Source organism: Zingiber officinale, chromosome 8A (genome assembly GCF_018446385.1).
Source record: "Zingiber officinale cultivar Zhangliang chromosome 8A, Zo_v1.1, whole genome shotgun sequence".
NCBI classification, from domain to species: Eukaryota; Viridiplantae; Streptophyta; class Magnoliopsida; order Zingiberales; family Zingiberaceae; genus Zingiber; species Zingiber officinale.
In genome coordinates this window covers 124,205,050-124,277,138 of record NC_056000.1, presented here as the reverse complement: position 1 = coordinate 124,277,138, position 72,089 = coordinate 124,205,050, and the positions used below count along the sequence as shown (strand labels likewise).

Here is a 72,089-nt window from a genome sequence, read left to right as displayed (position 1 = left end):
GGTGATGTTTGATTAGTTTTATTATGACAGTTTGCTTGGTACAGATTTATAGACTATGAATTTGCTACTTATTTTCTTATGCTTTGCATGTTTTGATGTACATCAAAGGGGAGGATAACAGGTTAAGATAAATCAAGAAAAATCATACTAATGTTGTTGATTTCTTTGCACTATTATACTTCTGCATTTTTTTTTTTTAATTTTAATCCTAGTTGTTACTATATCAAAAAGGAAAAAATTGTTAGTGCAATTATCATTAATAATCAATCTTAAGTTTTGATGTATGACAAAATGTTAAAGTTAGATTATGTGTGATCTAATATATTTACCAAGTGTGCATACTGCAAGACTTGATAAGTCTAAAGGATCAAAATACCAGGCTAAAGTCCAGTTAGATCAGGAGAACTTGATAACTGGCAGAAAGCCCAGATAGGTTAAGAGAAGACTTGTTATGTGGTAGGAAGTCCAGTTGGGTTTGCAGGACCTGACAACTGGTTGAAGTCTAGATGAAGCATCTGGCAGAAAGACCTGATGGGTTAGACGACAACTCAAGTGATTATGCAAATGTAACTAAGGTAAGTCATTGGAGGAGAAAGATCCAGTGAGGATGAGTCCCAGTGGGACTGTAGATGTTAGTTCAACTTAGATTCATTTTAAAAATCTAAGTTAAAACCAAAACTAGATCTAGCACATTTTTACAGGCACTAAATGTAAAAAAAAAAAATTAACTTCAGATGAACAGTATTTGAGGCACCTCAAGTGATGGAGGGAAGTCCGAGTGAAGGCTTGGAGGTGCCTCGAGTGAGTGGAGGCCCCACAAGCAGATAAGTGTCAAAGATAAAATTTTAGCACTAGACACACCTCTGATTGATAGAGCACCTTAGGTTGGAGCATTGGAGAGGCCCTCAGCCGAATGGAGGCACCCCCAAGTGGATAGAGGCAAAAGTTCATGGAGAGGATCAATTCGAGTGAAGATGCTTTGGGTCATTGGAGGCGCCTTCAATGCAGTATAAAAGAATTCCACGGTCAGCTCTTTTAGTACAACTTCTAACAAGCTTTCTCGATCATTCTGCTACATGCTCCTCCTTCTCCCGTTGTACTACGACACTACTATGCCACGTTGCAGAAGAACGACTCCGACATCAAGCTTCAAATCTTCAGCTACAATTATTGTCAATAAATTTATTTTTGTTAATTCAATTAATTGTACTTGCATATGAAAGTGTAGCCTATTACACTCTCTTATTTGAAACCAATGGTAGCAAAAAAGGTGGAATCCGTCATCCCAGTGGCCCCACTCTCTTATTTGTAACCAAGTTTCGAGTTTTAGTGGATTTCCCAATTGATACGGTTCAAGGGATCATAGGCCTTGGAGTAGGGGTCATAAAAGGCTCTGAACCAAGTAAAATCAACTTGCGTACTCTTGTTGGTTTTCTTGTAATCCTATTTCATTATTTCCGTTGTGTACTCATGTTTTATAAAAGGTTTTAAAAATCGAAAAAGGAAAAGTTTTCAAAACAAGATTCACCCCGCTATCTCGTTCTTTTTGATCCTTTAATTCACTCCTCCCTTCTAGCGATCCAAACTGCTTCTGCTAAACCATTAATTGATATCAAAGTCAAACCACTCAGAAGGATTAACTGTCGACTAAGTAACTAGATCGGGAGGAATGGTCGGATCAAGCATCCATCCACCAAAGTTTGAGACGGAATCCATTGTATGGAAAAGAAAAATGGAGATATTTTTAAAAACGGATTTTGATATTATGTTATGTATAAAGCATGGTTTTGAAGTGCCCGGGAATGAGGATGGAGTAGAAATTGATGAGCGATGATGAACAAAAAATAACGAGACGAGTTCATGGCTAATAGTAAGGCAAAGTTTCATCTTCTTAATGTGTTACCCATACAGGAGATAAACTAGATCAACCTCTATAACTCAGCCAAAGACCTCTAGGACAAGTTTCTAGAACATCATGAGGAGACCTCAGAAATAAAGCTAATCAATAGGGATTTGATGAAGAATCTGTTAGGACCTTCAGACGCGGCTAGAGAGAGGGGGGTGTGAATATCCGACCCCACATTCACGTTTCTTCCTACAATTTGAGTTAGCGCAGCGGAAATAAAAGATAGAAACGAAAATGGAGAAGATCAAACCTCAAACGCGACGATATAACGAGGTTCGGAGATGATACTCCTACTCCTCGGCGTGTCCATAAGGTGGACGAATCCTATCAATCCGTCGGTGGATGAGACCCCGGAGAACCGGCTAATAAAAACTCCTTCTGGGTGGAGAAACCTCGCCACAATCTCTCTTGCAACAGCAAGATCAGAGTACAAGAAATACAGCAAGAAGTCAAGAACAATATGAATGTAGAACACTAGTTTGCTTGCCTTCTCGTCGACCGTTGATGAAGCAGCAACTTCACGCCAACAACAGCAGCAACTGATCAGTTGGAGTCCAGCCGAGGGAAGCTCACACGAAGCTTCAGTAATGGAGAGCTTAGCAAAGCTCTGATCGCAAGGAACAAGAAGGAGCAAGAGCAAGAAAAAAACAACAACCTACTGTAGAGGCCCCTTGATTTATATGAACCTACGAAGAAGAAGAAAGAAGAAATCTAGCCGTTGTGTCTCAACGGCTAGACCTGGACCGATCAGGCTCCACCCTGATCGGTCCAGGATGGATCTGATCGGTCAGGGGACCGATCAGGCCCTACGCTGATCGGTCCCCTACGCTGATCGGTCCCCAGACCGATCCCAACTCTCACAGAGAGTTGGTTGCGATCCCTGATCGGTCTGTGGACCGATCAGGCCCTAGGCTGATCGGTCCCCAGACCGATCCCAACTCTCACAGAGAGTTGGTTGCCAGAGCCCTGATCGGTCTGTGGACCGATCAGGCCATTCCTTCTCCCAATCTGTTTGGTTACTGATCAGTCACCAGATCGATCAGATGACCCAGTGTATCACTGGATCGGTCAGCAGACCGATCCAATTTCCTAGCCTTAAACCTAAAGCCTTCCTGATCTAGAGAACGAGCTACTGACCGATCCAATTTCCTAGCCTTAAACCTAAAGCCTTCCTGATCTAGAGAACGAGCTACCGAGCCCTCTCTGACCTAGTCCGGAGAACGAGCTACCGAGCCCTCTCCGACTTCCATGTCCGGTCCAAAGAACGAGCTACCGAGCCCTCTCTGACCTAGTCCGGAGAACAAGCTACCGAGCCCTCTCCGACTTCCACGTCCGGTCCAGAGAACGAGCTACCGAGCCCTCTCTGACCTAGTCCGGAGAACGAGCTACCGAGCCCTCTCTGACCTAGTCCGGAGAACGAGCTACCGAGCCCTCTCCGACTCCATCCAGTCCAGAGAACGAGCTACCGAGCCCTCTCTGACCTAATCCGGAGAACGAGCTACCGAGCCCTCTCCGACTCCATCCAGTCCAGAGAACGAGCTACCGAGCCCTCTCTGACCTCCCATGCCAAGCTTCCATACTTGGACTTTTCCCCGTGCCAAGCTCCCTGCTTGGTCTTTTCCCGTGCTAAGCTCCCTGCTTGGACTTTTCCCGTGCCAAGCTCCCTGCTTGGACTTTTCCGTGCCAAGTCTCCATACTTGGACTTTTCCCGTGCCAAGCTCCCTGCTTGGACTTTTCCGTGCCAAGCTCCCTGCTTGGACCTTTCCGTGCCAAGTCTCCATACTTGAACTTTTCCCGAATCAGGTCAACTCAAGTCGGGTCAACCAAGTCAACCTCGACCAAAAGTTGCACCCACAATCCCCCGAGTTCCTATTCTTGTCAAACATCAAAATACAACTTCTCTATTCTTGTCAAACATCAAAATATACCTCGAGTCAGGTCAACTCGAGTCGGGTCACCCATGTCAACCTTGACCTAAGGTTGCACCAACAATCTCCCCCTTTTTGATGTTTGACAAAAACCATAATCAAGTTAGGTTAACCCGATAACCTAACTTAGGTTTTCCAATAGTTCTCCAATGTTCTTCCTTGAACATTCTCTGAGCATTCTCCCCAAACTCCAATGTTCTTCCTTGAACATTCTCTAGACATTCTCCCCCTTTTTGACACACATCAAAAAGAGTGAATCAAGGTCAAGAGTTTCTTCCTAATGAAAGTCCCATACCTTTCATTGAAACCCTTAATTTCTCCCTTGATACTAAAGTCAACAATCAACTTAGTGATAATCCCATATCACTCATCCTCAGAAATCTTGACGAGTAAAAACTCCCCCTAAAAGTCAAGTCCCCCTTGACCAATAGGTAAAACTCCCCCTAAAGGTCAACTCCTCCTTGACCATTGCACCAACAATGTCTTGGAGAGTTTCAACCCTTTAGAAATCTAAAACACCAACTTTCACAACTGAAATTTCAGACAACAGTCGAAAATCAGCATTTTGGCCTGACCGATCGGCCTGGATCGATTCCCAGATCGATCCACCGATCACACTGGATCGGTCCAGTGACCGATCCAGACTTCCCTGGACCGATCAGGATCTCCTCTGATCGGTCCACGGCTCTCTGATAAGATTTCTATTTTTTTTTCTCCCGAAATTCAGAAATCCCTAAAAAATTACAGAAAATTTCAAAAATTGTAAAATTTTGAGGATACATTCCTCATAACATATATTATCATGGAAAAATAGTTTTCTATTAAAATAACTCCCATTTTTTAATCTTGATACAAAGTTCGAAAGACTTTGAAATAGCTCAAGGTTAATCCATCTTTGTATCAACTTGCTCAATGATGAATGCTATCACTAGAAAAGCTTCATCAAGGTTTTTCAAATCAATTTTGAAATGATCTTAAACCATTCAATTTAGGACCACAATCTTAGGGCTAAATGTACATGACTTGTACACAAGTTTTCCCTATGATCCTCAAATTCGAATTAGGCTCATCTAGGTACAAGAACTATGCACCTTGATCCTAACTCATAATCCTAATATCTCACACACATCTAAGGTGTATCAAACACATCCAAGTCACTTTTAATGTGAGATATGGGTTTAGGTCATCTTAAGCTAAGTTCTCATGCATTTTCTAAACAACAATTTGATCTCCATATCAAATTGTGTTTCTATCCTTAAATCAAATTAATTGATCATAAATGCAAGAGATGATGACATGACATAAAGTAATATCATAAGTGGAAATATGTGCCAATGTCATGATGTCATGGCATAAAGTATGAAACTTAAATAAAGCATGACATATAACTAACCTAAGCATTATCATGACATTTCAAATGATAATAAATTAAATATGATGTCATGACATGGCATATGACAAACAATATATGGCAAATAACATATAAAGGTATAGAAAATACCTAATTCTAGCCTTAGTTTCCATTTTTGATAATTTTGATCATTTTATCATAAATTCTATATTCTTAAGTGTAATAGACCTAAAATCATATACTAAAGATTTTTAGATCACTATGTGCCAATTAGATTGACCCTAGAAAACTCCTCAAATGTGGTTGGCACATCCTAATCACCTTAGGAATAATTTTTAATTTCATTTTCAAGGCTTGATTACACCTTGAAACTTCCTAAAATGCCACCTTTTGTCATGAGTAGGTTAACTACCTATCCAATTAAGGTTGGCACACCCTAAACCATCTAGCATGAAGGAATCACGCTCCTAGGAACCCAATATCTATTTGAGCTCATTGGGTTCACTAAATATTCACTAGGGATGACTTCCCTAGCAACCCTCCTAATGACCCTCCTAGGCTTTAAAGCCTTGGTCATTTGGGACTCATCAAGATCAACTCTAGGGGTGACTCCCCTTGTGACCTTGGTGATGGTCTTCTTAGCCCTAGGTCTTGTTCCATAATCGAATGGAACATTATGATAAGCGGGCTTGACCACTTGAGACTTAGGTTTGTGACCCAAACGTCTCATGTCCTTGGGCTTTGATTTTTGACCCTTAGACCCTAGAGTTGACTTCTCCAAATTCTTAAGAGCCTTTTCTAAAGTGTCAAGTCTTGACCTCAAGACTTGATTTTCCTTCTTTAATACCTCAAGCTTTAATTTTCCATTTTTCTTTGAGGTATTCCTAGGCATATGTCTAGTTGTTTTGGGATTCCTATCTAGGTTTTCCTTAACCTTAGATGAGTTAACTCTAGGGTTGGCATTTCTAGCATTGTCCTTATCTAGGCTAACATGTTTGGCACTTAAGCACATGTATCGGTTTCTACGGTTATCATGCTTATCATTATTGACAATTGCAATAAAACTACTAGCATGTGTCTTATTAGAATTGCAAGAATGTGCCTTAAAAGATACCTTAGGGTTTGCCTTAGCTCCCCCCATAGATGTGCTTGGTCTCTTGTCCTTGTGAGGTTGCCTCCCCCTTGGACATTGACTCCTATAATATCCCCTTTGCTTGCATTGGAAGCACACCACGTGCTCCTTGCTCTTGTGTATTGGGACTCCGGCTTCCTTGACTTTTGGTGCCGGTGGAGTCTTCCTAATCCTCTTTGGACATTTACTTTTGTAATGCCCATATTCCCTACACTCAAAGCACATTATATGTAATTTACTTAAGATTAAGTTGCTTGAGTTACCTAGGGTTAAGGATGGATATAAGCTCTCTCCTTCATCCCTTCCGGAGGTAGAGGCTTCTTCTTCTTGCTCCAATCTTGAAGAAGAACTCTCTTCCTCTTCTTCCTTAGATGTTGAGTAGCCCTCAACTTCTAATTCCATATCTCCATGATGTGAGCAACTTGGCTCACTTGACTCCTCTTCATGACTTGAATTGGAGCTCTCCTCATGGAACTTGGCCAAGTTGTTCCACAACTCCTTGGCATTGTTGTATCTACTTATCTTACACAAGATATCATTAGGTAATGAAAATTCAAAGATTTTCGTTACCTCGTCGTTGATTATGGATTGGTGGATTTGTTCCTTCGTCCACTTCTTCTTCTCGAGAGGTTCTCCTTCTTTATCCACCGGAGGAATAAAACCTACTTGTACACAATTCCAATTTACTAGGTTAGTCATAAGAAAATACTTCATTCTTACCTTCCAATACGCGAAGTCATCGCGATCGTAGAAGGGTGGAATCATGACGTCTTCTCCAAGTTGATCCATTCTCTAGCTCGTGCTCTCCCGGGTGTTAATCCGACGAAGAGCGACCTTGCTCTGATACCACTTGTTAGGACCTTCGGATGCGGCTAGAGAGGGGGGGTGTGAATAGCCGACCCCACATTCACGTTTCTTCCTACAATTTGAGTTAGCGCAGCGGAAATAAAAGATAGAAACAAAAATGGAGAAGATAAAACCTCAAACGCGACGATATAACGAGGTTCGGAGATGATACTCCTACTCCTCGGCGTGTCCGTAAGGTGGACGATTCCTATCAATCCGTCGGTGGATGAGACCCCGGAGAACTGGCTAATAAAAACTCCTTCTGGGTGGAGAAACCTCGCCACAATCTCTCTTGCAACAGCAAGATCAGAGTACAAGAAATACAGCAAGAAGTCAAGAACAATATGAATGTAGAACACTAGTTTGCTTGCCTTCTCGTCGACTGTTGATGAAGCAGCAACTTCACGCCAACAACAGCAGCAACTGATCAGTTGGAGTCCAGCCGAGGGAAGCTCACACGAAGCTTCAGTAATGGAGAGCTCAGCAAAGCTCTGATCGCAAGGAACAAGAAGGAGCAAGAGCAAGAAAAAAACAACAACCTACTGTAGAGGCCCCTTGATTTATATGAACCTGCGAAGAAGAAGAAAGAAGAAATCTAGCCGTTGTGTCTCAATGGCTAGACCTGGACCGATCAGGCTCCACCCTGATCGGTCCAGGATGGATCTGATCGGTCAGGGGACCGATCAGGCCCTACGCTGATCGGTCCCCAGACCGATCCCAACTCTCACAGAGAGTTGGTTGCGATCCCTGATCGGTCTGTGGACCGATCAGGCCCTAGGCTGATCAGTCCCCAGACCGATCCCAACTCTCACAGAGAGTTGGTTGCCAGAGCCCTGATCGGTCTGTGGACCGATCAGGCCATTCCTTCTCCCAATCTGTTTGGTTACTAATCGGTCACCAGATCGATCAGATGACCCAGTGTATCACTGGATCGGTCAGCATACCGATCCAATTTCCCAGCCTTAAACCTAAAGCCTTCCTGATCTAGAGAACGAGCTACCGAGCCCTCTCTGACTTCCACGTCCGGTCCAGAGAACGAGCTACCGAGCCCTCTCTGACCTAGTTCGGAGAACGAGCTATCGAGCCCTCTCCGACTTCCACGTCCGGTCCAGAGAACGAGCTACCGAGCCCTCTCTGACCTAGTCCGGAGAACGAGCTACCGAGCCCTCTCCAACTTCGTCCGGTCCAGAGAACGAGCTACCGAGCCCTCTCTGACCTAGTCCGGAGAACGAGCTACCGAGCCCTCTTCGACTCCATCCAGTCCAGAGAACGAGCTACCGAGCCCTCTCCGACTCTATCCAGTCCAGAGAACGAGCTACCGAGCCCTCTCTGACCTTCCATGCCAAGCTTCCATACTTGGACTTTTCCCCGTGCCAAGCTCCCTGCTTGGACTTTTCCCGTGCCAAGCTCCCTGCTTGGACTTTTCCCGAGCCAAGCTCCCTGCTTGGACTTTTCCGTGCCAAGTCTCCATACTTGGACTTTTCCCGTGCCAAGCTCCCTGCTTGGACTTTTCCGTGCCAAGCTCCCTGCTTGGACCTTTCCGTGCCAAGTCTCCATACTTGGACTTTTCCCGAATCAGGTCAACTCAAGTCGGGTCAACCAGGTCAACCTTGACCAAAAGTTGCACCCACAATCCCCCGAGTTCCTATTCTTGTCAAACATCAAAATACAACTTCTCTATTCTTGTCAAACATCAAAATATACCTCGAGTCAGGTCAACTCGAGTCGGGTCACCCAGGTCAACCTTGACCTAAGGTTGCACCAACAGAATCAACTGACTTATCTCTGACTAGAGAAGGGAGAGACAATAGGCCCAACCTCAGGCCAAGTTTGAACCGGACCCGGTCTAGACCTAGAACTAGTTCAATGGGTTGGGTACCCATTGACTCAGTTCTAGTTCAAAAACCGAAACTAGCCTAGTAGGGTGCCACACCTGTTCCAGTTCAGCTCCTCTAAAAATCACCCATCAATAGTTAACCACTGGTTTAAACCAGTGGTTCATTTTTTTTTTTAGTTTTGGACCTTTAGAACTACGGATTAATCGGTGGTTCACGATCGTCGATTCTAGCCGCTGGGATGAAAAAATATTATTTTTTGTATTTTTTTCAACGGTTGAGATATTTGACTATTTTTTATCAATGACTACAATTTAGTATATGTTACTCTCTAAACTCTATAAATAGAGAGTTCATTTCATTATTTTTACACACATCTTCTCTACTCTCATTCTTAATTCTGCAATCTCTACACACTTTTGACTTCAATTCTTCACACTTTCAACTTCCTCTTCCAAGTTCTGACTATAATGGAAGGAGGCCAAGGGCAATAAGGAGACCGAGGGCTAGGAGGTCTATCCTCTCGATCTCGGAAGGGCAAAGAAATAGTAAATCTGAACATTCAATTCATGAATGATCATGAGACCAGCAACTTCTGATTTGACTTTGACACTTGAAACCTAAAGAAGTACCGATGCAATTATTTCTAAGGTTCGGGAAGTTTCTCCTTTAAAATCTTTTATTTTTACTAAATATTTTGATAAAGTCACTCTTCCATCGAGAGAATTACGTGCAAAATATAAGTACTGCAATGTACGTGAGGGCTATGTGTCATTGAAACGACACGTAGAAGTGAAGCACCCGACAAAATTTGGAATTGACCATACTCAAGCATAATTATCTAGATTTTCTATGAGTGGAAGTAGTGATTCTAGTTTAGTTTTATATTTTGATAATAAATTAAGAAAATCATTAGCTAGATTTATTTTCTAAGAATATCTTTCATTTAGTTTTTGATCTAAATACACTTTTGAAGATTTTTGTAAACAATCTCTTAAACCATTTGCTAAATATGTTCTTAGAACTACACTTACAAAAACAATTAAAAGATTAGTAAAACAAGGAGAAAATTAATTGAAGAATTTAGTAAATTAAATAATAAAATTTATTTATATTATGATATTTGGAGTGATCATTCGCAAACACATTTATATATGGGTGTGACTTACCATTGGATCGATAACTCTTGGAATATCCAAAAACAATTGTTAGCTTATAGAATTTTTGATGAATCACATAATGCTCACAACATCGTACAATTATTATATTTAATTTTAGAAGAATAGGAATTAACTCATAAAATATCTTTAATATCATTTGATAATGCTAGTTTTAATACTGTTAGTATTGAAGAACTTAAATTTATATGTCAACCTATTATTGATAGTTTTTTTTATATTCGTTACATTTGTTATATTTTAAATTTATGTATTCAAGATGGATTAAGAATTTTAGAAAATCATATTGAACCAATTAGAAATGTTATTTCCTATTTATGATCGCGTTTATTTATAATGAAATAATTGAGAACATTTTGTAAAATTAATGGAATGAGACCTAAAAATTTCCATGTGATGTACCAACATGTTGGAATTCAACATATCAATTGTTACAAGATTCATTTCAATATAGAAAATTATTATGTTCATTTTTTACACAAAATATTAATAATGCTAATATATATTTATTTTCACAACAATGAAATATTTGTAATAGTATTTTAAAATTTTAAAAGTATTTAATAATGTAATCAAATAACTTAAATAACTTTCTAGTTTTTATTATCCTACTTCTCATTTAGTTTTAGGAATTTTTTAATATAATATTAGTTTTAAATGAAAATAGTACTAATGAATTTTTTATCTTCTTTATATTAGCAATGAATATAAAATGGGAAAAATATTTTTTTTTCATATTCTTGAAATTTATTTGGTTGCATTTGCTTTAGAACCTAGATATAAATTAGAAATTGTTGGATCGAGACCGCTTTAGAGGGGGAGTGAATAGCGCTCGTGGCTAATTCGTTTACGATTTAAAACTTTATCAAAGAAACGTAACGGAATAAAATAAAAGGCAAACACAGAAAGACACAGGCTATTACTTGGTTCGGAGCCTGTGGCGACTCCTACTCCAAGGCCCACGCTCGTTGAGCATTTACGTTAGACAACAACTATAATTTCATTAAAGTGTTTACAAAATGAGGTACAATAATCAAAATAACAACTAAATATACCAACAATAATAGAAAATTAAAGATTCTGAGCTTCAGGTCATCGGCGTCAAGTTGTGGCTTCGTCGGAACGTCTCGTTAGCAGCTCGTTGCACAAGGATTGCTTAGAAGGTTGTGCCCCTAGCTTCTGGTTGAAGTCCTCTTTAATAGCTTGTTGAGGGCGCCTCCAATGCCCCATGGAGGCGCCTTAAACCCAAACTTTTATCCTTACTTCGTCGTTGTTGATAAGCATCTGCTGCTGCACATTATCCGCCGGAGGGCACCTCGAATGCCCCATGGAGGCGCCTCCAAGAAGCAGTCCAAGGCGCCTCCAATGCCTATGGAGGCGCCTCTAGCTTCTCTTCGCAGCCAACTTCTGCCTTGTACTCGAGGCGCCTCCAAGCTCCATAGAGGGTGCCTCGAGTACTGTTCATCCGAGGAAAGCTTTGTGTTTTAGTCCCTGCAAGATATGTTACTCCCAAAATATCCTGCAGCACAAAGTTAGTGCATAGTAAACATAATAAATGAAATATTTGACAGCCTTCGGGCTATCCAGTTCTGATTTCGGATTTCCTACTAGAAACCCTAGGTTGAACCGACGCCTATTGTTCCCTCTTCCGGGGAACGCGTCCTGACCTACTCCACTCAGGAGAGTTTACCTTTTGCCAATTCGGTACTCCAGACCGATTGGACTTTTGCTTGTCGTCCGATGCTTCCAGTCTTCATGCTGGACATCCGGTCCACGACCCGTCCAGACTTCTATCCGGTTCGCGACATCAGGATTTCAACCTAGGGTTACCTCCCCGTAGGATTTTGCCCGAAGCTCCGACCCTCTAAGACTTTCCGCCTAGGGTTACCACCCTTAGAACCTAGGGTTACTGCCCCCTAGGGTTTTCCACCTGCCTAACCGCGGCTAGTTCTTAGTCTTAAGTACACTTAGGATTTTTCCTACAACGCTCATTCAACATATTAGTAAACAAAACACCTTCACTTTGAACCCTTTGACATAATCAAAACATAGGTTCGATCGTCGGATGCTTCCCGCACCAACAATCTCCCCCTTTTTGATTATGGCAACACAGTTCAAAGTTAAGTAAAACATAACAGTAATTATGAAAATTTCTAAGAAGAAGAAATAGGAGCATAGGTAAGCCAAAAATATTTTAAACTACAAACACTTACTCCAAAGCTCCCCATAGATGAAAGGTTATATATTTAAATATGTTTAAATTAACTTTGCCTTTTCTCTCCCCCATTGACATAAATAAAAAAGAACCCAAGTAGAGAGAGGTGCATTAAAAAAATAGTAACTTTGACATAAAAGTTGAATAAAAATGTGTAAAATTTTAACAAACTTAGCGAAAAAAACTTTATATATATATATATAAGTAATTTTTCAAAATTTTCAAACATTTTTCAAATGTTTTTAAATGGAATTTCAAATAATTTTTAAAAGGAATTTCAAATAATTTTTAAAGGAGTTTCAAATAATTTTTTAAAAAGAATTTTTAAATAATTTTTTAAAAGAATTTTTAAATAACTTTTCAAATAATTTTTAAATAATTTTTTAAATAATTTTTAAATAATTTTTCAAATAATATTTCAAATAATTTTTAAAAGGATTTTCAAATAATATTTCAAATAATTTTTAAAAGGATTTTCAAATAATTTTTTTAAAAAAATTTAAATAATTTTTCAAATAATTTTTAAAGGATTTTCAAATAATTTTTTAAAAGAATTTTTAAATAATTTTTTAAAAGGATTTTCAAACGAATTTTTAAAAGAATTTAAAATAATTTTTAAATAATTTTTTAAAATAATTTAAAAGAATTTTCAAATAAATTTTAAATGATTTTTAAAAAAAAATTTAAAAGAATTTTTAAAAGCTTTTTAAATGAATTTTTAAAAATATTTTTAAATTATTTTTAAAAGATTTTTAAAAGATTTTTAAAGAGTTTTTGAAATGATTTTTAAAGTATTTTTTTCTGGTGGGTAAGTTGCATTAGATTAATTTGATTATAGAGTTAATTGAATTGATTTAATTATTAATTTGAATTTTATTTTATTTGATTAAATTGAATTTATTTGATTAAGTTCAACATAGATCCATATCACCCGATTCGAAGTTATCAATCAGGTAATGTTAAGTAATTTTGTGAGATGGTTATCTTTAATTTAGGTTATTTCTAAGGATTAATTTACATTTGAGTTGAACTTAGGTTTTTCAATTTGTCAATTAAATATGTATTTCAAGGACTGGTTCCCAAGTCGTGGCGAGGCACTTGGTCTTCTTGGATATGGGATCATCCACCACTTCTTAGACAGAACCGCTCAAAGAAAATATATATTTAATTTTCTTTTTGAAACTCTTAGGTTTAACTAACAAGTGTAAATTACGCCTGAGTCCTTAATATATCCTGTTCTAAGCATGCATATTACAAGTAAAATAAACAATCATCAAGTAATTTATCTATTGACAAGGATGGTTTTTCTATTGGCTCTCCCTGGATCATAGCCTCGATAAGGTCTATCAAGATAATGGATCTGATCCTTGGGGACCCAATAATGTCCAAGTCCAACTCGATTAACTAACTTTGTCTTAGGGACACATGCTTGGACTATCTTTCTACTTGATCTATTTATAATTGACAAATACGATTTGAATTTGTGTTTGGTCTTAAATCCATGTCCGGATTTATTGTAAACGGCTTGCTGCTTTCCAAGAATCAGATCCAGATTCTTGGAACCCAACGTGAACCGTTTCAATGTGTCTTTGAGTTCTTTAATTTGAGTTTTCAAATTGGAATTTTCTTCCTCAAGTTGTTGGATCACTTGAGTTGAACTTCCAATTTGAACTGGCTCAGTTAAAGAACTCGAGTCAGTCACTTCCTTAAGGGATGCTACCTTCTTTTTGGAGTGACTTAACCCAGACGTTGGATTTGGCCAACTTCTTTAGCAAGTAAGGTACTAATTTTTGCAAATCATCTAACTTAGTTTCAACGAGTAGAGAACTTATAGTGGGGTTCGATCCTTCGGAAATGAATGCGGATTCGTGGTTTCGCTTGGACTCGGTTTCTGACTCGCTCTCGGTTTCAGACTCGAATTCAGACTCGGTTTCTACGATGTTTGCTTGCACTTGTAATGCGAGGAAGCTTGTTGGTTCTTCTTCATCAGTCTCGAATTCATCTGATGACTCGGACCAAGTCGCCTTTAATGTCTTCTTTCTTCGTTTCTTTTTATTTGGACAATCTGGCTTGTAGTGCCCCTTCTGGTTACAGCCATAGCAGGTGACTCCACTCTTGTCCTTTATGTTCGTCTGAGTTGTCTTTTTGTTTCTACAGATCTTTCAAACAAGCCTTAATAACTCGGACACGATCTCGTCGTCGTCCTCTAAGTCCAATTCGTCTTTGGACTGGTTTTTGGTTTTGCGCTTTTCTTTAGCTTCCCGGGTTCTGCTTGTACCTGCAACCAAAGCAACCCCTTTCTCGGTCGGATGTGCATTAGTCTGTTCATGTAATTTGAATTAGGAAAACAATTCATCTAGTTTAATTAATGATAAGTCTTTGGAAACTTTGTAAGCATCAACCATGGATGCCCACAAAGTGTTCCTCGGGAAAGCGCCAAGCACGTACCTTATTAAGTCCCGATTTTCTATTCTCTGGTCGATTGCGTGAAGACCGTTCAACAGGTCTTGTATGCGCGCATGAAGTTCGCTTGCTGTCTCCCCTTCCTGCATTCTTAAGTTATACAATTTATTACACAATAAATCACATTTACTTACCTTAGCGTCGGGAGTGCCCTCGTGCAGCTCAATTAGCCTTTCCCATAGCTCTTTGGTGCTCGAGAAGGGTCCTACTCTGTTGAGTTCTTCTTTTGTCAGTCCGCATTGTAGCATGCAGGTTGCTTTAGCATTGTCTTCAACCTTCTTCTTTATACTAGCGTCCCAGTTGATGCATGAGACTAGTTCTCCCGCGCCATCATGTGGAAGTTCGAGACCAGTCTGGATAATAATCCATATCTTGACTTGCGTCTTGAGGTAGTATTCCATCCCGTTCTTCTAATAGCCAAAGTCCTTGCGGAGAGCCATTAAAGAATCTAGCACGCAATAAAAAGAAAAACAAATCCCAAAACTTGATCCTGGATTAGCAGTGCGGGATGTATAATAAAAAGAAAACGAACTCGAGTGGTGTTGCACCAACTTCGAGCAAAAATTGATTCGAACATGAAAACAGATCGAAATATAGTAATTATACTAATTTCGATTGACTCCAAAAAATTGAAAAGACCACGAAAAAATTTGCTTGACTGGTGGTTGCACCAAATCGAAGTGACCCCGCTCTGATACCAATTGTTGGATCGAGACCGCGCTAGAGGGGGGGGGGGTGAATAGCGCTCATGGCTAATTCATTTATGATTTAAAACTTTATCAAAGAAACACAGCGGAATAAAATATAAGGCAAACACAGAAAGACACAGGCTATTTACTTGGTTCGGAGCCTGTGGCGACTCCCACTCCAAGACCCACGCTCGTTGAGCTTTTACGTTGGGCAACAACTATAATTTCGTTAAAGTGTATACAAAATGAGGTACAATAATCAAAAGAACAACTAAATATACCAACGACAATAGAAAATTGAAGATTCTAAGCTCCAGGTCGTCGGCGTCAAGTTGCGGCTTCGTCGGAACGTCTCGTTAGTAGCTCGTTGCACAAGGATTGCTTAGAAGGTTGTGCTCCTAGCTGCTGGTCGAAGTCCTCTTAAATAGCTTGTTGAGGGCGCCTCCAATGCCCCATGGAAGCACCTCAAACCCAAACTTTTATCCTGACTTCGTTGCTGTCGATAAGCCTCTGCTGCTGCAACTTATCCGCCTGAGGGCACCTCCAATGCCCAATGGAGGCACCTCTAAGAAGCAGTCCAAGGCGCCTCCAATGCCTATAGAGGCGCCTCCAGCTTCTCTTCGCAACCAACTTCTACTTTGTACTCGAGGCGCCCCCAAGCTCCATGGAGGGTGCCTCGGGTACTGTTCATCCGAGGTAAACTTTGTGTTTTAGTCCCTGCAAGATATGTTAGTCCCAAAATATCCTGCAACACAAACTTAGTACATAGTAAACATAATAAATGAAATGTTTGACAGCCTTCGGGCTGTCCGGTTTTGACTTCGGATTTCCTACCGGAAACCCTAGGTCGAACCGACGCCTACTGTTCCCTCTTCTGGGAAACGCATTCTCACCTACTCCACTCAGGAGAGTTTACCTTTTGCCAGTTTGGTCCTCCAGACCGACTGGACTTTTGCTCAACGTCCAATGCTTCCGATTTTCATGCTGGACGTCCGGTCCACGACCTGTCCAGACTTCTACCCGGTTCGTGACACCAGGATTTCAACCTAGGGTTACCTCCCCCTAGGATTTTGTCCGAAGCTCCAACCCGCTAAGACTTTCCGCCTAGGGTTACCACCCCCTAGGACCTAGGGTTATCGCCCCCTAGGGTTTCCCACCTGCCTAACCGCAGCTAGGACTTAGTCCTAAGTACACTTAGGACTTTTCCTACAACGCTCATTCAACATATTAGTAAACAAAACACCTTAACTTTGAACCCTTTGACATAATCAAAATATATGTTCAATCGTCAGATGCTTCCCGCACCAACAGAAATTTTACAAGAAATGTTATATTTATATTATAACATTTTAATTCCATTTAAAGATTATTCTTCTACTGATCCAAATAATATTGTATATACTATCATAAATTATTTATATGATATTTATAAAGAATATAGTACAAAATATGGAATACAAAATACTAGTCGTAGTAATTTAAAACTTACAAAAACATAAATTTTATTATAAGAATGGACAAAATGTCCACAAGGATCCTCAAGTTTCACACAGAAATTTGAAAATTATTTTACAATTTCTTTTGATTTTAATGAAGCAGATAGCGAAGTAGATTTCGATGTTCTAAAGTGGTGGTTATAGAAGGTTCAAAGTTTTCCCATCCTCTCCATGATTGCCAAAGAAATTTTAGCTTATCCAGTGTCAACAGTTGATGTAGAACAAACGTTCAGTGTGGGCAGTAACATGTTGAATGAACGACGATCGACTTTGTCTCCCAACTTATTGGAAGCCGAAGTATTACTTGTCGATTAGACCAGAGTCGAGAAAAGAGTCCAAGGAATGCAACTTTCAGATAGTAAAGTCAAAAAATTTGATACCGAAGAAACAAATACTACGAGAACGAGAAATGAAAGTGAGTAACAATGTCACTTCATAAGGTAAAAGGGTAAAAAGGTAAAAGAATTACATAAGTTTTGATTCCCTTATACCCTAAGGGGATACATAGACAACTTAAATAAGTGCAATCCATTTTTTTAATAATTTTTTATTTTTTATTTTTTTTAATATAATAATGTTGAATCGTTGTGAACAATGGCTAACTGTGCATGAACCATGAATCGTGGCGAACTGTGCACAAATCGTGATGGTTTTGAACCATGAACCATAACCATCTTGGACGGTTAAGATTAAGGGTTGACTCCAAGAACTGTCGAACCGATGGTTCCAAACTATCAAATCGTTGATTCCGAACATCTAACAGACGATGGCACAACTACATGCGAAACTAATAGAGACAATCACCGATCTCAACAACCTTGAAGAGATAGTTTCAAATCATGATGCTCTCAAATATACATTGAATGCATTTCCAAAAACCCAAGAGTGGACATCAATAATAGATTTTTATTACATCTCAAAGGATTTGGAGGTAAGTACTTTAGAAGAATTATTTTTAACCTTGGAATTACATGAATCTCGATATGTATAAGTTAAAGGCATAGAAAAGGCAAACAACAACATAGCTCTAAAAGCAAGGAAGAGTGAGATAGATTTAGAACTTCAATGGATGAAGATGAACAAGCATACTCGGTAAGAAAATAGATAAATTTTTTAAAACTAATAGTTTTGATAGGAGACAAACATTGAAACTATTAAAGAAAAGGCAAAAATGAAAGGTAAGGTGTTTCAATTGTGACGAGGAGGGTTACATAAAAGACAACTACCCCAAGCTTAAGAAAAAGATCAAAGAAAAGGGGAAAGACAATGTGAAGCCCAAGGAAAGAATGTTAAAAATAACTTGGAGTAAAACCTCATCTTCAAAGAATTCATAGACTGAGTGTATAGTTGATCTTACGCTAATGACAACTTATTAAGAAGAAGAGTTAAAAAGCTCAAATGAAGAAAGCAACAATGTAGGGGATTTTGACCTATGAATCTTACTATGTGTAATCTACCCTCAGATAAACTATACGATGCTATTAAAATGTTTTCTAGATAATTATGTAAGATTATAAATAAATGCACACTACAAGAAATTATAGATTTAACCACACCTAATAGACAACAGTTTTTTGAGAAACTGTTGTCTTTTTGTTATTTAACAACGGTTTTGTTGAAAACTGTTGTTGTTAGTCGTGTTTTTTAAAAAAAGACAACAATGTTTAAAAAATCGTTGTCTTTGACATACATAAGACAACGGTTTTATGTCAAAGACAACGGTTTTTTAAATATTGTTGTCTATGAGATATCTTTATTTGGCATACGACAACAGTTTTAATAAACCGTTGTCTATTAGTGTTGTTTAAAACTATGTTGAAACTATGTTGTCTATTAGTTTTAATCAACAGTTTAATCAACATAGTTATTTGCCTATGTTAAACTATGTTGTGTATTAGTTTTAATCAACAGTTTAATCAACATAGTTATTTGCCTATGTTAAACTATGTTGTCTCTAAGATGGATGGATTTTAATCAAACTAGGTTTTAAGATGGATGGATTAGCAACACTTCACGTTTTCTTTTTACCACATCGCGCGCACCGCCACCAAAAACCCGCGCTAACCCTAATCGCCATCTTCTCCCCGACGGCGACCGCCATCTTCTCTCCTTCCAGTCCACGCCGTTCACAAGTTCGCGATCGCCGTGGCTCATTTTGTCCCGAGGTGCGTTTTTCTTCTTCTAATCTGGTGAAGAATCATAGCTCCCGAACGCTTTTCTCTCTTCTTTGTGCTTTTCTCGGAGGCATAAAAGTGTCTTGTTCTCTTTTAGTCAATATATCATTTCCTTGAAACCACACTGCCAAAGAACACACCATCAGAAGCATCATGAACCTACGTGCCATGTATTACATATATCTTCCATTCTTCCACTTTCATTATCTTCTGTCTTCTTAAAGTTTGAAGTAAACCTACGTGCCATGTATTACATATATCTTCCATTCTTCCACTTTCATTATCTTCTATCTTCTTAAAGTTTGAAGTAAACTTTAAGGGCCCAACATTGTCAATGTGTGCAGCATCTTTAGCCAATTGTAATTCTAAATCATCATCATTTTCTGGGTGGGCATCCAAATCTTTGAACAGAAGGCTTCCCCTGGCATCTGAATGTATGTTTAAAATGTCACTGCTAGCTGAAACATCTGGATTTGCTGGGTTTGCAAGGATCCTTTCAATCTTTTCATTTATGCTAACTTCCTTGTCTCCTTGCAGCATTGTTTGCTTCATAGATTTTTCCAGCAAACAAGGATCATGAACTGCCTGTGGCATCTCATCATACTTATGGTCTTCACCTGGTAGTTGATTTGCCCTGAATTCATTGCAATCTTGTGAGAAAGCACCGACTGCTTTTGCATTATTGTGTTCTTCATATAGCATAACTCCAGTTTCTTTTCGGTTGATCTTAGTTTCCTCCAATTTCATCTGTATCTTCATCAACTACCAGCCCAGATACAAATTTCTGAGACATGGATGACTCTTTCTTTGAGCATGGTTCCTGCCTAGCTTCCTTCAGGGTTTCCACTGAATTTCCATTATCTTCTTTTATTTCAAGATGTGTCATGAGCTTGTTTTTCTTGTCAATGATTTGCTCTTATATACCTACACTAGATGTTATTCAAACATGATAGGCACAAGAATTTGGTCATCTATGAATGTAAAATAAGATCAGTATGATATTGGAAAATTAAAAGTGTCAAGCAATCTATGTAATAGTTTCAGTGGCACTAGACAACCTCCTAGCTTGTAGAATAGCTTCCTCTTGTAGTTTCTCAATATGCTGAATATTAGAGGATTTCACCATATATTGAATGTTAATTGACAAATTGTTACCTCAAGTTTCTCATAGTTGCCTGCAGACTAGCTTCCTGTTTCTTTATTCTTCAATGAAACAATAGTTGCCTCAAGTTTTTCAATATGCTTGCTTGCTTGACAAATTTTTAATCTGCTTTTGGTATTCATTAATAGTCCTATCTTTGAGCTAGAGTTCACATTATAGTTTATTTCAAATATTTTTTCATCTAAGGTGGTTTTGAACCCTTCACGTTTTTGCACTAAACCCTTCCCTTTCTTCACATCCATAGATAGTTTTTCTCTTATTAGCAGATTCGCTTATTTTAATAATTTAGTTACTTGATTGTATAGATTGTATGCTAAGAATATCTTATGTTTCTTGTTCATTGTGTTAAGATCTTATTGTATACTATACAATTGTTTTGAAGGTAGGTGTTATCTCATTTCTAGCTGATTAGTACTTATAACAAGAATGGACAAAGAATGGATGTCAAAGGATAGACTATCTAGTGAATATGATATTGGAGTAGAGTCTTTCTTGCAATTTGCACTGGAAAACGCTAACGATCCTAATGCAATACCTTGCCCATGTGCAAGATGTGGTAACATAAAGAAGAAAAATGTTGAAACTATAAGGGCACATTTGTATTGTAATGGTATAGATTTGACATATCATACATGGATATGGCATGGGGAAAGAACTATGACAGAAAACTCAATGAACAGTAATGATCGCGTGGGGCAAGATGAATACAAATATTTTGTCGAGGAGCCTATAGATATGGTGCAAGCTGTATATGATAGTTATGTTGAGAATCCAAGCGAGTTCAATAAGCTACTTGAAGATGCCAAGAAATGTTTATATCCTGGATGCACAAAATTCACAAAGTTATCTGCAGTTGTGAAATTATTTAACTTGAAGGCAAAATATAGTTGGAGTGATAAAAGTTTTACCGATTTACTTATTTTGTTAGGAGAAATGCTTCCAGATGACAATGAATTACCCTTATCTTTGTATGAGGCAAAGAAAAGCTTACGTGCATTAGGGATGGATTACGTGAAAATTCATGCTTGTCCTAATGATTGTATCTTATACCGGAAGGAGTACGAAGATTTTGCCAATTGCCCTACTTGCGGGACATCAAGGTGGAAGTTGAGCAACAAATCCAAGATAAAAGAAGGAGTTCCTGCAAAGGTCTTGTGGTATTTCCCACCCATGCCAAGATTTCAAAGAATGTTTCGGAATAAGGCGATATCCAAGGAGTTAACCTGGCATACTGATAAAAGAATTCATGATGGATACTTACGTCATCCAGCTGACGCACCTTCTTGGAAATTAGTTGATCGCATGTGGCCTGATTTTGCTTCTGAGCCCAGAAATCTGAGATTGACTATATCAGCAGACGAGATTAATTCCCACAGTTTGTTGAGGTCTACATATAGTTGTTGGCCAGTTTTAATGATCACATACAATCTTCCACCATGGTTGTGTATGAAGAGAAAATTTATTATGCTCACTTTGTTGATATCTGGTCCTAGACAACCAGGAAATGATATTGATGTTTACTTAGCACCTCTGATTGATGATTTAAAATGTTTATGGGATAAAGGTGTCGAAACATATGATGCATATCGAGAAGAAAGTTTCTCTCTTAAAGCTGTTCTGCTATGGACAATCAATGATTTTCCTGCATATGGGAACATGTCAGGATGTGTTGTGAAGGGATATCATGCATGCCCTATTTGTGCAGAAAAAACTTATTCAACAAGGTTGAAGCATTGTAGAAAAATGTCATATACAGGCCATAGAAGGTTTCTACCTTTATGTCATCCTTATCGAAGGCAAAAGAAGGCATTTAATGGAAACCAAGAATTTAACCTTGCACCAAAGCCATTGAGTGGCCATGAAGTTTTGGAAAGAGTTGAAAGAAATAATTATCAGTTGGGAAAAATCAGCGGAAAGCTATCATCAAAGAGGAATGATGGAGAAACATGTTGGAAAAAGAAATCAATATTCTTTGAACTTGAATATTGGAAAGAGCTACATGTTCGACATGTTCTTGATGTGATGCACATTGAAAAAAATGTCTGTGAAAGTCTCATCGGTACATTATTTGACATTCCAGGAAAAACAAAGGATGGAGTCGCAGCAAGATTAGACCTTATGGAAATGAATTTAAGAACTGAACTGACACCAAGGATTGGGGAGAAAAGAACGTTTCTGCCAACTGCCTGTTACACTCTAAGTAAAGCTGAGAAAAGAAGTATTTGCAATTCTTTGTCAGGAATAAAGGTCCCTGAAGGTTACTCATCTAATGTTAAAAACCTTGTGTCGATGAAGGATTTGAAACTTGTTGGCCTTAAGTCACATGACTATCACACTTTAATGCAACAATTACTTCCAGTGGTTATTCATGGTGTCTTGCCAAAACATGTCAGAGATACTATCACTCGGTTGTGTTTCTTCTTCAATGCGTTATATAGTAAAGTAATAGACGTTTTAAAGATGGATGACTTGCAAAGAGAGATTGTAATGATATTGTGTTTGCTTGAAAAGTATTTCCCTCCTTCATTTTTTGATATAATGATTCATTTAACTGTTCATCTCGTGAGAGAGGTCAAATTGTGCGGACCCGTTTGGTATAGACACATGTACCCATTTGAAAGATACATGAAGATTTTGAAAGGTTATGTGCGCAATCACAATCGGCCTGAAGGGTGTATAGCCGAATGTTATATTGCTGAAGAGGCTGTCGAATTTTGCTCAGACTATCTATCTAATGTCCACACAATTGGGATACCATCAAGTCATCACAAAGTAGAACGTACTAAGCCTTTATCGGGTGCAATAGTGCACTCCGCTAGGCATGATGAGTTGCAACAAGCACATCGTTACATATTGACGAATGATGATGAGATTGATCCTTATATCGAGTATGTTCTCTAACTTATCAATACTTTTATGCAATTTGAATTCATTCTATTGGTTTATTTATTTAAAATAATTCTATTAGGGCACACATGGTGGAGTTGAGAGCAAGATTTCCTCAAAAAGCTAAGTCCAAAAAGTGGCTACAAGATGAGCATAACCGAACATTTATTAACTGGTTGCATGATATTGTACGTTCCAAAACTACTATGTATTAGCATACATACAACTCTTGGTATCTTATGCAAAAATTTAATTTTTATTATATTGTTAACTATAGGTTGAACGTGCGGTTGACCATTCGACCCTTCAAATATCTGAAAGATTAAAGTGGATAGCGCGTGGACCTAGCAAGAAAGTGTTAAAGTATTCTAGTTATTTGATTGATGGGATTACTTATGCTACGAAAGAACGTGATGATGTACGAGTTGCTCAAAATTCTGGAGTAAGCTTAGTCGCAAAGACAATGCAAGTTGCCAGTGCAAAGGATAAAAATCCAATTGTGTCGGACATGATTTTTTATGGAGTTATTGAAGAAATATGGTTACTTGATTACCACAAATTTCAAATTCCAATGTTCAAATGTAATTGGGTGGAGAATAATAATGGTATAAAAGCAGATGATCTTGGTTTCACATTGGTAAATTTGAAACGAATTGGATTCAAATCAGATTCTTTTATCTTGGGAAGTCAAGCGAAGCAAGTATTTTATATTGAAGATCCTGAAGATCCTGTATGGAGTATTGTACTTGCAACTCCTACTAGAGAGTCATTTGAATATGCAAATGGGGATGAATTGGAAGACACTATAGTCCACTATCAATCTTTTACCAGAGAGTTACCATCAATGGATGCTTACGGAGTAGATGACAATGAACCCCAATGCCTTCGTGAAGATTGTGATGGCACTTGGGTTGAAAATGTTTAACCAATTATAGTTTTTTTTTGAAGATATGTTTGTAGACAATATTGATATGTATCTTGTTTTTGAATATGATTTTGTGCACATGATGGTATTTCAAATTTTTATCTATGTATGTTGATTTTCTTTTGTAGGTGAATTTCTTATTGTGTATTTTTTTTAAATATTGATATGTTGTTTCACTTTTTTATCAATAGATTAAATTTGAGATCTATGGCATCCTTTGGAAAGCTTAAAATCAAATCTGATGGTGATGACACAATTCATGCTTCAAGCAAGAGAAAAGGACAACCTGCAACGATTGGGAAGGGCAAAGGAAAAATTGCATCTACATCCACTAACAACAATTTACAGGTTGAGACAATGCTGGAATCTACAGACACTGAAACAACAAGAACATCTAGAGGTCGTACCCATCTGGATAAGCTTACTAAACAAAGGGTTCAAGGAATTCGAAATGAGGTAAGATTTAATAAACTTGGACAGCCAGTAGGAGGAGCTGCTATTGCAATGCAAAGTTACATTGGCTTGCTTGCTCGAGAAAAGGTCAAGATATCTTACAAGACGTGGAAACAAGTTCCAAATGAAGTTAAAGAATTGATATGGGAATCAGTTAATGTAAGTAAGTTAAAGAAATTCTGGTCAATTATCATGTTGCAAATTTTATTTGTCATATCATGGCATGCATGAAAAGATGAGTTAAAGATAGTAAAACAGTATGAATTGCCTGCTGTTCTTGCTACTCCAGCATTCAACAGTATGATTTTTATATATACAAGTTAAAGATTGGTTTTCTATTTCAAGTTGCTCTGCTGCATTTGCTCAGGTTTAGATAGTTCAGTTGAAGGTTCTTAAATTTCACAAGGTTCTGCTTCCTTTCTTTCAGCTTCGTATGTTTCAGTAGGTTGTTCTTCTGTTGTTCGTGATTCTCCTTGTTCCATTTCAGTTTTAGATCCCTCAGTAGGTTCTTTTTCTATATCAGTGGGGTTTTCATTTGTACTTAGTTCTGGTAGCTTTGTTTCTGCATTAGCATTGAAACAATTGTAAAGCAAAGAGAAAACCAGGATTGCATTGTCGTCCAGTGTCTCAACAAGAAATTACCAAATCTACAAACATTGTAAGACCTGATTACCAACTGCCAATCATCAAACAATTTCAAAACGAATGTTGCTCCAACTAGAAAACTTAGGATTATAAGTAACCAACAATCCTCAAAGGATCCTAACATTGTCCTAGGTTAATTGTACGAAATCAAGAACAAATCCATTTGTCTGTCATATCAGTGTCCAAAGCTAGTGCTGTTTGTATATGTCTTTACTTGCACTTGATTCTTCAAACAAAATGTTAAGGGCATGATTTTATATCTGATATACACAAATATCCAATATGTGCAATAGCACAACAACTGAACTTAAGGCTCTAGACATGTTAAATACTAAAGCTCAATCTTCCTAACAAAACTATACAAATACAAGAGAAATGGTTGTATATCTCATTGTTTGTGGTTGTCTACTACAATCCAAAGCTTCCATCCATCTAATAACTTGAATATCAAATGTTTTCTGTTTTAGATATTACAACCCTACTGTCAACCAAATTATTATGGGTGTATAATAACCTCCTATTTTAAGGCATTAGTTTCATCATATTCGGAAGTGGATACATCCATGCGAGTTACTACTTGCCTATAATAAGGCGAACGATGTTAACAGCGTTGAGACTCTATCGTTAACTAAATCATCCAGATTGAAAATAGATCCACAATTAAACTAATAAACAAATAGGGCAAATCAAAAGCCACGAGCACTCCTGCATTAGCTTTGTTTTGGTAATTTCAGATCTCCAAAACACTCAATGATGAGAATGCCTTAAACTTAATGTATGTGTGTGTTGTTTCAATGCTAGAATAATTTCCAGAAATTGTGTTTGCTTATGGTGTCAATGATGAATATAGGTACTAATCAGTTTATTGTATTCCCAATTGTGTTTTATAGCTGACATATGATGTTCCCCCAAGTTGGAAGAAGGGATGTTTGAATTCAGCAAGTAATAAGTGGCGTCAGTTTAAATCCCATCTCACTCAGACATTCATTTCGAAGAAGCTTGACAAACTCGAAGAGTTGGATGAACCACCTAGCGGCTATGGTCTTGCAAGAGATGATTGGATTTCTTTTGTCAGGACTCGCATGTCTGATGACTTTATTGTAAGTTTAGTCTTTTGTTCTTTCAAAATAAGTAGATATTAAGGTAAATGATGAATTAGTAAATTTGATATGTGGAATGTTTCACTTGACTAGAAACTAAGTGAACAACAGAAGGAGAAAAGAAAGAAGAACATATACCCCCATCGCCTTGCTCGTAAAGGATATGCACGATATGCTGAAGAAATAGTAAGTATATTTTGCTTATAAAATTCGTATAACGGTTTTGTTTAGCATTTAATAATCATTCTTATTTAACATATATCATGCAATTATTCTTGTTCTTAGGCAAATGAATTATGTGACGATGATGAAATCAATAGAGCTATTATTTGGAAGAAAGGAAGGGTTAATAAAGAAGGGAAATTTGATGGCCAAGAGTTGAAACAAACAATAGACAAGATTGTGAGAAGCTATGAGTAAAAATCAATTATTGTATTTCAATAAAACTTTTAAAGTAATTTTTTTTATTTGGATGACAGGATGATTATATACAACAGAAGCGTGAGGGTACACTCGAAATTAATGGGACAAAAGAAGATATTCTTACGAAAGCACTCAATTCAAGAGAACATAGTGGACGTGTGAGGGCTGTTGGAGGTCATATCACTCCATCATTGTTCTTTAATGGTAGTAGATGGAAGACTGACCATGTTGATAGAGAGCTACTGATTGAGCAAAAGAGAGAGTTGGTGGAGGCTAGAAAATTAATTCAAGACCAAGATACACGCATTCAAAACCTTGAAGCAATTGTCTACAAAAAGGGTGGATGGGGCAGTGACATTGATGACAAAGGAAGTTGCTCGGTAAAGTTACCTCAGCAAAATGACAATAAACTGAACACCGATAAGACTTTCCCCAGTCATGAAGAGTTCAATGATGTCGAAATGCAAGTTGTGGATAAAGAAGTTGCTTTACAGGTATATAAGTTGTGGTTATATTTATTATTAAAATAAAGAGTTAGTATAATTCAATGACACAACTATTTATCTTTTAGGGTAAATCAGTTATTTTGACATTGGATTCTAGCACAGACATTGTTGCATATGGTACAGTTGTTGAGGTCATTGGAGTTAATCACTCTCTCCATGGTGTTCCGTTACCCAAGAATTGTATGCGTGTATCCATCGATGAAGCAATGCAGAAATCAGCATGTTTGCCAGTTCCGATTCCCAATGAATGTGAAACTATTGGTGATGTTGTTGGAACCCATGTGGCTTGGCCAAAACACTTGCTGATGCTACGACAAAAGGTACATCTAAGATAATATTTCAAAGTAAATATCTGTGAAACTATTTAGTATTGCACCTATCTAAAAAGTTTACAATTACAATTATTAGAAGCGTCAAATGAAGAAAACGACACATGTAGAAAATAACCAGACTTTGTCATCAAGTGTGCCAAGATCATTGCGCGTGGTGTATTGTTATTGTAAGCGTGCTCTTGAGAATGGAAGGAAATTGTCAATTGCTTTAGGTCATGAGGTATTTCAAGATGATTATGAACTGAACTTGCATCTTGAGGACATTAGTGCTTTGTATCACTTGGAGCCAATTTCAGGAAATTGTGTGGTTGTTTACATATGGTAAGTCTTCGAATTACCTTAAACTTTGTTTGTTCTTTTTTAAATTTAGTATATAAGAAGCACATACTTTATTAGATCAGTATTTAATATCTAATATAGTTCTGATTTTTTTTATTTCAAATGGCAGGCATCTTTATAAAAAGTTGGTAAAAGAAAATAAGATTGATAAATTCAGATTTGTAAATCCGCATAGCATCCCAAACTTTCAAAAAACCACACAAGACAAAATAGGTAAAACTGAATGGTTGAACCAGAGGGCAAGTTTCTTAGTAGATAGGATGAGTGGTGCATCAATTAATCAATTAGTTTTGGTGCCAAGTTGCAATGGGTAATGAACATCTTTAATATCATTTTCAATTGATTATTTTAGTGAATTGTATGCACTAATTTTGTATTTGTGTGTAGTTTCCATTGGAATTTGACTGTCATTAAACCTCATAAGGAGATTGTTTACTTGTTGGATTCTTTAAGTCATCGCATTCGTGATGAAGATTGGAAATATGTTGTGGAAATGTGAGTTTATATATGCTTTTTATTATGTATTTAATTTAGTCATAAAACACTTATATATCAACTATGTTGAATGTATATATGAAGGGCGTTAAGATTGTTTAATTCGAACAATGGAAGGAAAGGAAGAAAGCATGTACAATGGGAAGTAATCAAGGTATGGGTACTTCTATTTCAATCAATCAAGGTATGTGTATATTTATCATTAACAATATCAATTGCCTTTAACGTAGGTTCCTAGGCAGCCAGATGCGAAACAATGTGGTTATTACGTGATGAGATTTATGAGACAAATTACTGAAGAAAATGCAATGATCGAGGGGGATACACTACCATCGATAGTAATATTATCTTTATCATCTCAAATAATTAGAAGTTATTTAGTTATTATTTTTTTCCAATTAATTATATTTTGTTCTTTAAGATCATATAATTTATGTGTGTTCACAGTTCACAAAAGCGGAGTACTCTCAAGAAGAAATTGATGAAGTGCGCTCTGAGATAGCAGAATGCATACAAGATCATATTTATGAATAGGTATATACATGAGTTCATCTTATTGCATTTGACAATAATAATATTCAGTTAAATTGAATACATGCTGCTTATACTTGATTGCACTTGATTTGGAGATATCTGTCTCTGAGTCCATTTACCAAATCCAATCGGCATGACTAAACTGCACACATGAGTTCACAAAACTGCACAGGACGTTATAGATGAGAAACGTAGCAGAAGAGCAGATTAGATGGCGTTTAGGTGAAGATCATATTAATTTCTGGTTTGATACATGGTTAGATGCAGGTCCTTTGTTTAATCCCTCAGTCTCATCGTTAAATCTTGGGCTTTTATGTTCTTTACTAGTTCTATCTATGTGATTTCCATGATCTAATTATCGGTATCCTCTATGATGTTGTCGGAAGTTTGGATTGCTCTTTTCTACTCTCTATTCCGTGTAAAAACTAAATAAACCATCTCTATGCTTTTGCATGATTGTCGGAGAATTTTATTCGAATATGAATTGGGGAAAATGCTAATATAGTTAGGAATTTTGATTCGTGCTAGAAGTTAGGCCGTTTACTGAGTCTATTTGAGTATCAAGAGAGTAGATCCTTATGATAATTGTGGGTTGATCAATTTGCTTGCTCTGTGAATTTAAATTAGTAAAGCTTGTTTGTTTAATTCTCTGTGTGTTGCTTTGTTGCTTCAGCCCTTGTTTGTATTTGTGATTTTGTATGCTCCGGAAATAAGTTGGAACTTGATTTTTCATGTCTAATTTAGCTAGATTCTATAATGCTTTTTTGATGCTCGATGATAGAACCAGAATCTGGTTGTTGCTCTAAGCCATTGCTTGCTCTGTGAATTTAGCTAGATTCTATATGCTTCAAATTGGATAGAATTTTTTTGGGTATATGTAAAGTTGATAGGTTTGGTTTACCATACTTAAGAGTTACTTGTAAAGCCATATAGCTGGTCTTTTAAGACATACTACTCTGAGTTTTTGTAAAACTGTAATAAGGTCTGGTACGTGTGAAATTTCCAAGAGATCCATTTTTTATGCCATTTACTCCTGGGAAATGAATTAACTTGCAATCATATGCTGCAGTTTCTGTGAAAGGAGAAGAAAAGAGAAGCTAGGAGGGAGGAGAAACCAGAAAAGGCTGCAGTTTAGAAGATGCACAGGTAGAGAAGACGTGCTCCAACAAAACATGATATTTTGGACTATATGTGTGATATATATAAACTTTTGGCTGTGTAAACTTTTGTGATGTTTGAATGTTGATGTTTGGTACTTTTGTGATGTTTGAATGTTGGAATATTTGCATTGTAAATATTGATTATGTAGGTTTTTTATCAATGAAATTTGCACTGGATGTTTTTTATAAACCATTGAGTAGGAAAAGATTAATAAGTTTTTTATTTATTGTCAAAATATTGTATATTGTACCCAAAGACATCAGTTTAAATATGTCAAACTGTTGTCAATGGCGTTAAAAGACAATAGTGACAAACTGATGTTATTTAACATCGTTGCCTAAAAAGACAACAGTTTTTAACCGTTGTCAAACCGATGTCGTTGGCTAAAAAGACAACGCTTTTTAGCCGTTGTCGTAGACAGTTCAAAACTGTTGTTGAAGAGCCTAGGCATACGCTCAAAGACAACGGTGAAAAACTGTTGTCTTTGTAGGAAAAGACAACAGTTTTTCACCGTTGTTAAAATGTTGTCTTTGCCTTCGCAGACAACGGTTAAAAACTGTTGTCGTTTGCCACCCTTTTTAACAACACAGCCTTTAACAACAGTTGAAAATGGCCTACGACAACGGTGAAAAACCGTTGTTGTATGTCTTTTTTCTTGTAGTGGCATGGAATTAAAAAGGATTAAAATTGAATTGGAAAATTCATGTTCTAAGAAGAAGTTGAAAATATTAAGGATGCAAATGCAAAATTAAGGGAACAAGTAAAAACTCATAAATTTGCATTAGAAAATTTTTCAATTGGTTCAAACAATCTAAATATGATGTCAAATAGCAAAGAACAAAATTTATCCAACAAGGATTAAAGTATGAAGGACAAAAATGTAATTTTAGATAACCTATGGATCAAATCAGAAAAATAACAAAATATTTTATTCTAAAAAAATTGATAAATGTAGTAAGTATAAATTTATTTTGGGCGCCTAAATATATTCTGATCACTTGGAAAAAATTTTAAAATAGTTAACTATAGAAAGAATTTTTTTTACAAATGGTTGACTCAATATGTAAATACGAAATAAATAATTTGTTTTCTAAATATTCTATTCAAAATATTTTTCTATGAAACTATAGAATGTTTTCTATTAGTTAGTAAAATTTCATGATTTATAGATAAGTAGAAATATTTCTAAAATTATTCTTAGAAAAATATGTGTATTGAAATTACAAAAATAATAAAAAGACTTTTTCAATGGAACTAATTTTATGTGATAGGAAATAATGAGTTGTATACTGATAAACATTTCATAATTTTCTGCACTTCCAAGATATTTTTTATGAATTTCCAGGGAAAATATTTTTGGAAACCTCAAATTTTGATGTTGTTTGACGAACATCAAAAAAGGAGAATATTAAAACCCCTAATGGCGTTTTGATGTGTTATCAAATAAATTTAAGTTATGACATATATGTGTTTGAATTTGTATATTTAAATGTGCAGAGATTTAGAAGAACATATAGATACCCAATGGCTAAGGAGCATAGGAGATGACAAACCTTGGCAGAAGACGCAAGCAAATGAGAAGGATGACACGGGAAAGAAGTTGACATGCTTGGTGCATCCGAGGGACAAGGAATTGCGAAAGAGTACCCTGATAGAACGAGAAGAACGCACACTCGATGCATCCGAGGAACAAGAAGCTAAGAGGCAGACTATGTAAGGTGACTAAGACGAAGTCTGGACAAATACATGTTCAGGTGACCAAGCAACAATACAGGTGATCAGAGAAGGTAAAGCTAGCAAATGGTCAAGTCTAAGGTTGACAATTTTCAGGCGATCGAAACCAATCTAAGAGACTGTATGTCATCGCCATGTCAGTAGGAGTTGTTGCTGAAACGGATCAGGACGGCATCTATGTTAGCAAGTCTCTAGGCGATCGGAGAATGGAGCCATTAGCAAATCGTTGCTAGAGTCAATCAAAGTTCGACGAATTTAATCGACCGAGAGCATCTAGTCAACCGGAGAGCATTCAGTCGACCAGAGAGTGTCATGCCAATAAACGATCAGATCGAGATGAATGCTATAAATAGAACTGAAGCTCGAAGAACAAACATAACACACTCGTATAATTCTTTCTCTTTCCGTTTTATTTTAGTATTCTCATCCTTAACTGTTATAAGAGGTTTCTTCGCCTCCTGGTAGTTTCAAAAGATGAGAAGATAGTGAAGCTTGCATAGCTCTTCGATTGACAATCCGAAGATTGTAAACCGAGTAATTAGTCTAGCCTTTTTCTTTTGATGTTTGCATTTTATTATTAATGTGTGTCCTTGATAGATTGTTAGCAAGAGAAATAGATTCGTTTCTAATTTGCAAGTTGCTATTCACTCCTCCCCTTTAGCGATCTAAACTGCTTCCGCTACATCATCATCTACCGTCGAGATTGTGGCCGAGACTAGGGGGTTTGTTGCCGAGACTAAGAGGGAGTATAGATTGTGGCCGACACTAAGGAAGGGTCAATTGTTGAGATTGTTGAGGAGTCTGAGAGTGAGAGGAAATCTGAGATTGAGAGATAGTCTATTTCCGAGACTGTGGGGAGAGTATGAGATTGAGAGGAAGTTTGAGGTTGAAAGGGAGTTTACTGTCGAGACTAGGGTGTTATCTACTGAGACTGAGAGGGAGTTTGAGACTAAGAGAAGTTTGCTACTGAATCTGTGGGAGAGTTTGAGAATGAGAGGAAGTATCAAACTGAGAAGAAGTTTGCTGAGATTGCAAGGAAGTTTGAGACTGTGTGATATGGTCAATGGCTTGTACTTTAATTGCAGGGATCAGTGAACACGACCCGTTCGATCAAATCTAATCAAAGTCAACCTTTCCTTAAGTCAATTTTGACTTTGATTAACAGATCACATGACTCTTGACTTACGGGATCGGACCAGTAAGCGCCAAAAGAAACCTCCGCATCGATTATCATTTTGTCGACCTTGATACACACTTACACTTATATTTTATCAATTGGGCTGCTCCGTTTTCCCAGCCAGACCCGCCACGGACCCAAGTCTACGAGTCGCTGCCAACAGATGCATTCCGCCTGTGTATAAATAGAGGTCGCAGGGCCGAGTGACTGATCTGGATTAATTGCAACAAGTCAAGCTGACTCGTGTTGACCTAGGATCCGATTACTTGAAAGAAGTCAAGCTGTGCTGGGGAAAGAGATCGGTTGTCTACCATTAAACAAAGATCTCCTTGACTATTTCTCCAGGAATTAACACTAAACTGTGCAGACAGACATATAGCTTTATCAAGAACAAGACATTAGAATTATCCAAAACAACATATTGTTAAATAATAATAAGCCAGAGAGAGAGTGGTTGGGAACCTGAACATTTAGAGATGTATAAAGTGTGACACTATATATAAATTTGTTAATTAACATTATTATCGGATTATTATTTCACTAACCATATATAGTTTAGAAAAATACTCCTACTCACATCAACTCACAATTGTGGACAAAGGCAAAAGTACAAATGGTTAATTAATTACTTACTTCCAATCCAACAATTCTCCAATATTATCATATGAAGAAAGTGGATATGCATTCTACATTTACACCACTCAACCTGCAGTGTGAACTTGGCCTTGCTGAAGTCCATGAAGAAGGTGGCAAGCTCTATAACGAGAGAGGAAAAGGTGAATTATATTCATAGGACTGTGTAAAGAAGATGAACCTAGATGAGACTTAATTTTGAGCTATGTTTAGAGAGAGAGAGAGAGAGAGAGAGGATAGCCATGTATCATGGCTTCCGAGTGCTCCTCCTGCCGGCCATATAGTAATAAAATAGTCACTAGAAATAGACATCAAACCGCGTAGTTAACTTAACTCCATTAATTAATTTTGTTGTTTTTCTCACTGTATTAATTCACAGTCTCGACAAAAGCAATGCTCGCCTCTTGTCCCTTCCCCTCCGGTTCTTCTTCTCTCCGTCCCATTTAGTAGTTCTCTGCGCGGAACTGTTCGCCTTGTGGAATGGAAGGCGATCGGCACGGCGAGGAGGCCAGCTCCGGAGACGACGACGCCGACGCGGGCACCCGGCCGCACCCTTACTACGGTTGCACCTTCTGCAAGAGGGGCTTCTCCAACGCGCAGGCCCTCGGCGGTCACATGAACATCCACCGCAAGGACCGAGCGAAGGCGGTGGCGCCGCCTCCGCCGGCAGTACCGTCGTCGCCCGAGCGAGGCGTAGATCAAGGGTATTATTACGGGTGCTACGGTGACGGTCAATCCGCGTACTCGCCGCTGTCGTCGTCGGCGCGCCGCCTTCTGGGGGAGGATCTCAGGTTGGGCCTGAGCAGCCCCGGTGGCGGCGCCGCCGCCTCCGCCGTCGCGGGTGCGGGAGAGAGGAGGAGGCAGGAGGTGGAAGAAGACGGCGAGGTGGATTTGGAGCTTAGGCTCGGTCATCGACCACATGATCATAAGAGACGTGCAGCGTAGCTTCTGTCTATAATATCTCTCGATATAAATATATATATATACACGTTAATCATGAATAATGTTCAGTAATATTCTATCATACATTTTCTTACATTTAAGATTTAAATCGATCGACGATGTCAGTTTTATGTTTGCAACTTACAAAATCATTGTGTATGAATGATAAAAAAAAGGGTGTAATTTGGATGATGATCTTTGATCGAGTAATTGATATGACAATGGTGCTATATATAGGGCAGTGTTAGTTTGCACATACATACAGTCGGATAAGGTTGGAGTACAATTGAGTGGAAAGCCATCCACATTTGGAAGCCATTAATTAATAGATTTGAAGGATTTTTAGTCGAAGGTTAACGAGAGAGGAGATGGAATGAAACCGGGCTCAATGAAACAACTCTATCATCCAAGTACCAAATAGGAGAGGTTTAACTTTGTGATGTATAAATAGCGCCTTAGATATTAGATGAATCACGAGGTCACATGGCATGTCTGCCAATGTGAGTCCTGGTTCAAGACGGAACCTAGGTGAATTTGGTCGAACTCAGGATGAGCTCGGGTCAAGTCGGACCTGTCCTCTCGAGTTCATTTTAAGGAAGAGTTCAGTTCAGATCAGTCTAACTTGTGATGAGCTCGGGTCTGGTCAGATTGTTCTCCTTGTGAGAGCTAATTCAACAAGAAGGTTGAGTACCATCGGTTTTAAAAGTAAAGAGTCATATCTAGATTATAGCGAAAAAGGAGTTTTATTTAGGGGGTATTTGACTAAACTTATTAAAAATAGTTTATAAATTTGTACAATTTATAAATTATTTTAGGAGCTTATAAGTTGTTAAATCTTATTTTAAAAATAAGTTGTTAAAATATTTGGGTAAACTTATTACCATCAAAGTATTGATGTGTTTGGTATTATAAGATCTTTTTATTAATAAAATTATCAAAAAGGATATAATATTATTAATAGAGAGTTTTGAGCGAATTTTTTACAGGAGAGAGAAAATTGGAAAGAGACGTTTGCGGAAAAGATGACACGGCATTGAAAGAGAAGTCGACGGAGATAAAAAGATATTAGTCTTATAAAAAGTTACGAAGGATAAGATGAGGATTTATGAAATTATATAAGGATATTTTAGAGAAAAAAAATTATTAAAATAAGATAATTTTTAAAAAAATAAGGTATTCCATACTTTTTTTTAAAACAGCTTTATAAACTCCAAAACAACTTATTTTGACAGCTTATAAGTTGTTTGAAAAAAAATTATCAAATAAATTTGAAGAGCTTATAAACTCTTTTAGAGAGTTTATAAGCTCAACCAAACACTCTCTTAATAACAAAAGATAATCTTAAAACAACTGAACACGCTTAAATAAATAAATAAATAAATCTTAATTCATAAAAGATAAAAAAATATCAAAATATTTTAAATGTATAAAATATAAAAATTATTAAAAATAATAAAAACACCTTCTAATCTCTTTTTGATTTCTTTCAATTGCCGGCCTCTAGCTGACCCAAGCTAATCCAGCAAGAGGTTGACTCGATCGCTAGAAGTCGATTCACCAGAGACGACACGCTAGAGCTCAGCCTGGCAGGAGACGATTGACAAGAATCAACTAATCCCTGATCTTGGACTGGATCAGGGTCGCCGAGTCAAACAAACCGAGTGCGACAATTTGATTGAGCGAGCCACTTGACTTAACCAGTTAGTCAATTTGATAATGTTGATCGATATATATATGAGCACTATTGGGTCTGTTAGAATATTTGAGTCAGTCAAACAAACTAATCGATTCCAATCACCTCTCTTTTCGTTCCTTCGATCCGGCGAATGCTCGGAACCAAATCATCTCCGTCGGTCGGAGGATCTCCGAGGTGAGGAGCCGGCCCGCCATGGAGGGCGGACCGATCCCACTGCGCACCGGTCCCTAGAGGCGGCCGCAGCCGAGGTATCAGCTGCTTCGGACTCGTCGACCATGCTGAGGGTTCGGCTAGGGTATTATACCTTCTTCTTCTTCTTCTATATTGTTATCAGTTAATCCTTGTAATATTTGGGTGTATGATGTTGGTGGATCACAAACATGAAAGGAAACAAACACAACTCAAGTTCTTCACGCTCACTTATTGTGTAAAGTCAAGAGGCGGCATTGACAGATCGAACTTATTCCTTCCTTTGTTGTTTGTTTCATTAAAGCAAGGTTTCAATTTAGTTTGAGTAATACATTGCTAAAATGGAAAACTGGTACATTGGGATAAAAAATGTATGTTTATCATTATCAAAATCGTTGGCTAGCTGTTGGATCTGTACCAATTCGTAACCAAGGAGTAAATAGCCATGTAGTGTGTGCCTCATGCAATATTCATTGAGTATCCCTCAATAAGTGTTCAAACCACCAGAAATTTGTGTGGTCCGTCAACTTGTCCATTGCCTGACTAGTATACACAGCTTGTACCTGGCTGGGCTACATGATTCTGCACCATATAGCATCTCATTCATTGTAATCAAATATTTGCTCTAGTAACTAGATGACAGTTTCCCCTTAGAACAAAACTCTGGCTCTCAAATTTGAGTTCCAGAAGGCATTTAATTTTATCAGGTGGAACCTTTATTAAAATGTCCAACTGCCAACAGTTGCAGTAAAAATGGGTTACTTAGGTTTCAATGGTCCTGCACGTGAACAGTGCAAAATGTTATGCCATCCTCATATGAGAAATAGGCCAAATTGTTGAAACTTTGGTAAGCTGCAGGGGATCAGTAAAATCTATTACCGAATGGTATTCAAGCATTTCAATAGGCAAGTGATACTGTAATTTTTCTGTCATAATGAGATCCACGAAATCGTCCACGACATCATCCATTCAAGCAAGCAATTCAGTGAATGCAATGAAAACTATTTTTTCTTTCTGATTTAGCGCTTCCTTGATTTGGCTGTAGCTTATATCTCGGAAGTGATCTGTTTATCAGTTTTCTTTCAGATCTAACGGCTTGTTTTGTTTGAATTACTTATTTCATACGTCTAGTCTTTGCCTTTTGAAGTGGACAATTGTGATGCGGGATCATACGAAAAAAAAGAACCTATGTCATTATATGAACCCTTTTTCATTGTTGGTCTTCATTCAAATCTTGGATCTTAGAAAACATCAATATCATGGATGTATGCCTACTTTGGAACCTCAGGTCTGCTTTATTCACTGTGGCATTGTCCACTTTTAATTTCTGATTAACATCTTATTTTAGTTTGTAGGCATTTATTAGTACATGCTTGCTCCATCTTTGTTCTAGTGATATTATGATGCTGAACTCTTCTAAACTGCATTTTTTATCAATACTTTTGTACTTCATGTTTTAACGTTTTAACTTAGTTTATTATTGTCAATTAACTAAATTTTCCCCCCTTACCATGTGGCATAATCTGATACAATGGAATGCTTTTCAAACTTATTTTGATTGGTTTATTAGAACTCAATATGTAATCAAAGTGTCAGATCAAGGTCCTTATTTAAAATTTAATGATTATGCTTTGCTCCAATATGCTTCAATATTCATGAACTAGAAAGTGACTCATTTCCTTCTATTTTTCTTTCTCAATTTATTCAGTCGCAGACATTGTTTCCATTGCTTATCCGGTACTTCACTTTCACCTTGTATTCCCATTCCCATAAGCAATCTCTAGCACATTAGATAGCTGTAATAAGTTATTTTCTGTTTCTTTAAGATGGTTAGCATTTCAATTATAAATCCGTTGATATTCATAACGAAAATAGCGGAGCATGCATTTCAAGTGGCTGCAAATTGCAATCCTCTCTTACTTTTCCAGTATCGGATTTATAGCCTATTAGTTTCACTTGGTGCTAAATATTCTGTTAGTGAGATTTTTGACTCGTACATTTTGGATATCTGTGGAATGCCACTGCTCACATGCTGTTCAAATTGGGACTGCAGATTCTTTTTAAGTGCCTGTTTTATGCTTTCCCGAAAATGTTAAAGGTTTGTCGTAGTTGTTCAAAATGCTATCTCACTAACCAGTAATGTCTTAGTTGTTCAAAACGTTTTTGTTATTATATATGACTGATTCTATTGTGTATTCTATTGTTGTAAAGACTGGTGGACTTCTCACCAACAACATATTAAGTCTTCATCCATCCACCTCCGCGACAGTAATATGGCACAACATAAGGGAAAAGTCTGAATCACGGGAGAAGAAAGAAATGTTACAGAAGCTACCTTTGAGGAAGAGTTCATTGAAGAGAATGCATCTGACCCTCTCTGATCATCGTGAACCTCTTTAGGTTAGTTTTTTTACCCTTCTTTCTTTTACTATGATATGACTACCCATAAATAACATAAAATCACTATACAAGAATATTCTTGGTCAATAAATAATGATGAACCTGGTAACACCGAATTTAGACGATCGGTAGACGATCGGTCTGATGCCATTAAAGTTTGAATTACAACCTAAATATGAAAAAACACTGCTTGCCTTGAAAGATAACCAGGAACGAGTTCCTGCAGGGGCGACCTGAGAACACATCACCAGCCAGCACCAGCAGGAGCCATTCGAGGGTGGTGCATGTGCTCACAGATCGCTCCTGTTGGAACCCTGTCTCCAACCCTTCCTCTGCTGCAGCGGCTGCCGTTGTTGCTTCTGATATTTTTGAGATTATGCTTCTGTTTATACTGCAGCTCCCTCGGGAAACTTGTACTCCAACAGTTTGTGGTGTACTGGAAGCAGCGTTTTTGATAAAGAGGGAGTACAGTTTGATAGTACCATTCTAATCCATGCACATCAAACGATAATTTCTTTCTTTTTTTTCATTTTATTTTTTTTAATTGATATCCGATATTTAATTTACACAGATTAATTTCATGGATTACCAATTTGATTTTATGATTTCTTTTTTACCGATCATGGCAGCGGACGGTCTATTAATCTAATGTGATTAATGTTCTGGATTAATCACCTATTAAGGCGGATGGCCCGGCTTGGCCCATTAATTATAGTAAAATTCTATTAAGTTAAAATAATTTACTATATTTGAAAGTTTGATTTTATTAATTTTAAATTTTATTTATTTAAAATAAAAAAATCTTAATTATTTTGATTTTAATTTTTTAATTTTATTAAACTGATTTAAAAAGTATTTTTTAAAAAAACAATAGATTATTGTGGATAATTTGGTTTGATTTTGATTTTAGAACTCTGTTTTTTAAAATGTAGCATTGTTATAGTGTTGATTTTTATTTTTGAAAATTAATATTATAGTTCAGTTATTTTAGTTTTTATTGAATTAATTAATGTTTTATCAGTTTGATTTATTAGTTTGTTTTTTTTTGAAAAAATCGGTGATTATCATTTAGTTTGAAAAAAATTTGTTTTATTCCATTTCGTTTTTATTTAATCAATTCTGTTTTAAACCAATTGCAAGCTCTATACATGTTGGGAACTAATCAATAATAATAATAATAATAATAATAATAATAATTATTATTATTATTATTATTATTATTATTATTATTATTAAATAAATACTGGAATTCATGACCATGATAATTTTCTTGATAATCCCAAATTAATTTACATAATAATTAATCTATGGGCGGCAATAATTAGTAATGAAAGCCCTATATTTGGGTTAGATTCTTACTTATTGAGCTTTTTTTATAAAATGAAAAAAAAATTAAGGGAGAGGGTTTTGCTTAGTTTTCAATTTCTGAAAATAAGATGAAAATAAATAAATAAGAGTCAAAATGATTCACTAAAATCAATGAACAAATAGAGCAACAATGAAGTTAAGCTAACAAATTTCTCCCTATATATTAGGGAGAATATTGGAGACTCTACATTTCTTAGAGAGAAAAAAAATAGATGCTAAATTTAATTAAAAAAAAAGATAAAGATTATTTTTAAATTTTCTTCTATTTAATTTGTTTGATTTTTATTGAAAAAATTTGATCGGTTTACTCTAATTTTTTTTATTAATTGATTCGATTTTGTATTTATTGCTCAGCCTAGGCATGGTGGGAACAATCAATTGATGACAATAATAAATAAATAAATAAATAAATAAATAAAATCCTTAGAATCATGGTCATGCTAATTTTCTTAATAATTCAAAATGAATTTCTATTTATTGGGCGGCAATAATTAGTAATGAAAGCCCTAAATTTGGGTCAGATTCTTACCTTATTTAGCAATTTTTATAAAATGGAAAAAAAAAATTAAGGGAGATGGTTTTACTTATTTATTTACTTTCATCTTTTTTTCTTAAATTGAAAATTGAGTAAAAATAATTCTCCGCCAATCCACAAGTCCAGTGGCCAAAGCATTAGTCCATAGTCTAATATAGCAACATCTCATATTTTAACCAGCATATCATTCTCAGACTGTCTAAATGATGTTCCTTCGGTGCAGTGTGATGGTTAAGACATAGGGTATTGTCACATGAGATTTTGGAATCGAAATTCGACATGATCGAACATAATCTCTCTCATATCTTGATTATTTGTACTAATGACTAATAGTCATCCGTGACTTATCTCCTTCGTGTTAGACTTTTGTCACATTAGACTGTCTAAATGATTCATTAGGATGATGAATGAACAAATAGAACTACAATTACTTTAAGCAAATAAATTTCTCCCTGCACATAAAATTTGAGACTCTACGTTTTCGGGCAGAGAGAAAAAAGAGATCCTAAATTTAATAAAAAAAAGGTAGACAAAGATTATTTTTTAATTTTCTTTGAGATTAACTTGACCGGTGGAGTGAGAAGCTGCAGCGGCGGTAGCGGTCTTGTGTTTTTCCGCTCGTGGGGAGCTTCTTTCTGGCGGCGCATTTCCAGGATCTGGCGGTGAGAGTTGGAGTGGATGGCGGCGGAGAAGGTGGGGCTTCTCGCCGGACGGTATTCGGGTACGAGGCGATCGGACTTGTACCGGACGCCGCAGGCGTTGCACAGCGTCTTCGGTCCCTCCGGCCCTATTCGCCACTGCGGCGTCTGCTCCGCCAGGCAGTGCCTACAGCGCCGCCGCTCCGCGGTCCTGGCCTTCGTCGCCGTAGCCGTGTCTGGCTGAGGCGGGATAGCCGTCAGCAGCCTCCGGCGCTGCGTCCGTCCTTTGCTCCTTGGCCGCGCCGGCGCGGAGAAGGATGCGGCAGACGCCAGGACGGAAACAGGGCTCGGCCCCTCCCTAGCGGCGTCGGCGGCGCCACCGCCGCTACATCCGCCGCTGCTGCCGCTGAGTGAGTGTGCAGGAATCTCAAACGAAGTCTCCAGCGACGGAAACGCGTCCTTGTTCGCCAGCCACTCGAGCTCCTCTTCTTCCTCGTCTCCTCCGCCGCCTCCGCTCTCCATCGGAAGCCCCTAAAAAAATCCCCAAAAAATCAAAAAGAAAAAAAAAAAATCACATTTTCATAGTCTTTCAAACATAAAAATCGAATCTTTAGAAGGCCGAAGCGGAACCGGAAGGCCATCGACGGACGCGTCGAAGAAATCCTGAAAAAGTAACGCCTGCGGCTGCAACTCCCCCGCGGCAGCGGCGGCGTTGAAGTCGAGAAGAACAAGTTCGTCGTCGAAGAAGGCTTTCCCGGCCGGCGCCGGCGCCGCCTCTTTCAATGCATCAACCATCTCGTTCTTCTCTGAGAACGGCGTGGGCTTTCTCTACCACTCAATGACTCAGACAAACGAACGGCGAGAAGATAAAGAGAAAATCAGCTTCTCTTTTTTTCCCCTTGCGTAACTTTTTTTTACACTTCTTGCTTCTTTCAACTCACCGCCTCACCTCGCATTAATTCCTCCACTCTTTCGATTTTAACAATTAGGTTACCTTTCCTCTCTTTGAGATGTTGATTAACATCTTCCATATTTTATCATAATATTTACCGATAAGAAATGAGTTTTATAGAGGAAAATTACTAAAAGCTTGACTAAATTTGAATTGTTGGGTTTGTTTTTCTTGACTCGAATAGATATTCTGAAGATTGTTTTTTTTCTAGAGCAAATATTCAAATTGGACCTTTACTATTTGGAGATGTAAAACTAGGATCCTTATTTTGCTATGTTGGCTCCATGCGGCCCCTCTCTATAAATTCAACATACTAAAATTTGGCATGGTATAAATTTTTTATATCATTCATATAAAAAAATTTGATATATCAAAATTTTAGTATGATATGGGTACATACTAAAAGTTCAGGTTAGGACAAATGAAGAGAAGTTACTATTAAATTATTTTTTAGTTGAATTAGACATCTAATTATTTAAAGACAATATTTTCCAACTCTAATTAAAAAATAGTAATTTATAAAAGAATTTATTTAGTATTTAGGTATATACCAAAATATTAAAAATATTAAATCTATATTGATACTGAAAATTTTATTACACTACAATATCTATCAAAAATTTTAATATAATATTAATATTGGTATTTTGATATATGTCGGTGTGAGAGACATACCATATATAAAAAATTTTGATATTGTTCCCACCCATTATTCCACTATGTTGCCGTTGCAATCATCTCTCTCGATCTTGATCTCACTAGCATTATACATGAATTAATCTATGGTTTGCTTATAATATTGATGAGAGCATAATAGTAGAAAATGTGACATAATCCTTAGGATGATACTGTCCAAATTAAACACCAAAGATCTAGATCTCTAAATTGAGCTAGAATTTTATGATTCTATTCCTTTCAACATATGTATCTTCTATGCTTCAATTCTATCTATCGTTCAATCTTATGAACATTTATTCATTTCTAAATAGGATCTTGATCGTAACGGATTGACAACCTTAGATATACGCGCCATTTAATCGCATAATGCCAATGAGACAATGAGACAATTTAGTAAGGAGGTAATCGGGACGCTAGTATTCTATCAGGTGAATGTGGATCCAAAAGGAAATCAATGACCGAATAAGAGTGATATGAGAATTTTTTTTTGAATCGAGCATTATTTTCTTAAGATATCTATCATTGTTTTTTAAATAATGATTTAGAATGAATTTTAGAGCCTAACCTAATCTGCAATATTTAAGGTCTTAATTGAAAGAATGAATCCAGGCTAATTTTAGTTCAAATTGAATTGGATTTTATTATTATTATTTTTGGTTTACTACTTACTAAGGCATGTGTAGTTTTGTCACCTTCTTAATTTTACTCATAATATTTTAATTTTGAGTTTAAGTCTTACTATAATTTGATAGCATATCTTGAGTTGATCTTTCCAATCCCATGGATCATGTGATTTATTTTCCTAAATCAACAAAGTATATGTTTGATTATTAGCCACCTGGATAAATCGGGAAGTGTTCACGGTGGACAGTCTAGAAGTCCAATATCCTTTGGTTATGCAACTTATTTGGAGAAAAAATTCCTACAAATACGTCATAGTTGGATATCGAACCGCGGGTGCTTGGATGACAACTTGGATATTCTACCACTGCACCATAACCCCGAGGCATTGGTTAGAACGGGGACTTTCGCGATTCAACCTTCAAATTACTCTATAAAAAAATGATAAATCTAGTTAACTTCATTGACTAGCCCTAAGGTGATCGGTCCGACCCCATATAATTTTTCTATCGGCTACCAAGGTAAATCGAGAAGCACTACTGGCGGGCGGCCAAGAAGCCCAACATCCTTTAGTTGCGCGCCCTATTTGGAGGAAAAATTCTTGTAAATTCGCAATAGCTGAGGATCCTACCGCAGGTATCTGGGTGACAACCAAAAATGGTAAACACAATTAGCTTCATTGACTAGCCCTGAGGGTGTCTGGCCCGATCCCACGGAATTTTTCCATCGGCCATTAGGATAAATCAGGAAGTACGTGCGACAGACAGCCTAGAAGCCTAGCATCTATTGGTTGTACGTCCCATTTAGAGGAAAAATTCCTATAACTATATCATAACTGGGGATTGAACTATAAATATCTGGATGGTAATCTGAATATCATACCGTAGCACCATAACCATGAGGACGACCTTCAAATTACTCTAGCAACTATATGTAATAATACAATATTATTATAATATTACAGCATCTGCTTAGTAAATAATTAATATAAATATTTAAAAATAATTTGAATAAATTTAAAATGATTTTAATGAGACTAAATGATTTAAAACAAATTATAAATAATATATTAATATCACAGTGTTTAAAGGATTCAATTACAACTACTTAGCTACTATAATTATTTTAAAATGATTTTGATTAATTTAAAACGATTTTGATAAAATTTAAATAATTTTGATTATGATACGGGGAATAGTGAGTGACTTTAGGAATAGTGCAGGGAGGACAGGACAACCAAGATAATGGGACAATTAAAAGTTAAGAGAAGGTGGCTGTCAAAATTAGGAACTACGCGTCCAAGTTAGCCACTCCCATTCTCTCCGGTGCCTCCAAGCTGATCGGACCCTAGGAGCTCAGTCCTCTCATTGTATGGTTCTTAGTTTTCTCCGGTCGGATATACGTCGATCGGACACTAAAGGCTCAGTCGCCTCATGGCATGTTTCTCAGTTTTCTCCTAGTCATCTATACGTCAGTCGGACTTAAGAACTTATAAAAGATTTTTAAAATGATTTTAAAAGAATTTTTAAAATGATTTTAAAAATAGTTTTTAAAAGATTTTTAAAGGAATTTATAAAAGGATTTTTAAAATAGTTTTTAAAAGGATTTTTAAAAGAATTTTTAAAATGGATTTTCAAAATAATTTTTATTAAAATAATTTTGAATTTTAATTTTAATTTTTAATTTTAATTTGTTAATCATCTCATCTTATTTAATTTTCCAATCAAGGTGATCCTATTATTTTGTGAGATAGTTGGTTAAATTTTGAAAATAATTTGACCTTATATTAGATTCAGATTTATCTGTCAGTTAATTAAATGCACATTTTAAAAATTAACTTCCAGGCTGTGGCAAGACACAGGGGTTTTCTTGGTCATCGGAACAATGACTACTTCTAGACAAAACATTTTTAAGAAATTGGACATTTAATTTTTCCTATTGATAAACCTTGGTCTAAACAGTTTAGGATGTGGCGAGCTATCTTCAATTAGTTCCACTTAGTTAAGTAGACCAAACAAGATATGCATTACCCAGCTTGACTTCCTAGTCCAAGTTTTTTTAACGTACTATCATCTTGCCTCATCCTGATACTAGGTTTGACAAGAATCAAATTATCTTTCTAGTTTAGTCCTAAATACCCGAATGGGTAGACTATATTTTAGAGGTGCCAACTAATTTGGTACCTCCCCTAAATCATTAAACTATGTTTTATTAAGTTTAATTAATGTAATTAAGTTTTACTTAAGGTTTAATTAATATTTTAATTAATGGTAGTTTAAGTTTAATTTAAATTTTTAATTAATTAAGTTGGTTAAATTATCTTTATTTAAAAGTGTATTTAAGATTTATTTTTTAAAATTTTAAATTTGTTAAATTATCTCTATTTAAGATATTATTTTTAATATTTAAATTTTTATTAGTTTTTAATTTTAAATTTATTAAATTATTTAAATTATCTTTGTTTAGAAGATTATTTTTAATATTTCAATTTTTATTAATTTTTTAATTTAAATTTGTTAAATTATTTGAGTTATCTTTCTTTAAAAATATATCTTTAATGCTTAAATTTTTATTAAATTTAAATTTTAAATTTATAAGATTTAGTTTATTTTTATCTTAGTGTTTGAATTTATCCTTATATTCATATTTTTTTTATCTTTTAAGTTTATATTATTAGTTATATTAGTTTTATCTACATTATTATATTAAGATTTAATTTTTTTATTAATTATTTTTTTTAGTTTTATCGCATAATTGTGTTCACCGGGTTGGATCCCATTAATTCAAACTTCTTTGACAAAGCATCAACCTTCGTAGATAACAAATTCAAAGTGTCAAGGTCATATTTTTCGGGCATTTTAATCATATTTCAAGGAAAAATCATTTCACTTCTCTCTTATGCTCATTGGTGGTGATTAAGTGGCACACTATCTATAATCTCTTCATATTCATCTAGGCTTTTGTTCATGAGTGCCTCGCCAGATGTGGAGTCAAGAGATACTTTAATCAGATAGTTAATTCCATTGTAAAAAGTGTGAATCATAAACTATTTTTCTAATCCATGACGTGGACACGATCTAAGCATACTTTTAAATCAATCCCATGCTTCATAAAATGATTTTGTATTAGTCTGTTTGAAGTTGGCAATCTGATTTCTCATGTGTGTTGTTTTGCTGGGTGGGTAGAATTTGTGAAAGAATGCTTGTTCACATTGCGCCTAGGATGTAATATTGTTTGCGAGTAAAGAGGTGAGTCAGAGTTTTGCTCTATCCCTCAATGAAAAATCAAATAGGAGTAGTTTGATTACTTCGGTACTCGATTCATGGTTGTGGTTCCACATATTTCATAAAAAACCTCTAAGTGTTGGTTTAGGTCCTCATATGCGCCTCCACCAAATTGATGTTGTCGAACCATTGTGATCACTGTAGGTTTAATCTCAAAATTGTTAACCTCGACAGTTGGTCTGATGATACTAGACTAGTGATCTCGAGCATACGGTGTTGCGTAATCTTTAAGAGGTTTGTTCACCATGTTTTGTCTTACTTGTTCCTCTTTTTGCTTTTGCAAAATTTTCCTTCTTCTAAAGGTCATTTCAATCTCTGGGTCTATATGTAATAATTCTCCTACAGAATTAGATCTTCGTATACAAGAGCAAGACAATTCAAAAATAGTTTATTTGTATTTTTCTGAATATAAGAGTATGTAAATGCAGAAATTAAAATTATAAAATTAAACATGCAAAAGTTAAATTAAATAAATGTGCAAACTATGTACAAATATTTACAACGTCTAGTCTAACTTAAGTGTTCTGTTGGTTGCTACTCGGAAAGCCTAATGGTTTAATTGTACAAAAATTTTGTACAAACGTCTGAACCTTTTCCTAGCTACCATGTGTTCTTTTAAATTAAACTTGGATCGCCTGCGGAACTTAACACGTTTGATCCAAAGTTTAATTTATTTATTCTTTTAGGTTTAGACTTGGATCTCCTGCAGAACTTAACACTTTCGATCCAAATCACCTAGGTTATTAATTCCATTAAATATTAATTTTCAAAATTGGCTTCCAGGACTGCATGGCGAGGCACATGACCTTCTTGGATATGGGAACAACCACCACCGCCTAGACAAAGCCTTTTAAGGAAAGCTAATATTTAATTTCCTTAAATAACTTTAGGTCAACCGAAAAGAACAATCAAATCACAAGGAAAAGAAAAAATAAAAGAACACAAAATCGAAAATAAATTCGAAATACTAGAATCGTATGTCTCTTGTATTTGGTATTTTTACATGGAGATAAAACTAACATGATGCGGAAAACTATATTAGTTATACCTTCCTTTGTGAACTTTTAATGACCTCTTGATCTTCTACCGTATTCCTCTTCTAATCCCGGACGTTGTGTGGGCAACGATCTTCCGAGACGAGAACCACCAAGCACCTTCTTCTTCCTTGCAAGTTTCGGCCATCAAAACTTCTCCTAGGATGAAGAGGTTCGACCACCACCATCATGCTCCAAGGGATGCTAGGAACAAAGCTTTCTTTCTCTCCTTCTTCTTCTTCTTCTCTAAACTTGATCCGGCCACCATATGAATCTCCACAAAAAGGATGAGGTTCGGCTATCAAAGAGAAGAGAGGAGGAGAGGATGGCCGGCCACACCAAGGAAGAAAAATAGGGAGAAAAATAGAATAGAGTTCTTGTCATGAAGGCACCTCTACCCCCTCTTTTATAATCCTTGGTCTTGGCAAATAAGGAAATTTTAATAAAAACTTCCTTAATTCCTTTGCTATGAAAAATAAATTTAATTGATATAAAATCAATTTCTCTTTTATTAATCAACATGGTCGGCCACAATAATCTAAGCAAAGGAAATTTAATTCAATCAAGAATTAAAACCTTCCTAATTTGTTTCCGCAAATTTTAAAAATAAAATTTCTCTAATAATTTTTATCCCTTCATGATTGGTTTATAAAAAGGAAATTTAATAAATTAAAATCTTTCTTTTAAACATGTGGATAAAAAGAAAGTTATCTCTAAAAAAATTAAAATCTCTTTTAATCTACAAATAAGGAAAGATATCAAATCTTTTCTTAATCTTTTGTAGAAACTTATAAAAGAGAATATTTAATTTTTAAACTCTCTTTTAAATCATGAACATGGTTAAAAAGGAAAATTTTCTTAAAATTTAAAATCCACCTTTTAATCAACAAATAAGGAAAGATTTCAAATTTTAAACATGTAGATGATTTACAAATAAGGAAAGTTTTTACCAAAAATTAAAACCATCATTTTAATCTACAAATAAGGAAAGAGATTAATCTCTTCTCTTAATCTTTTGTAGAAAGCTATAAAAGAAAATTTTTAATTTTTAAACTCTCTTTTAAAAACATCTACATAAGAAATAATTTTAATAAAAATCTCTTTTAATATTCTAGTGGCCGGCCACCTAAGCTTGGGACCCAAGCTTTGGCCGGCCACCAACTTGGCTCATCCACTTGTTCTTGGCCGACCCTAGCTTGGGTTCCAGGCTAGCTTGGCCGGCCCCATTGGATGGGTAAGAAGGTGGGTATGTGGTGGGTATAAATCTTTATATACAAGAGGCTACGATAGGGACCGAGAGGAGGAATTGGTTTTGGTCTCCCGATGAAATTAAGCATCTCGTGTTCGCCCCGAACACACAACTTAATTTCATCAATAATAATTCATTCCACTAAAGAACTATTATTGAACTACCGCATCAATCCCAAATTATATTTTGGGCACCTTCTTATTATGAGTGTGTTAGTCTCCCTGTGTTTAAGATAACAAATGTCCACTAATTAAGTAAGTTACTGACAACTCACTTAATTAATATCTAGCTCCAAGAGTAGTATCACTCAACTTCATCGTCATGTCGGACTGAGTCCACCTGCAGGGTTTAACATGACAATCCTTATGAGCTCCTCTTGGGGACATTTTCAACCTAGATTACTAGGACACAGTTTCCTTCTATAATCAACAACACACACTATAAGTGATATCATTTCCCAACATATCGGTCTTATTGATTTATCAAACTAAATCTCACCCATTGATAAATTAAAGAAATAAATATCAAATATATGTGTTTGTTATTATATTAGGATTAAGAGCACACATTTCCATAATAACTGAGGTCTTTGTTCCTTTATAAAGTCAATATAAAAAGAAACGACCTCAAATGATCTTACTCGATACACTCTAAGTGTACTAGTGTAATTATATAGTTAAGATAAACTAATACCTAATTATACTACGACCTTCCAATGGTTTGTTCCTTTCCATCTTGGTCGTGAGCTACTGTTTATAATTTATAAGGTACTGATAACATGATCCTCTGTGTGTGACACCACACACCATGTTATCTACAATATAAATTAATTGAACAACTACATTTATCATAAATGTAGACATTTGACCAATGTGATTCTTGTTTCTAGATAGATGTTTATACCAAAAGCTAGACTTTTAGTATACATCCTAACAATCTCCCACTTATACTAAAAGACTAAGCTGCTATATCTGTTGCCATACATCTGATTCCCAACCCTTCAACATGCCCATCAAAAGCTCTTGCCTTAAGGGCCTTAGCGAAAAGATCTATAGGTCATCATCTGATGCAATCTAGGCAGCAACAACTTCTCCTCGTTTATACGATTTCTCGTATTGGGTGGTACTTGCGCTCTATTGTGTTTACTTGCTTTATAGACTCATGATTTTTTCGAGTTTGCTACTGCACTACTATTATTACAATAAATTGTAATAATCTTTGGACAAACCAGAAATCATATCTAAGTCTATCTTGAGGTTATTAAGTCATTCAGCTTTTATAACTACCTCAGAGGCTTGCCATATACTCAGCTTCTATGGTGAAGTCCAGAAAAACACCTATGCTTATCACTCTTCCATAGTTATGACTTTTCCTCCTAAAGTAAACACAAAACCCCGAGGTTGACTTACTATTGTCCCTATCCGACTGGAAGTCAAAATCTGTACAACCCACAGGGACCAAATTAACTGCCTTGTAAGCTAGCATATAATCTCTAGTGCCTCTAAGGTACTTCAATATATGTTTTACTGTAGTCCAACGTTCTTGTCCAGGATTACTTTGATATCTGCTAACTATGCCCTTGGCAAAACAGATTTCTGATCTCGTGCATAGCATACATTAGGCTTCCGACAGCCGAAGCATAAAGAACTGCCTTCATTTCCTCTATCTCCTTTGATGTCTACGGAGACATTTCTTTAAATAAAGTTACTCCATGCTAAAAAGGTAAGAAACCTTTCTTGGAGTTTTGCATGCTAAAAAACGAGTAAGGATTTTTTTCGATATATGAAGCTTGGGATAAGTAAAATATTCTTTTCTTGCGCTCCCTTATTACTTTGATCCCAAGAATATATACATTCTCCCAAGTCCTTCATATTGAATTGTTTGGACAATCATACCCTTACTTCTGATAATATTTTGATATTGTTTCCAACTACCAAAAATGTTATCTACGTATAGTACAAGAAATACCATCACGTTTCCATCACACTTTTTGTATACACAAGACTTATCCGGTTACTAAATAAATCCATAGGTCTGGATTATTTTGATAAACCGGATGTTCCAAGACCTTGAAGCTTTGCTTCAGTCCATAGACTGATTGAGCTTGCACACAAGATGCTCTTTGCCCTTTGCAATGAACTCTTCTGGTTTCTTTATATGGATGTTTTCTTCAAGACTTCCATTAAGGAATGTTGTCTTGACATCTACTTGCCAAATAGATAAAAGAATCCAGATAGACTTAAGCATGGCTACTAGTGAAAAAATTTCCTTTTTCATCAAGCCTTGCTTTGAAAGTTTCCACCTTCCTGTCTATCCATCTTTTCCTATTGTAGACCTATTTTTACCCAATGGCTTTTACACCGTCTGATGATTCTACAAGTTTCCAGATTTTATTAGAATACATATATTCTAATTCTGTATTCATTGCTCTTTGCCAAGATGCTGCATCTTTATCTTGGAGTGCTTCATCATATGTCCGGGATCAGACTCATGTTCATTTGGGATCAAGTCCAAAAACTTTCCCAAAACATGATTTTTTTTAGGTTTGCTTGACAACCCTCCCACTACGATGAGCCACTGTCTGTATATCATTTATGATACGTGTTGCAGTTTCTTGTGATATTTCATCTTGTATAGTTGGTACTAGATTAGACGTCCTTTATGTTAATACAGTCTGACCTGGCTGTTGTTTTGATGTTGACACTGATTTAAGTTTGTATCAGATATTAATTAAACTCAGACTGATTAATGATCAAGGTTGATCATGTGGAGAAGAAAAGTCCAAGTACGGATACTTGGCACGCAAAGTGGGAGAGGACTCGGTAGCTCGTTCTTCGGACTAGGTCAGAGAGGGCTCGGTAGCTCGTTCTCTGGACCGGACGAAGTCGGAGAGGGCTCAGTAGCTCGTTCTCCGGACTAGGTCAGAGAGGGCTCGGTAGCTCGTTCTCCGGACTAGGTCAGAGAGGGCTCGGTAGCTCGTTCTCTGGACCGGACGAAGTCTGAGAGGGCTCAGTAGCTCGTTCTCCGGACTAGGTCAGAGAGGGCTCGGTAGCTCGTTCTCTGGACCGGACAAAGTCGGAGAGGGCTCGGTAGCTCGTTCTCCGGACTAGGTCAGAGAGGGCTCGGTAGCTCGTTCTCTGGACCGGACGAAGTCGGAGAGGGCTCGGTAGCTCGTTCTCTTGACCGGACAAAGTCGGAGAGGGCTCGGTAGCTCGTTCTCCGGACTAGGTCAGAGAGGGCTTGGTAGCTCGTTCTCTGGACCAGGAAGACGTTAGGGTTTAGGGCTGGGAGGCTCTAAAACTAACACAGGGACACTGGATCGATCTGTTGACCGATCTAGTGATACTTTGGTTGACTGGATCGGTCGACAGACCGATCCAGTGATACCTTAAGTGAATTGATCGGTCTCGTGACCGATCAGTAACCACATAGAAGCATTCTGTGGGTTATCTGATCGGTCTACAGACCGATCAGTAAGAAGAGATGGGATATGCGCTGGGACTCAAAGTGAAGGGGGGGATCGGTCTGTGGACCGATCCACCCATAGGCTGATCGGTCCACAGACCGATCAGCATAATCCCAGACCGATCAGGGTGAGTCCTGATCGGTCTAGAAAGATATGGATCGGTCTGATGACCGATCCACAACAATGTTGTTTGTTTCTGTTGCTTCTCTGATATTTCTGATTCACCTGATCAAATCATCTGCTGTGAGATTTTTAAGTTACAGGTTGCACGTGTCGTGCCAATGGTTGATTTCAAATTAAGCTCCATCAGAAGAATAAGACCAAGTGATCTTTCTGCTGTGTTCCACTGCAAATGGTGCATTTGGAGCATCAACATTCACTGGCGGCGATCAGTGGCTACAGCTTGACTCTTGCCCATTGGTTCGAGCTCAGAGACACCAGTGAAGACCATGGATGGTATTGGTGTGAGTTCAGAGAACCTGATGAGGAGGAAGAGTGACTGGCGACGCAGTGATTCGATACAGGTGACAGCGATTCGGCTCTGGCTGAAGACAGTGAGCAAGCAGAATAAGAAGAAGGAAGAAGAGAGGTTTGCTAAGGTTCTGGAAAAACTCTCTGTCGATCAAACAAGAGGCTGTGTTTGTTGAGCTCTTGGGTTCCTTCTGTCTTTGCATTTTGCTTCGTGGCTGTAAGTTCATTTGTTCAATCCTATAGCCACTGAACTCTGTAAGTCATTGTGCTTTATTTTCAAATCTATTCTGTGACTTTTGTGGAGAGGTTACTCCACCGAGAAGGAGGAATACTTAGCCGGATTTTGTCCGAGGTGTGATCTACCGAAAGATCAAGGGATCGTCCACCTTACGGACACGCCGAGGAGTAGGGGCAAGTTATCCCTGAACCTCGTACATCGTTTTGTTAGTGGTGGTTTGTTCTTTTCCTTGCATCAGTTTTCATTTTACTTATTTCCGCTGTGCTAACAAACTCTTGTGAGGAAATTGATTGAATTTTTGAAAGGAGGCTATTCACACCCCCCTCTCTAGCCATCCGAAGGTCCTAACAAGTGGTATCAGAGCAAGGCGCTCTTCATCCGGATTAACACCTTAAAGAGCAAGAAGATGGCTATGAAGGAAGGTTTTAGTAACAATCGCCCACCCTACTTCGATGGAGCGGACTTCCAATATTGGAAGAGCCGTATAGAGTATTATCTCAAGACCGACATCTCCATGTGGTTCTCGGTCAAGGAAGGTTTCACACCTCTGAAGGATGAAGAAGGTAAGGAACTAGAGTCGTCAAGATGGTCCGCCGAGTAAACTCGCAAAGGACAAGCCGATGCCAAGGCGGTGGTCACACTACAATGTGGAATAGCCAAAGATCAACTTGTCAAGGTAGGTCCATTTGTGAGTGCAAAGGATTTGTGGAACAAACTCATCGAGCTCCAAGAAGGAACTCGAGACTCTCGGATCGCCAAGAGAGACTTGTTCCTAAACCAACTACAAAATCTCACCATGAAGGAGAACGAAACGGTAAGTGAACTACACGGAAGGTTCAAAGAGATCATCAATGGTCTTCATTCCGTGGATGAACGCGTAGAGAATCACGATCTCGTAAGGTACGCTCTCAAAGCCTTTCCAAGGAATGTCTTGTGGTCATCTATGGTAGATGCCTACAAGGTCTCCAAGGACCTTTCAATTGTTAAGTTAGATGAATTCTTTTGTGAAATGGAACTTTATGAACTTGCTAACAAGGGTCAAAAAGAGAAAGGTATTGCTTTAGTTGCAGGAGAAAAGAGCAAGGATGGAAGAAGGAAGAAAGAAAAGAAGAAGGAAAAAGAAATTCCTACATCCTCATCCTCCTCCGAGTCCGATGATGAAGGTGGATCATCGTCAAACGAGATGGCCAATTTCGTGAGAAGAATCATGAGAAGGAGCCGGAGATACAAAGGGAAAGGTAAGTCTATTGATCAAAATGTTGATAAGACTAATGTTACATGTTATGAGTGTAGCAAGAAAGGACACTATCGGAGCGAGTGTCCAAAACTCAAGAAGAAGGAAGAAAGGGCCAAGAAGAAGAAAGCTCTCAAAGCTTCTTGGGATGAATCCTCCTCAAGCTCATCGGAGGAAGAGAAGGAGAAAAGCACTCGTCAATTAGCGCTCATGGCAAGGGAGGAATCGGATTCCGGAAGTGATACATCAGCCGCGGCTTCATCATCTTCGGATGATGAAGAGGTAACTTCTCCACATTTAGAAAAATGCTATAAAACTATTGCACATTTATCAACCCTGCTTAAGAAATCAAAAACTGAAATCAAATTATTAAAAGAAGAAATAGAACACTTGAAGACTCTTAGGGAAGATGAGGTTGATGACCTTCATCAAGAGCTTCTTGAGGATGAAAACAAAGCCTTAAAGAGTGAAGTTGAGAAACTCAAGAAAATGCTTGAGAAATTCTCAACTAGATCTAAGACTTTAGATATGATTCTAAATGCTCAAAGGGCGGTCTACAACAAGGCTGGATTAGGATATCAACCTAAGGAGTCTAGTTTCATTTCCTTAGTGTCTAGAACCAAATTTCATAGATCACATGCTTCTAGGGTTCATGAGACTAGGAAGGGTGTGACCAAAGCATGAGTTCCTAGGTCTTTCATTGTAGATGCATTAGGTCCCAAGATATGGGTACCTAAAACATCTATCTTTCGTGTCTTGTAGGCATTTGTCAAGGGGGAGCATCTATCAACTTGGTTTGTTGATAGTGGATGCTCCAAGCACATGACCGGGGACAAGTCACTCTTTACTACCCTTCAAAATAAAAATAGAGGTAATGTGTCCTTTGGTAATAATGGTAGCCTTAAGGTTATAGGAGTTGGAGATATTCAAATATCCGAATGTCTTCAAATCAAAAATGTCCTTCTAGTCAAGGGGATGACTTTTAATCTCCTAAATGTCAGCCAATTGTGTGATACGGGTTACACAATTGAGTTTCATTCAGGTCAATGCCTGGTCAAACACATTGACACACTTGACACGGTACTAGTAGGCACAAGGGTAAACAACATTTATCAAGTATCTTTTAAAAGTGCTACTAATGCCTTTGCTAAGCGTCTCATGTCAAAAGAAGAAGAATCATGGCTGTGGCATAGAAGGTTGGCCCACGTAAACATGAAGAATATTCGAAAGCTGGCCAACAAAGGATTAGTGCGAGACTTACCAAGCATCAAGTACCAAAAGACAAAATTATGTGATGCATGTCAAAAGGGTAAGCAAACAAAAGCGGCTCATAAAGGTAAAAGCGTTGTAAGTACATCTACTGCTTTAGACTTATTGCACATGGATTTGTTTGATTGCAGTAATGTTATTTCATTGAATGAGAGTATATACTGTTTAGTGATCATTGATGATTTTACTAGATATACATGAACTTTCTTTTTGAAAAATAAGGATCAAACCATAGATGTTTTTGTTTCTTTTTTAGAAGAACTGAGAATGAAAAATCAACAACAATTAAAACAATTAGAAGTGATCATGGTGGAGAATTTCAAAACCATAGATTTTTAGAATTTTGTTAAGAAAAATGATATAGGCATGAGTTCTCTACTCCAAGGATCCCACAACAAAATGGGGTTGTGGAGAGAAAGAACCGAGTCTTGCAAGAGGCTGCACGAAGCAAGCTCAATGAGTACTCACTACCGAGCTACTTATGGGCTGAAGCGGTAAATACCACTTGCTATGTGCAAAATCGAGTCTTGATACATAGGTTCTTAGGAAAGACTCCCCATGAACTCTGGTTTGGGAAACCCCCTACAATTAAACATCTTAGGGTGTTTGGTTGTAAGGTATTTATCTTGAACACCAAGGATCATCTTGGAAAGTTCACGGCTAAGGCTGACGAAGGGATACTAGTCGGGTACTCTCTCACCAGCAAAGCCTATCGAGTCTACAACAATAGGACTAGATTGATTGAAGAGTCCTCGGATGTAGCATTTGAAGAAATCCCTAAATCAAATGATAAATCAAGGGATATAGGAGAAGTTCAATTTGAACTTAGAAATCTAAGTTTAAATGATCAAAACATAGAAAGAGTCGAAGTTGACTCTGACGATGATGAGCAAAGGCAAGAGAGGGCTCAGTCTGATCCTTTACATGATACTGAGCCCTTGCCTGTGTCTAGTGAGATCACTCATGAGGCACCGTCAACACCAAGGCAATCTAGGATAGCCTCTAGTCATCCCCAAGATCAGATTGTGGGAGACATTCAACAAGGGGTTAGGACTAGGTCATTCTTTAGAAATGAGTCTAATGAGGTCGCCTTGATATCAGAAATCGAACCAAAATTAGTTGATGAGGCATTGCACGATCCTGATTGGATCATAGCTATGCAAGATGAGTTAGGTCAATTTGAAAGGAGCCAAGTGTGGGACTTAATTCCTAGACCTAAGAAGACCACCATTATTGGAACCAAATGGGTTTTCAAAAATAAGTTAAACCAAAAGGGAGAAGTAGTAAGAAACAAGGCAAGACTTGTAGCCAAGGGCTATAGTCAAGTCGAAGGCCTCGATTATGATGAGACTTATGCTCCCGTGGCTCGATTAGAGTCCATTCAGTTAATGCTAGCTTTTGCTGCACATAGAGGCTTCAAGCTCTATCAAATGGACGTTAAATCGGCCTTCTTAAATGGTTTCATTAAAGAAGTGGTCTATGTTGAACAACCACCGGGGTTTGTGAATACCGAAGCTCCAAACCACGTGTACAAGCTCAAGAAAGCTCTTTATGGGCTTAAACAAGCACCTCGAGCATGGTACGAAAGGTTGTCAACTTACTTACTAGAAAAGGGTTTTGTAAGAGGTCAAATAGACCCAACACTATTTCTGCGTAGAGATGGTGAGAACATATTTGTAGCCCAGGTGTATGTCGATGACATAATTTGTGGCTCAAATAACAAGGGCTATTTGAATGAATTTATCACTCACATGGAAAGTGAGTTTGAGATGAGTCTAGTGGAAGAATTGACATTCTTCCTTGGACTTGAAATCAAACAAACTCGAGATGACATTTATGTCCATTAAACAAAATACACTCAAGAGATGCTCAAGAAATTCAAAATGAGTGACTCTAAGGAAGTATCCACTCCAATGGCGACTAACACTCGCCTTGACAATGATGAGAATGGAAAACCAGTTGATCTAACGCAATATAGAAGCATGATTGGTAGTCTTCTATATCTCACAGCTAGTCGACCGGACATATTTTTTGTTGTGGGCATGTGCGCTAGATATCAAGTATGTGCCAAGGAATCTCATTTAATTGCAGTTAAAAGGATTCTGAGATATCTTAAGGGCACAATTCGAGTAGGTCTATGGTACCCTCGCACGGAGTCTTTTAACTTGATAGGCTATACCGACTCCGATTATGCTGGGTGCAAATTGGATCGGAAAAGCACTAGTGGGGGTTGCCAATTTCTAGGTTCATCATTGGTTAGTTGGTCAAGTCGGAAGCAACATTGCGTTGCTCTCTCCACAACCGAGGCTGAATACATTGCCATGGGAGAGAGTGTGTCACAATTGTTGTGGATGATCCACACTCTAGAAGATTATGGACTTTCATATAAGGGGGTGCAAGTGTTGTGTGACAACATCAGCACAATAAACCTAACAAAAAATCCAGTCCATCATTCAAGGACCAAACATATTGAAGTGTGTCATCACTTCATTAGAGATCACGTAGCTAGGGGAGACATTGCACTCACATATGTAGAGTCAAAGTCAAACCTAGCCGATATTTTCACCAAACCTCTTCCGGAAAATGAATTTAGTCATTTGAGAAGAGAATTGGGAATGTGTTTGGCTCAATAGGCCATTAGGAACTCATCATGATCAATAAGGACAATGAAAACAACAAGAGAAATTGGGAAATTAATTTGGACAACTTGGGAACATCTCACACAAACTATAAGGTTTAACAAATTATTTTTGTTTGCTAGAAATGGGGTGAGATGCTAGGATCAGCCGAATTATTCAAAATGTATCATGCATCCCTTGAATAATTAGGTTGAAGAGACATAAATTAAGTATGGGGAAGACCATTACATAATTCATGTGTATTTGGTTCCTAGATCTTACTCATATATTCCAACCAAGGAAACTTGGTTGGACCTTTACCTAGAAATTATGTAACTTTGGTTGATGGACTGTTTGATACATTTGAACGATACTTTTCATGATTTTGATTGAAACTAGGACAAGCCCTTGAAAGAATGATAGCAAGTTGGTTATATTTTGACAAACTTGAAACTGAACATAACAAGTCGAAAATTTCAGTTTTCAGAACTTAAGTTGCCTGTTTTCTAAATGTCTGAAATTTTCGGGCTATAAACAAATTCAGACCATAATTTTTAGGAAATAGTTATGCTTGTAGATCCTCCAGGTTCTAGGTACTGAACTTGGAAGTTTTCCTGGAAACACTTCTACGAATTATCGTACATCTCTACGAATTTCAGTTACTGAAATTACTGAAAAATTTAAGTATCAAACACTGATCGGTCTACAGACCGATCAGGTAGTTCCCTGATCGGTCCGGGGACCGATCAGGTCAATCTGGTACGCAGAGGGCTACTGATTGCCTTCTGATCGGTCTACAGACCGATCAGAAGGTTCCCTAATCGGTCCAAGGACCGATCAGCGATTGTTGATCGTCTCCTGATCTGTCTATAGACCGATCAGGGTGTCCCTGGATCGGTCCAGGGACCGATCAGGAGATTCCTGATTCCTCCTGATCGAACAACCGTCCGATCATTTCATCACCTGTACACCCATCTCCCTTAAATCTTCCCGATCCTTTCTTTTCCCCTTTCACGTGAAAGCCCTAGTCAACTCTTCCCTACACCTCAACTCCTCTCTTCTCTTTGGACGCCGAAGCTCTAAAACCTAGCCAAAGCCCTAGCCAAAAGATACTTCAATGGCACCAAGGTAACTCCATACTTCTCTTAAACTTGACATTTCAGTTTCTTTTCTCACCATATCTGTGCTTATTATTTCGGGTGTTGGTGGCTTCGGTGCTCACTTACTTGCCCCATTATATCACATTGTTACACTTTAGGAAGAAACAAGTGGGTGAGGGGACCTCTAAGACACCTGAGAAGTCTAAGTCTAAGGCTCCCTCCCGACCTCAATCATCTGTCTCCGGGAGATTTCCAAACCATCATTTTGAGGAAGCCTTTAAACAAAGAACCTTTAAATTACTCCCTTGTAGGTCTGTGGATCGTAAATTCATGGACGAATTTTGTCCAACCGTGTCAGAAATCATCGCCTACTACAAACTTGATTCACTTGTTTATTTGGAACGAGATATCAACTATGACTTAGTATCTGAGTTTTATAACAATCTTCATCAAACTAATGATGTAAGTTATAAAACAAAAGTTGCTAAGCAGACTCTTGATTTCAGTTTCTCAGCTTTCTTTGACTATCTAGGTTGCCGGAGATGTTCCGGAAATGTCTTTTCGATATATCCTGACTTGTCAGATCCCTTACCTTCACCTTTTAATGTCACACCTGACTCTATTTATGAGTATTTCTTCATACATCCTAGACCAGGTGGCCTTGATGAGTTAGACGTTGATTTCCCTACTTTTGCAGCATTGAGATTATCTGCTCAAGATTACATTCTTTTTAAAATTATCACGAACTGCCTTCTGCCTATCACATCTAAACCATTATCTGAGATCCGACCATATCATTGTCTGATGCTTTATGGACTGCGTCGGCGTCTCGACTTTGACATCATGTCCAACATCTACTCTTCGATCATCTCCTATAGCGAGCCAAACAGCTTCACTGTTTATATGCCTTATGGACATATAATTATAGATTGGCTCGAGACCCTTCAGATTGATGTCTCCAAGGGTAGAATAGTCAAGATGGTCAGGCAGGATTGCAGACTTGGGAAACGGGCATTTTCCAAGTCTGGCATCATAGGACAAAATGGGGATGTTTGGTGGAAGGATGGGAGAGCTCTAGGTGAGTTACCACGGGGACCTCCACGACAGGTTGCAGCTGCTCCTGTTGCTGCTCCTCCTGCTGCTGACGATGGAGAGGCCGATCCTGATCTGCGCTGGCAGATCGCCGAGCTGGAGAGTCGCTTTGATCGACACGATGAGCTGCTGGTTGCTGAGCTCCACGGGTTGCGCGTCCGGATTGACCAGGGCTACGATGAGTTACGCAGTCAGCAGCTGGCGACACATCAGGCGATTATGGGATGGATGGCCAGATACCCACCTCCGTAGGATTTCCCGAGCTATCCAGCCTCGAGCAGCGGCATGCCACCTCAGGGACCCATTCCTCCCATTGATGATGCTGATGCTCCTCATGATGAGGAGGCTGATTGATATACATTGTTCTTTGATGTCACTTTGACTGTCTATGTTTTGGATGTTGTTTGTTAGATATTTATGTCTGATCTGGATATTTGCCGACTTCATATATTTATGCTGTTCATTTTCTTATTTTTTTCTATATTTCACTTCTGTTCATATGTCATGTCTTGTATGTTTCTTATTTCTTTATTACTATCTTAGAGGGCATTCTAGGAAGATTAAGAAAAAGACAGTATGGGTTAACGGGGAGTTCTTTAACGTTTTCTTACCTTATTCGCACCTTTTCGGTGTTTGACAAAGGGGGAGAAGATAACTAAGTTTAGAAATAAATGAAAGTTTGGTTTTAGGGGGAGGACCTTGATTCTCCTATCCTTACATGGTGTTGTATCTGTCTTAGGGGGAGGATCTTGATTCCCCTAAAATTGAAATATGAACATTTCTGATCTAAACTTAAATCGTGTTATCAAACAACAAAAAGGGGGAGATTGTTAATACAGTCTGACCTGGCTGTTGTTTTGATGTTGACACTGATTTAAGTTTGTATCAGATATTAATTAAACTCAGACTGATTAATGATCAAGGTTGATCATGTGGAGAAGAAAAGTCCAAGTACGGATACTTGGCACGCAAAGTCGGAGAGGGCTCGGTAGCTCGTTCTTCGGACTAGGTCAGAGATGGCTCGGTAGCTCGTTCTCTGGACCGGACGAAGTCGGAGAGGGCTCAGTAACTCGTTCTCCGGACTAGGTCAGAGAGGGCTCGGTAGCTCGTTCTCTGGATCGGACGAAGTCGGAGAGGGCTCGGTAGCTCGTTCTCCGGACTAGGTCAGAGAGGGCTCGGTAGCTCCTTCTCTAGACCAGACGAAGTCGGAGAGGGCTCAGTAGCTCGTTCTTCGGACTAGGTCAGAGAGGGCTCGGTAGCTCGTTCTCTGGACCGGACGAAGTCGGAGAGGGCTCGGTAGCTCGTTCTCCGGACTAGGTCAGAGAGGGCTCGGTAGCTCGTTCTCTGGACTAGGTCAGAGAGGGCTCGGTAGCTCGTTCTCTGGACCAGACGAAGTCGGAGAGGGCTCGGTAGCTCGTTCTCTTGACCGGACAAAGTCGGAGAGGGCTCGGTAGCTCGTTCTCCGGACTAGGTCAGAGAGGGCTTGGTAGCTCGTTCTCTGGACCAGGAAGACGTTAGGGTTTAGGGCTGGGAGGTTCTAAAACTAACACAGGGACATTGGATCCGTCTGTTGACCGATCCAGTGATACTTTGGTTGACTGGATCGGTCGACAGACCGATCCAGTGATACCTTAAGTGAACTGATCGGTCTCGTGACCGATCAGTAACCACACAGAAGCATTCTGTGGGTTATCTGATCGGTTTACAGACCGATCAGTAAGAAGAGATGGGATATGTGCTGGGACTCAAAGCGAAGGGGGGGATCAGTCTGTGGACCGATCCACCCATAGGCTGATCGGTCCACAGACCGATCAGCATAATCCCAGACCGATCAGGGTGAGTCCTGATCGGTCTAGAAAGATATGGATCGGTCTGATGACCGATCCACAACAATGTCGTTTGTTTCTGCTGCTTCTCTGATATTTCTGATTCACCTGATCAAATCATCTGCTGTGAGATTTTTAAGTTACAGGTTGCAGGTGTCGTGCCAATGGTTGATTTCAAATTAAGCTCCATCAGAAGAATAAGACCAAGTGATCTTTCTGTTGTGTTCCACTGCAAATGGTGCATTTGGAGCATCAACGTTCACTGGCGGCGATCAGTGGCTACAGCTTGACTCTTGCCCATTGGTTCGAGCTCAGAGACACCAGTGAAGACCATGGATGGTATTGGTGTGAGTTCAGAGAACCAGATGAGGAGGAAGAGTGACTGGCGACGCAGTGATTCGATACAGGTGACAGCGATTCGGCTCTGGCTGAAGACAGTGAGCAAGCAGAATAAGAAGGAAAAAGAGAGGTTTGCTAAGGTTCTGGAAAAACTCTCTGTCGATCAAACAAGAGGCTGTGTTTGTTGAGCTCTTGGGTTCCTTCTGTCTTTGCATTTTGCTTCGTGGCTGTAAGTTCATTTGTTCAATCCTATAGCCACTGAACTCTGTAAGTCATTGTGTTTTATTTTCAAATCTATTCTGTGACTTTTGTGGAGAGGTTACTCCACCGAGAAGGAGGAATACTTAGCCAGATTTTGTCCGGGGTGTGATCTACCGAAAGATCAAAGGATCGTCCACCTTACGGACACGCCGAGGAGTAGGGGCAAGTTATCCCCGAACCTCGTACATCGTTTTGTTAGTGGTGGTTTGTTCTTTTCCTTGCATCAGTTTTCATTTTACTTATTTCCGCTGTGCTAACAAACTCTTGTGAGGAAATTGATTGAATTTTTGAAAGGAGGCTATTCACACCCCCCTCTCTAGCCATCCGAAGGTCCTAACACTTTATAATTTCTTTAAGAACAAATTTGCTTATGGGCTTGTGGTTTATTACATAGTCCTTTTCTAAAAATTGGTCATTGATTCTAACAATGACTTTCTGATTTTTAAGACTATAAACCTACTTTCGTTTCTTTAGGATAACTCACAAACAAGTGAACTCCTGCCCAACTTATCAGTGTCTCTCATGTGCTAGACCACTCAAATCCGAATATGCTTCAGACTAGGCTTACGCCCATTCTGCAATTCTATGGGAGTAGAGAGTTCTGACTTTAGAAGGTATTATATTCACTTCTGTTTCTAGTGTATATCCTTAAAATGAATTTGGTAATCATCAATCTACTTATTTCCATAAGAGTCTTATACATTCTTTCTACTATACCATTCTGTTGGGGTGTACTAGGTGCAGTTAGTCGGGATTGAGTCCCGACTTCTGATAAGTGACTCCTAAATTGTCCCAAGAGGTACTTGCCACTACGATTTTACCATAGTGACTTGATACTTTTACTTTAACATTTCTCCGCATCAGCCTTGTATTCTTTGAACTAATCAAAGCACTTAGTATTGCGGTATATCAAATAAATGTATTTGTATCTTGAATAGTTGTCTATAAAATAGACAAAATATTCGATACTACCTCTTGTCTGGATAGTCATAGGATCACACAAATCAGAATGAACCAATTCCAACATATCTTTGGCTTCATACCCCTTAGACTTAAAAGCTTTTTGGTTATTTTTCCTTCCAAGTAAGACTCGCAGGTTGGAAAGATTTCCAATACTAATGAATCCTACTCAATTTAATATAACCTAGCCTTAGATGCCAAAGATATAATTGGTTCATTTCCGAAGGTTGCTTTCTCTTAAAGTTAGAAGATGTGTTACTAATTTCCATTTGTTGCATCGTGAGAGTTATTGGATTATAAATTGTCAACCAACATACCAGAATAGATAACTTCCCTATTTTTCTTGATAACAACTTTGTTATCAAAATAGACACAATATCTATTCTATAATAGTTTAGAAACTGAAATCAGGTTCTTTCTAAACTTAGTATGTAAAAATAATTTCTAATAATCCATATTTTATTCCTATTAGAGAGAGAATAAACATCTCCCACTGCAACAGCTGTCATTTTTATAGCAGTGCCCATGTGGACGGTGCTTTTATTTTCATTTAGTTGTCGGGTTTCCTGGAACTCTGCAATGAATTGCGGACATGATTAATGACATCTGTATCTACTCTCCAGGTTTTGGTAGATATCACCACTAAACATGTTTCAACTAATGAATTAAATACACCTATATTGTTCTTAGTTCTAAGAAGACAGACTACCTTAATGTCCAAGTCCTATTTCCAATCATTACAATTGGGACTACTAAGTCTTTTCTAACAACTAGGGAATTGACAAACATTTTAAATCCTAAGAATCACAAAAATATTTGGTCAAGATCAATTCCTTAAAATCCCCATGAATTTTGTATGCCATGATAGTGTTGACGTATACAAAATCAAAGAAGAGATTTTATCCATTAATTTTATTATCTCGTCAACTTTACTTTATGACGAATAAAATTAATAGTTGATCTTTCTTTGATCAAATATTTGGTCAAAACTTTTGAATTTAAAATAACATTGATTCCTCAAACAATATTATTTAAATTCACCAACACCTCAAACACCGTCAATTTTGCATGCCACGATAGTGTGGATGTATACAAAATTAAACATTTGTAAGAGGAGGGGTTTACCCATTAATTATCTTGTCAATAAATCTTTATGACAAATAAAATTACCTCAAATACCATGAATTTTGTATGCCACGATAGTGTGGACGTATACAAAATCAAACATTTGTAAGAGGGATTTTTAATTTTATTATCTTGTCAACATATTTATTTGACAAATTAATAGTTAGTTTTCTTCGGTCACACAAATGATAGCAGTGACTCCGATGGGGAGGATACTATTAGACGTGCGTAAGTGTATACCATTACTTGACACTAAGTCCATTAATAAGATTGTGTCCCTTCCGATGGGGAAGATCACACGCTCTTAATTAACTTCCTATAGTCATCCAAAATGGAACTTTAATCTAGTGATCCACAAACAAGCTCATCCGATATGGAGGAAGGCACTCAAAGCCAATGCGCAAGCTTGTTTCATCACTTATAAACCAGTAATGGAGATCGTGGAATTTACTTAAAATAAATCTCTCTCCCACTTAGTTATTTAAAGTGAGGAATTTTGACTATGCTAGCCTACTTAACATGCATACTAACAAGCACACACAGCACAACATAAAAAGCAATAAATAGAAAAACTAATTTTCAACTATTATGACTTTTATCTATTGTTGTCCTTCGTGTGTCGCCAACCCTAGCTGCTGCCATCTTTGACCACCGCCACCGGGTCTAGTTGTCGCATCCATCTTGCTCCTTGTTCCGCTGCGCCTCTGATCCTCAAAAGGTTCCAGGCCTTGCAAGATTCGATCCGCGACATAAATAGAATTTTACATTTTTCGATCCTATATTCCTCGAAGGAATGTACATGTATCTAGATAAAAAAATAAAATCCTAATAAAACTAAATACAGCTCCTGCTGTATTTTATAATACAATCATGCACACACAATAAAATGCCCTTGACATGTCCAAGGGTCCAATCACACACACAATATCTATAAGCCATAATAGTTGGATCCTGCATCCACAAAGTTAGCACATCCTACTATTATCCTGCCTAAATTATGTATGACATGTGCATAATTAAACTAATACCAAATACACAGAGGCAAAATCCTAGCTCTGATACCAATTGTTGGTTGCTACTCGGAAAGCCTAATGGTTCCACTGTACAAAAATTTTCTACAAAGGTCTGAACCTTTTCCTAGCTACCATGTGTTCTTTTAAATTAAACTTGGATCGTCTGCGGAACTTAACACGTTTGATCCAAAGTTTAATTTATTTGTTCTTTTAGGTTTAGACTTGGATCTCCTGCGGAACTTAACACTTTTGATCCAAATCACCTAGGTTATTAATTCCATTAAATATTAATTTTCAAAATTGGCTTCCAGGACTGCATGGCGAGGCACATGACCTTCTTGGATATGGGAACAACCACCACCGCCTAGACAAAGCCTTTTAAGGAAAGCTAATATTTAATTTCCTTAAATAACTTTAGGTCAACCGAAAAGAACAATCAAATCACAAGGAAAAGAAAAAATAAAAGAACACAACATTGAAAATAAATTCGAAATACTAGAATCGTATGCCTCTTGTATTTGGTATTTTTACATGGAGATAAAACTAACATGATGCGGAAAACTATATTAGTTATACCTTCCTTTGTGAACTTTTAATGACCTCTTGATCTTCTACCATATTCCTCTTCTAATCCCGGACGTTGTGTGGGCAACGATCTTCCGAGACGAGAACCATCAAGCACCTTCTTCTTCCTTGCAAGTTTCGGCAATCAAAACTTCTCCTAGGATGAAGAGGTTCGGCCACCGCCACCATGCTCCAAGTGATGCTAGAAACAAAGCTTTCTTTCTCTTCTTCTTCTTCTTCTTCTTCTTCTCTAAACTTGATCCGGCCACCATATGAATCTCCACAAAAAGGATGAGGTTCGGCCATCAAAGAGAAGAGAGGACGAGAGGATGGCCGGCCACACCAAGGAAGAAAAAGAGGGAGAAAAATAGAATAGAGTTCTTGTCATGAAGACACCTCTACCCTCTCTTTAATAATCCTTGGTCTTGACAAATAAGGAAATTTTAATAAAAAGTTCCTTAATTCCTTTGCCATGAAAAATAAATTTAATTGATATAAAATCAATTTCTCTTTTATTAATCAACATGGCCGGCCACAATAATCTAAGCAAAGGAAATTTAATTCAATCAAGAATTAAAACCTTCCTAATTTGTTTCCGCAAATTTTAAAAATAAAATTTCTCTAATAATTTTTATCCCTTCATGATTGGTTTATAAAAAGGAAATTTAATAAATTTAAATCTTTCTTTTAAACATATGGATAAAAAGAAAGTTATCTCTAAAAAATTAAAATCTCTTTTAATCTACAAATAAGGAAAGAAATCAAATCTTTTCTTAATCTTTTGTAGAAACTTATAAAAGAGAATATTTAATTTTTAAACTCTCTTTTAAATTATGAATATGGTTAAAAGGAAAGTTTTCTTAAAATTTAAAATCCACCTTTTAATCAACAAATAAGGAAAGATTTCAAATTTTAAACTCTCTTTTAAACATGTAGATGATTTACAAATAAGGAAAGTTTTTATCAAAAATTAAAACCATCCTTTTAATCTACAAATAAGGAAAGAGATTAATCTCTTCTCTTAATCTTTTATAGAAAGCTATAAAAGGAAATTTTTAATTTTTAAACTCTCTTTTAAAAACATCCACATAAGAAATAATTTTAATAAAAATCTCTTTTAATATTCTAGTGGTCGGCCACCTAAGCTTGGGACCCAAGCTTTGGTCGGCCACCAACATGGCTCATCCACTTGGTCTTGGCCGGCCCTAGCTTGGGTTCCAAGCTAGCTTGGCCGGCCCCATTGGATGGGTAAAAAGGTGGGTATGTGGTGGGTATAAATCTCTATATATAAGAGGCTACGATAGGGACCGAGAGGAGGAATTGGTTTTGGTCTCCCGATGAAATTAAGCATCTCATGTTCGCCCTGAACACACAACTTAATTTCATCAATAATAATTCATTCCACTAAAGAACTATTATTGAACTACCGCACCAATCCCAAATTACATTTTGGGCTCCTTCTTATTATGAGTGTGTTAGTCTCCCTGTGTTTAAGATAACAAATGTCCACTAATTAAGTAAGTTACTGACAACTCACTTAATTAATATCTAGCTCCAAGAGTAATACCTCTCAACTTCATTGTCATGTCGGACTAAGTCCACCTGTAGGGTTTAACATGACAATCCTTATGAGCTCCTCTTGGGGACATTTTCAACCTAGATTACTAGGACACAATTTCCTTCTATAATCAACAACACACACTATGAGTGATATTATTTCCCAACTTATCGGGCTTATTGATTTATCGAACTAAATCTCACCCATTGATAAATTAAAGAAATAAATATCAAATATATGTATTTGTTATTATATTAGGATTAAGAGCACACACTTCCATAATAACTGAGGTCTTTGTTCCTTTATAAAGTCAGTATAAAAAGAAACGACCTCTAATGGTCCTACTCAATACACTCTAAGTGTACTAGTGTAATTATATAGTTAAGATAAACTAATACCTAATTACACTACGACCTTCCAATGGTTTGTTCCTGTCCATCTTGGTTGTGAGCTACTGTTTATAATTTATAAGGTACTGATAACATGATCCTCTGTATATGACACCACACACCATGTTATCTACAATATAAATTAATTGAACAACTACATTTATCATAAATGTAGACATTTGACCAATGTGATTCTTATTTCTAGATAAATGTTTATACAGGAGGCGTGTGGTGTCTAGAAATAAGAATCACATTGGTCAAATACCAAATATCAAATACAGTTTTCCGCATCATGTTAGTTTTATCTCCATGTAAAAATACTTGATTCCTCATGCTTTCCACTGAAATCGCCGATACCTTGACGCTCATCTCCGCACGGTGCTTCTCACCATGCCCTAAGCTCCGGCCAAGCACCACCTTACTCCGTCGATCTTGCGGAGGGCACATGACTGGACGCCAGTACCTTCGATAACCTAGCCGTTGGCGCGAAAGCATTGGGCGTGGATCTTCGGCGCAAGCACAAGGAAAGGCAAGTTCATATCCCTGTGGTAGTGTGAGATCCATGAGGTAAGGGAGAGTAACTTAGGAGATGATATGCCTACCTAGGAGGTTTGATTAACTGTATGGTCTGCGATTCCAGGTTTCTGTGACGATTATTCTTTGTTCTGTAATTTCTTCGGGTTTTCGTAAAGGATTTGGGGGTAGAGGATTGGGTTCGGAGTTGGGAAGAGGGGAAGTACTAGCCAAGCGTTGCGATTCATTTTTTTCCTTGAAGTTTCTGCCTCTTGCGGGTTTCTTTTCAGGTCCGATTTGTTCTCTGTTCATAGGTAAAATCGATGAATTTGGTGGATGGTGGAATATTATGCAATTCCCTGTTTGTTTGATACTTCTCAGTGTACTTGTTTCCAATTGTAGTATCGCTGTATTTGGTTTGTACTTGTGTGATCGGTTCGTTAAAGAATGAATTCTTACTGGTTCTACTCGAAGGTTTTCCTGTGAATGGACTTCGATTTAGGAATTCTGCGATGCTTATGTCTTTTGTGCTTTCCATCGATTTTCTTCTGTTACTTAGAAGATCAGAACTGAATTAAGTGTTGACCGTTTGCCGATAGAATCGATCCTTGAAAAGTTAGGGGAGGTTTGGCCTGCATCGTGGACATTGTGTCTTTGGGAAACTTGTAGTCTCGAGTTGAGTTGGCTCTTGGGATCGCTGGAACTTTGGACAGTTTTGAGTTGTGAGTTGATTTTCGAGGTTGCGATGGTTCCTTTATGTGGTTAGGAATCTCAGATCAGGTGTTTTCTTGAATTGTTGATTCGGCTTCTGTTCTGAGCTTGGGATGTGTTTTGTGTTGCTGGCATTTCTTTGAGTAGACTTTTTGTAGATTTTAGTTCGATTCTTTTTCCTCTTTGAGATTGTTCTTGCTTCTTTATGGTATTTTGTCTCAGATCAGCGATTGAATTGTTGATGTTGGCTCTCGGTTAAGAAGTTATGATGCATTCTTCTGTTGTTTGTGTTCCGGATTTAGCCGAGGATTTCGAATTCGTTGGAATCGATTGGAGATTTCATTTTTTGCTCTTGCTTGGGTCGCATGGCTTCTGGATTTTTTCGCCGGAGTAATCTGCCATTGATGGTGCTTGATTTGCCAGAGGGTTTTCTGTTCTTGATTTATGCAGCTTTGCTTGACGGTGAGTGGGTTTGAACATCGGTTTTCTCCAGATTGTTGATGCTGTGAGTTTTGTAGGATAACTGTTTGACTAAATGTCGGTTTGGGATGTTAATTGTGGAATGATTTATTTTTGGGTTTTCCGTGGAGTTCTGGATTTGGAATCGGTCCTTCCTGTGGTGGACAGATTTACGTTTCATTTGACGATTTGGTCTTGAGATTTGGTTGAGGTTTTTGGTAGTGGGAGCTGTTGGAATTTCTGCGTTCTTCTTGAGGGATTTTAGTTGCTATTGACTGTTTGTTCTTGTTGATCTTTGCGGTTGGAGGTGTGTGTCCGGTAGAGTGGGATGTGGATTGTTTCGTTTGGTTCAAACAGACGGATTTATAGTGGATTCGATCTTCACATCGTTGTTAGAAGTTTTCCACACACCTCTGTTATGGATCTGTGCATATTGGGTTTGGTGTTTGGTAGACCATGGAGAGTGAGTTTTGAATTGGGAAGCTATTTAAATGATTGTTGGTTTCTTGTAGAATTGATAACTGCCATATGTACTAGTTTCTTTTCATTATGCATTTGATTAGTATTGCAAGCTTCACTGATTAATTATACTATTATATGTACTGATTTCCTTACCGGTTTAGTATTGCAAGTTTCAATTGTTAAGTAATGCTATGTTGTTGCATATGAATTTTTTTTCCCTCATAAATACTTCTTAGGTTGCATTAGCTTGGACGTGCATGAACAGGATTGAAATGACATGGTTACTGGATGATATGGAATGAAATGAAGGCATGGTCATGTTATGGGTAGATTAAGTCTTATATAGCTGGTTGGTTGAATATGAACATATGTGGTAGCAGTACGGGATGGGTGACCCGGGATGAGCTCCGGGGAGGGCCCATCCAAACTTGACTGATACTGGAATTTATGTTAGCTTCGGCTATATGATTGCATGTTCTCTAGGAGGTACCTCTAGATTCATGGGACTGTTGACTGGCTCTAAATGTGGTTACCGGAGATGTGACATATTCACCTTTATTAGCTATGTAGGAACTTTTACATAATGTATTTTTCTTCAGTTTACTGTATTTGAGACAACTTATATGCCTTCTAGTTACTATATCTATTACTTTATGGATGTCACCTTAATCATAGTGGATTGTATTTGCTGGGTTCGTAGACTCATGATGCCTACGTTACAGGTGAGGACATCACCCAGGATACAACGGAAGGCATGTAGACGGAGTAGGCGAGGAGGCGAGATGGATGCATGGCACTGTCCGGATGTTAAGGAGTGCAGAGCTTACTTGTTCCTTTGTGGGAGGTTCTTTATTTGTATAGAGACATGTTCGAGAATACATTGTTCTTTTTTTTGTTCTTGTTTGGGATGTCGTCATTTGCATTAGATAAGATAGATCATTTGATGCATAGCACTACAGTTATATACATAGCAAATGTCGAGAGAGTTGTTAAAAAAAAAATAAAAAAAAAAATCTTGAGGGATAATCTAGGGATGTTTCAGTTCGCCGGATGGAAACTCAAAGAGTGGTGCGAGGAGTATGGCATCCAGCAGGCCTTCACCTCCGTAGCGTACCCT

At 37.6% G+C, this 72,089-nt stretch overlaps 3 protein-coding genes, 1 long non-coding RNA gene and 1 other non-coding gene across 5 annotated transcripts; 4 read left to right on the top strand and 1 right to left on the bottom strand.

Annotated features, from left to right (window-relative positions):
• Window positions 1-24,393: 24,393 nt before the first annotated feature.
• On the top strand, window positions 24,394-27,970 carry LOC122011209. The gene is made up of 7 exons (XM_042567615.1): window positions 24,394-24,798; window positions 26,175-26,384; window positions 26,478-26,570; window positions 26,670-26,786; window positions 26,864-27,301; window positions 27,379-27,633; window positions 27,722-27,970. The coding sequence occupies exons 1-7, from the start codon at window positions 24,394-24,396 to the stop codon at window positions 27,968-27,970; spliced, it is 1,767 nt and encodes a 588-aa protein (XP_042423549.1).
• A 6,228-nt stretch (window positions 27,971-34,198) lies between these two features.
• Window positions 34,199-34,663, top strand: LOC122011208. Its single transcript, XM_042567614.1, has one exon. The coding sequence runs from the start codon at window positions 34,199-34,201 to the stop codon at window positions 34,661-34,663; it is 465 nt and encodes a 154-aa protein (XP_042423548.1).
• A 1,758-nt stretch (window positions 34,664-36,421) lies between these two features.
• On the top strand, window positions 36,422-39,474 carry LOC122010104. Its single transcript, XR_006119786.1, has 3 exons — window positions 36,422-36,651; window positions 38,757-38,945; window positions 39,172-39,474. It is a non-coding gene; the product is annotated as an uncharacterized LOC122010104 (long non-coding RNA).
• A 1,720-nt stretch (window positions 39,475-41,194) lies between these two features.
• LOC122012735 (GATA transcription factor 1-like) lies at window positions 41,195-42,442 on the bottom strand. Its single transcript, XM_042569376.1, has 2 exons — window positions 42,117-42,442; window positions 41,195-42,017 (listed from the first exon to the last, which is right to left on the bottom strand). The coding sequence occupies exons 1-2, from the start codon at window positions 42,279-42,281 to the stop codon at window positions 41,385-41,387; spliced, it is 798 nt and encodes a 265-aa protein (XP_042425310.1). The 5' UTR covers window positions 42,282-42,442; the 3' UTR covers window positions 41,195-41,384.
• A 4,351-nt stretch (window positions 42,443-46,793) lies between these two features.
• Window positions 46,794-46,903, top strand: LOC122013131. The gene has a single exon (XR_006120471.1). It is a non-coding gene; the product is annotated as a small nucleolar RNA R71 (small nucleolar RNA).
• The last annotated feature ends 25,186 nt before the right edge of the window (window positions 46,904-72,089 follow it).

Excerpts from the sequence above, each read along its gene's own strand:
- LOC122011209 (XM_042567615.1), top strand. The coding sequence starts at position 24,394 with ATGGCATCCTTTGGAAAGCTTAAAATCAAATCTGATGGTGATGACACA. Across the intron at positions 26,385-26,477 it reads GCATGTCTGATGACTTTATT|AAACTAAGTGAACAACAGAA; the intron begins GTAAGTTTAGTC and ends TCACTTGACTAG. Across the intron at positions 26,571-26,669 it reads CACGATATGCTGAAGAAATA|GCAAATGAATTATGTGACGA; the intron begins GTAAGTATATTT and ends TCTTGTTCTTAG.
- LOC122012735 (XM_042569376.1), bottom strand. The coding sequence starts at position 42,281 with ATGGTTGATGCATTGAAAGAGGCGGCGCCGGCGCCGGCCGGGAAAGCC. Across the intron at positions 42,018-42,116 it reads CGTCCGTCGATGGCCTTCCG|GGGCTTCCGATGGAGAGCGG; the intron begins GTTCCGCTTCGG and ends GGATTTTTTTAG.
- LOC122011208 (XM_042567614.1), top strand. The coding sequence starts at position 34,199 with ATGGAAGGCGATCGGCACGGCGAGGAGGCCAGCTCCGGAGACGACGAC.